Genomic DNA, 62,636 nt, shown 5'->3' on the forward strand with positions numbered 1-62,636 from the left:
CCTTCTCCCTCCCCTGCTTAAGTTCTTCCTTCCAGCCACTCATTCCATAATTATTGAATACCTGTTCTGTGCCAGGCATGTCTGGGCACTGGACAAGACAACCCTCATGGAGCTTACGTTCTAGTGGGGGAGACAGACCATAAACAGCTAAGCAAGGGAGATTCCTGGTGTGTCAGATGGCACTAGAGGCGGCACGAAAGGCAGGCAAGGCTGGGACATTGGGGAGGTGTTGCAGTCCTAGCTGGGGTGGTCAGGGGAGGCTTCCCAGAGGAGGGGGTGTTTCTGCAGGAGGAGGCTGGGAGTGAGCCGTGCAGCTAGCCAAGGGAAGTGAGTCCCAGGGGAGGGAACAGCACGTGAGATGGGACTGTGCTTGGCATGTCAGAGGAATTCAAGGAGGCCCAGGTGACCAGAGAGGTCAAGTGTGGGAACAGAAGAAGCTGGGAGAGTGGGGTAGACCACACGGGTCCTGTGGGCCATGGTGAGGACACTAGGAGCCACAGAAGGCTCTGAGCAGAGGAGAGATAGGATTAGACTTGGGTTTGCACAGGGTCTCTCTGGCCCTTGTCTAGGGGCTGGAAGCAGGGGAGAGGGACGAGGTGATAGTAGAAAGAGTTGTGTTTGTCTGGGACCATGGAGACAGATCTCAAAATGAGATTATACGTGCAAGGATTTTATTAAGGGAATGCTCCTGTAGGGAGGGAACCTAAAAAGGCTGGGAGGGCCATCACACTGAGATCTAAGCCTGCCTCCGAGTGAGGAAGAAAGGGAGAGAGGGTTGGATGGGAGTGTGTGGACTGCCATGTAGTCTAAGGAACGTCATCAAGACTCTCGGGGTGCCCATGTCTCCCAGGAAAGGGTCTGCCTTAGTTTCCTCAACACACTTAGGTACTGGCAGGGTGCAGCCCAGGAGAGGCCTGGGAGTGAATCTGGGGGTACAGCAGCTGGACTCTTGGTCAATCACACTCTTACCACTGGAGGTCTGTGAGGCACCTTCCCGTGGTGGCCACAGTCATCCATCAAGAGATGATGGGGCTGAGCCAGTGGCAACTGTGGGTGATGAGAAGTCAGCCGTGAATATATTTTATATATCAAACTCACAGGATTTGCTGCTCATTGACCTGAAGCAAGAGAGGAAAGGTGTGGTCAAGAATGACTCCAAAGGTTTTGTTGCCTGAGCTACTCAAAGGATGAAGAAGCCATGAACTGAGCTCGAGAAGACTGGGGGAGAAGAGGTCTCTGCAGGGAGGGACAGTAGGGGTCCACTTTACATGTGCGCATTAAACAGCAGGGGGATAGAGAGACATGGCTTAAATACATTGCTTTCCCTTCCTTCCTTTTTTTTTGCGGCGGGGGTGGGCGGGGTGTATCGGGTCTTAGTTGCAGCATGTGGGATCTTTCCTTGCGGCTCGCAGGCCTCTCTCTAGTTGTGTTGTGCGGGTTTTCTCTCTCTAGTTGTGGTGCGTGGCGTGCAGGCTCCAGGGCGCGTGGGCTCTGTAGTTGCAGCATGTGGGCTCTCTAGTTGAGGCACGTGAGTTCGGTAGTTGTGGCGCGTGGGCCCAGCTGCCCCGCGGCATGTGGGATCCTAGTTCCCCCATCAGGGATGGAACTGGCATTGCAAGGCGAATTCTTTACCACGGGACCACCATGGAAGTCCCCTCCCTTCCCTTCTTGCTCTCTCCTCTTTCTTTCCAACTCTGGTCACGAAACCAAAAATGCCTACTTTGTTCTCTCTGTAGGCTGAGCAGCAGGCAAGGCACTTGATGTTAGCTGTGACTTTCAGAGCTCACAGCCTACTCAGGATTGGGAGATCAATAATCAGACAAAGAAAATACAGTGTGATAGGTCCTGCCATGGGACCAGAGATTTGGGGAAGCCAAAGGGAGCCCCCACCCAGTCTGGGGGATGTGGGAAGACTCACCATGAGAGGTGGTGTCTACCGCGAGACCCGAAGGACACGTAAGTTAGCTAGGTAGAGCAGACTCGGGAGAAGAGTATTCCAGAGAAGGAAGAGAGTATGCGATACCTCTGATGCAATGGAATATCCAAGTAGGATCTTTTTTTTTTTTTTTTTTTTTGAAAACCTCTTTCTTGGAGTATAATTGCTTTACAATGGTGAGTTAGCTTCTGCTTTATAACACAGCGGATCAGCTATACATATATCCCCATATCTCTTCCCTCTTGTGTCTCCCTCCCTCCCACCCGCCCTATCCAATTAGGATCTTATTCAAGGATTGAAAGTGGGAGGTGTGGAGAGGTGAGTGGTGGGACTGGAGGGGTCTACAGGGACCTTGTGAATGAGTTCATCAGCCGTGGGCTTTGTCCCAAGGACCCTAGGGAGCCATGGACGGTTCTGGGCAGGGGAGGGTTAGTGTCAGGTTTGTACTTAGGAAGACACCTGTAGCTGCCGTGTGCTGGATTTGAGACCAGGATGGGGAGACCAGGATGGGGGCAAAGGAGGGATCCTGATGGCCATGGGGTTAGGATGGAGAGAAATGAACAGATTCAAAGGATATTTAGGGACAAGGGCAAGATTTTCCTCATCTCCTGGAATGCCCCAGCTAGAACCTCTTTGCATCCTTCTTTCCAGTAGTTCACATTCATTTCAATAAGACAAGACTCAAACTCTTGGTTTTGCATGAGAAATCCAACAGCCATTTCCTTTGTTTCCTTCATGTCTATGGGAGGAGAACCAAGTACCATTGGTCCCCTTCTGGCTTAACAAAGAAAATCCACAAGCATCTCTACCTTTGTGAATACATGGAGATGTAAATTTAGATATTGTCACCGGGCTGTTTGTTATTAAGAGATTCCATCAGAATTGTAAACGTTTTGGAAGTTAGGGGCTACGTACACAGGACACAGCAACAATTTCTGAAGCCTGGATGTCTTATGAGGCTCCTTTGTTAGAATTCACTTTTGCAATGGCAGAGGTTTTCGTTTTTGATTTTAATTTCGTTTGTTTTGAATTTCCCCCCCCTCCATGTTGTGGAATACACTCTGTTTGCTCGGCAGCTATGGAGGAAAGGGGAGCATTTTCTTCTTCTTCTCTTGCTGAGATTCCTTTCAACAGCAGTTGAAGAGCCCTTGTTTTCCAGGTTACAGCCTGGAATTCCCTTAGTTAGAATTGAGAAGGAAAAAAAAAAAAAAAAGGCAGAACTTCCAATGTGGAATTGAATGGGATGAAATAGGACATCTCGCCAGTGGAGGATGGGTGCATAACATTTGGATCTGCACACAGATGGCCCTGATCGAGAGGACATCACCAGGGGGTCGGCGTCCAAGGTGGTCAACACCATCAAGGCGGAGCTCAACTCCAGCCTGACCCTGCAGTGTCGGGCTGAATCCCAGCCGGATGTTGAGTTTCACTGGACCCTTGAACCTTCCACGAGTGTCTGTACGGGGGAACAGCTGGTCATCGAGGCCCTGACTTGGGAACACCAAGGGATTTACAGCTGCACAGCTTTTAACTCTCTCACACACCTGGCCCGCTCTGCCTCAGTCCTGGTCAGAGTGATAGGTGAGTCTTTCAGGTACACCTTCTCCTTGGGTCCAGGTGACTTTTCCTGATGCTGGCCTCAGCAATCTGATCTTCCCTTACTGTGGGCTGGGGTGTGGCAATGACTGTCCTGCAAGAGCAGGTTCCTAATCCGGAGCTGTTGAGTCCTAACTGCTAACACTCAGGCTCTAGAACCTCTACTTCCTACCTGTGTGCCCTGGCAAACTCTCCAGGCTGCTCTGAGCCTCAGTTTTCCTATCTGTAAATGGGGTTTATGATGCCTACCTTTCAGAATTGTTTAGAAGTACAGTGAGTCAGGGAGATCGCCAGTGAGAGAAGAAGTGAGCTGATAGGTGGGGTCAGGAATTATATTAATAACAACCTGGGTGTGACTGGCAGAGAGACCCTGTCTTTCTGCCTTGAGTTCTTGAGAGGACAACATAGTGTCGCTGCTCGCCAGTCGCTGTTCACATCCTGACTCCAACGCTGTGTGACCTTGGGCATGCTACTTAACCTCTCTGGGCCTCTGATTCCTCGTCTGTAAAACAAACATAATAGTTGTGTTTACATCAAAGCGCTGTTGAAGATTAATTAACATTTGTAAAGTTCTCATGGCAGTGCCTGGCATATTGTGTTTGCTAAATAAAACTATTCTTTATCGAGCCTGTGTCACACCCTGAAGCAAGCCTTTCCATATGTATTATCAGCAAACATTTCTTGGGTACTCCTTGCCAGTCAGCTATGAGGCAGGCCTGTTGGTATTTCCACCGTTCAGGAGAGATTGAGACTTAGAGACTAAAGCCCCATCACTAGGGTTTTAAAAACCAGCTGGCCACCTCAAAAGCAGTGTTACTGTTGTTGTTTTGGCCGCAGGATCTTAGTTCCATGACCAGGGATCGAACCCGGGCCCCTGCAGTGGAAGCGAGGAGTCCTAACCACTGGACCGCCAGGGGATTCCCACAAGAGCAGTGTCCTTAGTTGTCTGCAAAGTGGAGGACCCCATACAGCTTTCCAAATTACCTCATTCAGTCTTCAGAAAAACGCTCTGGTCTTGTTAAGACCATTTGATGGATGAGAAACAGAGGCTCAAAGGAGGAAGCAGTGAGTTTGTTTGATGCTCAGAGGGATGTTGTAGGGTTTGAATTAGATCATGTATGAAGGGCTCTTGGAGCTTAGAGCTTGGTAGATGGCAGCTTCTATCATCATCATCATTGCCTTTTATAAAGCACCTCCTAAGTGTCGGGAACTGTGCTGGTACTTTTACATGTGATCTCATTTAATCTTCTCAAAAGCCTGTAGGGTTACAGATTACTAAACTTGTTTAACATTTAAAGAAATGGATACTCAGAGAATAAAACAAAGAACTCCTAAGGCATCTAGGAAGCCCCCTCCTGCCCGTCCAAAGCAGAATCTTTTCCTCATACCCCTGACCCTCGTGTGGCTGCCTTTTTAATTCCTGTGGCTCCTTCACCCCTTTGAGAAAGGTTCTGGGCAAAAGTGGGATGGGTAAACAGTAGGCCAATGTTCATGATAACAACTGCCATTTATTAGTCAATCACTGGGTGCCAGGCATGAACATTCATGATCTCATTTCATCTTTGCAGCATCCTTATGCAGTAGGTACCATTTCCCCCACTTTGCAGATGAGAAAATGAGACTCAGGAAGAGTAGTTACTTTTGTCTGTGTCCACAGGGCCCCAGAGAGTCAAAGGTGACTCACTCGGGGGAAAGCCAGGTCTCTGGTTGCCAAAGCCCTTTTGTCTCTCTGCAGGCTATATATATATATATATATATATATATATATATATATATATATATATATTTTTTTTTTTTTTTACGGTACGCGGGCCCCTCACTGCTGTGGCCTCTCCCGTTGTGGAGCACAGGCTCCGGACGCGCAGGCTCAGCGGCCATGGCTCACGGGCCCAGCCGCTCTGCGGCATGTGGGATCTTCCCGGACCGGGGCACGAACCCGTGTCCCCTGCATAAGCAGGCGGACTCTCAACCACTGCGCCACCAGGGAAGCCCTGAAGGCCATATTAATCCATCATCCTAGTTAGTAACATCGTCACACCAACATTGACTGATCACTGTAGGTCTAAATACTTCACCTACATTGAACATACTAAACATTGCATATACTGAACATGAATACATATACGTTTAATCTTTTCAGCAACCATATAGAATAGGCTTCATATTATCTCTCTTTACAGAAGAGCCAATGGACACACGGAGTGGTTAAGTAGCATGACATGGCCAAAGTCACACAGCTGAGATGTGAACTTAGGCTGTTTGACTCCAGAAATTATTCTATTACTACCACAAACTTCAGCTTCCCGACGGCTGGAAAACAAGTGCTCATCGAATTATCAAGTGGAGATAAAGCCACAAACTTGGGAATGGGGCTGGGGACAGGGATGAGGGTGTGTCATGCCCAGGTCCTGATTCTCTCTCCTTGCCCAGGTCCTGGGTCATCCCTCTCTGAAGGGGCCATCGCTGGCGTTATCATCGGGATCCAGGCTGTCATTGCTCCGGCCACAGGGCTGGGCTGTTTCCTCTACATCGGAAATGCCAAAGGGTAAACCTGGGAATGGGATAGGGGGTGTGGCCCACAGGGGACCTGACTGGCAGAAGTGTTGCTGACCTTGGCGCCGAGCGGCATCCATGGCACGTGGGGAATTGAGAGGGTTGGCACATTGCCCAAAATGTACATGGGGATATGGGTGGAGCCTGTGCAGATGGGCAAGGACTAGAGGCACAGAAGAACGAGGGTCTTGGGTTTTCAGGCCCTAAAGGAGAACAACAGAGGAACCCATCTATGAGGTCACGACACCCACCTCCGAAGAGCGTCACCTTGCAGAGCCCGGTCGCAGTAAGTGACTCCATAGCTGACGCCCAGGGCAGCAGTGAGGTCTGGAGAAGAGGCCGGTGCAGAGAGCCCAGGCCTCTGCCCTCAGCTTACCCCCAAGTCACTCTGACATCATGGGCAAGCCCTGTACTCTTAGAGTCTCCGGGTCCCCATCTGGAAAATGGATGAGATTAGTTCCAACAGCCATAACACAAATACGGCAACGTGCTGCCATCCTTTTCTTCCCCACTCTCAGAAAACTTTGTTAATTGAGTGCCATAAACTGAGAGAATCAATCACAACACTCCTCCCTGCTATACTCAAAACCAGTCTCAAAGTCCATGTCAACACAGTGCCTCTGTCACCCTCTGCTAATGGATGGGAATTGACCAAAGGCAAAATGAAACATCTTTGTCGTGTCTGGCCTACGATTCTGGTATGCTGGGCTCATGAAGTGGACGTCCCCTGGAGACTCTCCAATTCAGCTCAGTTTTACAGAGAAGAAAACCAAGACCAGGGAGGATATACGATAAACCCAGGCTAAAGAGGACCCTGGTACAACTGGGGCTAAGTCTTAGACTTCTGTCCTCATCTGTGTCATCAGACAGGCTTATCTAACCCAGAACTTGATTTCCAGGACATTCCTGGGGTAAGATCACTGGAGATGAGATGGGGAGTCCTGGGGAGAAAGGAAGGAAGGTTTCTGCCACATCCTTCCTGGGGATAGAAGTGACCTGGGCAAATTGTCCCTTCCCTCCTATCTCTTCCTAACTCCAGCCCTGGGCTGGCATTCACTTTCTCTAGACTGCTGCATGCCTATGTATGCCAATGTACGCGACACTCAGGGCCATATCCAAGTCGAAAGGTGGGTAATGCTCCAGAGGGATCCTTTCTGTTCCCCCGACTGTCGGACCCTTTCCCAGCCCAGTAGGGCTGTTACAGTCCTACGTCTTGGGGTTGGGTGGGGTTCAGGCATATGCCCTTGAGGATGCCCAGTGGCAGTTTGGGTCTCTCTGCATCTCCTCCTCTGCTTTCTCTGGGGAGCTCAAGACCTTCCATGGCTTTTTCATCTCTTCTCCTTGTCTTCTTTCTCTTCAACATGACAATGCCTAACCTGGACCCGCTCTGGGAATCAGAAGGGATGTAACTGCCTCTGAGGCCTAAGCTGTCTCCAAGAACTTCCAGGGGTGGCCTTTATCCCAAGCCCCACGACCTCGTCACTACTTTCCTTTCCCCCAGATGCTGCCACTAGACCCTCCAGAGCAGTTCTATGAGGTAGGTTGGCCCAGCTTGATGTTATTAAAGAAGCCGCAAGGGAATACAGTCTGAGAATGTTATATTTGACAAGTCTGAGAAGTCATCTTGTCTAGATCCTTCACTGAACATTGCAGGGCCAGGAATGAGGCAGAAGTGGCTCAAAGCCTCACAGGGAGCTGGGTCAGATTCTAGGACTCTGGCTCCTATACTCTGCTGCTCCCACTTCCAGTGCTTGGAATTGGATTGCAAATGAAGTGGCACTGACCTAACAAGTGATGGGGTGCAAACTAAGTTTTGGAGGAGAGATTGCAGAGGTAGCCGGGTGAGAAGGAAGAGTTCTGGGCCAGGGGTGGGGCCCTGGGTCCTAAACCTATTTCTGCTTCTGATCCTTTGTAAGAACCGGGTCAAATCTCTTTGTCTCTGGATCTCTGAAGGGTGAAAGTTAGCACTTTCCCGTTGCTGTGATTCTAAGGCAAACGGTACCTGTGGTCCCTAACTGATCTCTTTGTTCACTTCAAGAAGGAATCACCTTCCACAATCCATGGGGCCTATTCTCGTGGCTCCAGGAAGCCATCGCCCAAGCTTGCGTTGCATCCCTTGGTCCCAACTCTACCAAAAGAAAACACAGAGTCAAAATATGAGGTACTTTTATGCCACACTGAGTCTTTGGACAGTTGGAGAGCTGCCACTAATCTGCTTTTTCCTCCTTGCTAAAGAATCTGTAGGATAAACTACCAAGAGATTTCCTTTCAAAAATCTTTTCAATCCCATTCCACCCATTTCAGTCCTATCACTTTCTGGTTCATTTCTTTCCATCCCCTCCCGATCCACTCTATTTTACTCCATCCCACATTTCCATTATAGTTATTTTCACTCCATCCATTTCCTTTCTATCCATTTAACTTCATTTCCTTCTCAATTGCAGCTGTCTCCTCTCCATTCCAGATAGTTTTATTTTTCCATTCCATTCCACTCCACTCCTCCCCACTCCATGTCTTTCCATAAAATTCCTCTTATTTCCTTTTCATTTCTTTTATTCCTCTTATTTCTTCCCATCCCACTCCTTGTCATCACTTCCCACCCACCCCACTCAATGCCATTCCTTTACATTCCATCCCACTCCACTCTGCTTTGTCTCATTGTGTTCTGTTCATCTCTTTCTGCTTTCATTCCTTTCCATGCTTTCCCACTCCTCCCTATTACATTTTATTCATTTCTATTTTTTCCTTTTAATCCCACCCCATTCATTTCTTCCACATTCCATTACTGTCTATTTTATTCCTATCACTTTCCATTTCCATACCATCACTCTATTTCATTTCCATTCTTTCCCTTCCCGTCCCATTTCATTCCTGTTCTTTCCAGCCACATATTTAATCCACTCCATTCATTCTATTTCCTACTATTCCACTCCTTTCTAGTCAGTACCCTACTTATTTCCATTTTGCATTTCCATTTGATTGGCTTTTGTTTCATCCCACCACGTTCCATTTCTTCTCATTCTGTATATTTCTTTTCCATTCACTTCATTTTCTTTCCATTTCCTTCTTTCTCATCTTTTCATTTCCCCTTCCTCATCCCTTCCCTTTCCATTCAATTCTGTTTCATTGTTTTATATTTCCTTTCATTGCACTCTCTTCCCTTCTATTTCTACTTTTTAGAAAACATTATCCTACTGAAGTATAGTTGATTTACAATGTTGTGTTAGTTTCTGGTGTACAGCAATGTGCTTCAGTTATACGTATACATAATAGTTTGCATCTGCTAATCCCAAACTCCCAATCCACCCCCACCCTTCTATTTCTTGTTCATTCCTCTTTAATCCGTCTCACTCTGTTGTATCACATTCCATTCTGCTCCATTACCTGTCAGATGAACCATTCTCAAAAGATGTGAATGTCTATATGTCTTAGGGTTTTTTAAAATAAGAAAGACAAACCCCTTGAAAGTAGTTCGGATTAATTAAAGTGTGGATTAATTGAGAGAACAGTGGGGAATCTCAGATAACTCAGTCAGAAATTACTCGTGGGCCTCATGGGGACTGGAATCAGGAAGGTTCTCTCTCTTATGGTTGCTCATTTTTGCTGATCAATGAATTTGTTCCATTGTCTTTGGTCCAGATTTAATTCCTATGCAAGCTTCCTGGTCACTACTCCTCTATAACTTCAGATTATATATGACAACACCCTCTACTACTACTTAAAGTTTTCTAGGTTCACATTTTTCAGAGGAGAAGCACACTTACTCCAGCCGTTGGATGGACTGTGCTGACAGTTGTCAGCTCTCCGATTAGCTGTGAACTGGTACAGACATAGCCTTCTAGGTCCCTCTCTTCATCACGGTCTGGGGGAAGGAGTCGCATTTGTTTCCTTTTATCAGTAGAACAAAAGCTCTTCCTGGAAATCTCACCCAGTGCACTTCCTCTTGTATCTCCTTGGGTCAGAATGCTGTCACATGGTATTTATTCTTGCAAGGAAGGCTGAGAAAATGAGATGTTATCCTTCCCAGTCTCTTCAATAGAAGCAGGCAAGGGAGAAGATATGGGGAAGAGTGTCAGGTCAGCCCCCTCAGTGTCTGCTACATTCTGAAGGGATAAGAAGGAGAAAACAGTGCAAAGCGTCTGGAGTAGAACATTCTGAGTCGAGGGGCATCAGGTGAAAAGGACCTGAAGTGAATGCCTTTGTTATCTGTTGCTGTATAACAGATTACCACAGACTTAGTGGCTTAAAATAACGCACATTTATTATATCACAGTTTCCGGGGTCAGGAGTCTAGGCACTGCTTAGACGGGTCTTCTGCAAGGCTGAAATAAAGGTGTTGGCCAAGTCTCAGGTCTCATCTGAGGCTTGACTGGGGAAGGATCCACGTCCAAGCTCATATGGTTATTGGAAGCATTCAGTTCCTCGCAGGCTGTCATAAAGAGGGCCTCAGTTTCTTACTGGCTGTCAGCTGGAGGCTGCACTTTGCCAAGTAGCCCTCTCCGTAGGCAGCTCACAACATTGCATCTTGCTTCTTCAAAGCCATGACACATGTCACGCTCTTATAGAACAGAATCACATACATGTAAGCATGTACATCCTGTCACCTTTGCCATATTCCAATGGGTAGATGCAAGTCACAGGTCTTGCCTTCAAGGGGAAGATTACAAAAGGGCATGAATACCAGAAGGTGAGTATAATGGGGGTCACCTTAGAGTCTGTCCTCCACAGTGGGGAAGCATGTACCATTCCAGGAATGGAGAGGTGCCAGCATGACTGACATACAATGAGAAAGGAGGAAGACATTCAGAATTTTCAAGGATGAGGAAGGAGAATGCCAGAAAGTTTGGGTTCCTACAGCAAGTAGCCCAGGAAAACCCACCTAGAAATGGAACTTACCTTTTCTCTTGGTGTAATAGGTGCTTGTGAATCCAGAACACAACATGTGCTGCCAAATCAACCCCTTCATCTAACAGAAGCAGAGATCTTTTCCCCAGAAATCCTAGAGAAGCCATGCTTAATCATACATTCAATGACATTTATTGCGTACATATTATATTCCAGCCATTCTCCTTGTAAACCTGGTGACATTCTATTTCGATGTGTTTTTTCGGGCTCTGGACCCTAGATCCCACCAAATCTTAAGCTTTCGACTCATGTTTCTTTAAAAGCAATAGAAACAAGGCAAAAGCAGCCTAGAATTAGAGGGCCAAGTTCTGATACCCAGAAGCAGGGGATGCCGTAGTATTCACTGCATCCCAAACATGGGCAAAGACTACTGATGGACACAGCAACCAAGGGAGAAGTGTGATTCTGAGTCAGCCGGAGTAGAGCATGGGATGTATGCACGGGTCAGACGAGCAGTGTCTTTTCAAATCGTGGTAGAGGATAAGGAACAAGGAGCTATTAAGAGATGACAAGAAAAAACATAGAATGAAGCATGGGAATGAGGCACCTGGGGAGGCGTAGACGTGAGATGCTTAGAATCCCGAGGGACTCAAGGATGGAGATGTGAGAATGAGATTTGCTAAAGGTAAAGAGGAGTCAAGGATGACCCCCAGGTTTCTGGCCAGAGCAACTGGATGGCTGGCAGACCACTTTCTGAAGGAACAATGGGGGAGGAGCAAATTTGGGATAGAGAGGGGAAATCAAGAATTTTACTTGACATGTCAAGGATCGGTTGGAGAGTCAAGCAGGTAAACGTTCATAAAAGTCTAGATAGAGCAGGGCTTGTCACTGGGATTTGAAGTTATGGGGTTAGATGAGATCTTGTGTCAGGGGTCCCCGGGACCACCCTCAGGCTCAATGATTTGCTAAAAGGATTCAGAGGACCTAGAAGTTGTCATACTCATTGTTATGGCTTATTACAGCAAAAGGACAGAGGGTAAAATCAGCAAAGGGAAAAGGTGCAAATGAAGTGGAGTCTGGAGGAAACCATGCATAAGCTTCCAAGGGTCCTTTCTCTGTGGAGTCGCATGGGGATTCCCACGATATGTGACAACACATGTGAAGTGTTGCCAACCAGGAAGGCTCACCCTGAACGTAAATGTCCACTGTTTTTACAGGGGGCCAGTCACTGAAGCTCCCGACCCCCAGAAGGAAAGTGGGTGTGTCCACTATAGATCACATTGTATAACTATCTGGACAAACTGGTACAGGCACGCAAATACACTTCCACCAGATAGAACATTATAAAAGCTCAGTTCCCAGAAGCTGACCAAGAACTAGTCCTTTGAAATAGGCCTTTTTGGGGGGAATGTGCAGGGTTTGAGCAACTCAGGCCTGCTGAGTTAACCCTTGCCCCTACAGATCCCAAAGAGACTAGATAACACAGAGAAGAGTAGGGGCTGACGACCAGTAAGCACTGGTCCCTCCAACATTTATAGTTTGAGGCAGAGGACTGAGCAAAGGAAAAGGACTGTCCTTTTTTTTTTTTTTTTTCCTGCCGAGGACTTCTTCCCAGCTTTCCTCCCATATCCTAAGGACAGGTCACACTCTCCCTCTCCCTTATCTTTATCTTTAAAGCAAATGAATTTACAACCTCCTTGCTCTTCAATAGATGTTGAGTCCTCACCCAACTCCTTGCCAGTAGAACCTCAGTATGAAAGCTGGGTCTCAGCCAATTGCCAAACAACTGAGAGAGAAATCTCTGTGTTAGTTGGGCATCTTTGTAGAAGGAGTTCCTGTTCCACAGTAGTGGCTGTTCCAAAGTCCCTATAATATTCAGGTTAGATCAGGGATTTGGGTGCTCCTGGCAGTAAACATTACCATTTGTTCATTTTGAAAGAAAAAAAAATGACCAAACAAAAGACAAAGTCGGTTTTAAGTTATATATGACTAATGCTTTAATGTCTGAATATCTTGAAGTAAACACACACACACAAACAAGTGAACAGAAAAGAAGGAAGATGAGCTAACACTCAAAGCACCCCATCGTGACTTTGTCCTATTTGTACTGAATCTGTAGATCATTCTGCAAAATTTGACACCTTTACAACACAACCATTGTAATGTGGCATTTGTACATCTTTTATCTCTCTCAGTAGGGTTCTGAAGGTTTCTTCTAATGTCTATACACCTTACTAAATTTATTTGTAAGACTTTTTTTTTGCTTCTATTATGAATAAATGTGAACCTTTCTCTGTCTTGTTTGCAAACTTAGCATTGCTTGTGTAGAGGAAGGATATTGATGTGTAGGCAAGGGGCAAAATAATGTAAAAGTTAAGAGCATGGACTCCAGAGTCAGACTTCCTGAACTCAAATACCAGCTCTGCCCTTACAATACAATCAAAGGTAATGTACTTAATATTATTGGGCTTCAGTTTCATCTTCTGTAAAAGGGAATATCTGGTTTAAAATACTGTTAAGGAAGAGCTGAAAGTATTATCTGTAGATGACTGTCTCACTAAAGAAGCCAGGAGAATCAAATGGAATACTGTAAGAATTCATAACGTTTCAGTAGGTTAACCAGATACAAAATATTGTTTTTAAAAAATCAACCACAATAACCAATTATAAGAAATTTTGGGGTAAAGATTACATTTCAAACAGCAATAATTTTTTGTTGTTAAAAGTCAGATTCACGTGAGGAAAACTACAGGAGTTCTTTGACAGCGTTAAAATAAAAAGCTTAAAAATACCCTGTTTTCATATAGCAGGGCTCCAGTTTTTAGCCTCCTCCCTGATGGGGTGGAAATAACCATCACAATTTCTTCACAGGGTGATTGTGCTGGTTAACGCGATGATAAGACGTTAAAGTGTTTAACGGGGGGCCAGGAACCTTTATTCAAAACAAAATATTTGTTGAGCAGCTATTATGTGCCAGATATCTTAGGTGCTGGGGATACAGCAGTGATCAAAATAGATATAAATCCTTTCCCTTATGGAGCGCACGGTCTCGTGGTGAATGCAGATAGACAACAGACCAAAAACAAAACAAAACCAACAACAACAAAACACCTAAAATATATTCTACGTTAGTGAAAAGTTCTTCAGGGAAAAAAATAACGGTGGGGGGAGGAGGGAGTACGTGGGGAGTGAAGAGTGGGTTTGCAAGTTTACAATGGTTGGTGGGGGAAATGCCTCAAGAGGTGACATTCGCCTGACGACCAGACGGTGGGGGAATCCTCCGAGGAAGAGCCTGCCGGGCAGCATGAACAGCACAGGCTAAGGTCCTGAAGCGGGAGCCTGCGGGAGTTGTTGGAGAAAGTGTATAGGCCAGCGTGACTGGAACTGAGCCAGGAAAACGCTCCGGAGATGAAGGCGAAGAGAAAAGAGGAGGGGTGGGGAACAGATCCTTAAGTCCTTATAGGTAGGGGGGAAAAAAACCTCAATTAAAAAAAAAAAGGATTCTTACTATTTTACTATTATTGACTACAAAAACATTTCAGACTCTTGAAGGGCTTGACAGGAGCTCCCTGGACTGTATAACGGGTTTGTAGCAACTGTCTTTGCCCACGAGGACCAAAGGAGATGGTGAGCGCAAAGCGCCTGACAAAGGCAGCAGGCGCCCAGGAGGGGTCCCCGCCGTTTCCCTCCGGACCCCGTTTTCACTGTCACTCCTGGACGTCAAGCCGAGCCCAGGGCCGGCCTTTCCCAAGCCAACCACTCCCCACGCGTCGGTGTCTTGGCTTCGGCCTCCGATCTGGCTCCTCGTCTCGGCGCCCCGCAAAAACTCGGACACGCACACACTCAGACCCCAGCCGGACCCCAACCCTAACTCTCTCTTCCTGTGTTGTCGCGTCCGGGTGTCCACCTTCCCTGAGGAGCTGGAACCCCGCCCGCGCCGCCGAGCCTTCTGGGAATTGTAGTCCAGGCTCGCCGAGCCCAAACGTACTTCCGGGTTCGGCCAGAAGCGCAGCCATTGTCCCGCGCGCGGACGTTTTTTGTCTCCGCGCACCTCGGCCCTTTGCAGGTTAAGCCCAGTGGCCCTGCGGATGCCGACTAGGGGAGGGGATAGAAGTAGCTTAACCCGAGTCTGTCGTGTGCAGAATCGGGGCAGAGAGTTGCTTAACCGAGCTCGTCTTGCCGTAGAGCCGTGCTGGGCACTGAGGCTGGGACAGGCCCTGCCTGGTCCTCGACCCGGTGGACGCCCAGGTTGGTGAGGGGCGGGGCAACGCCGGTGTCCCGTGCGCGCATGCGCAGGGTCTAGGCGGGCCGCTGGGATGGCGAGTGTGGGTGGGCGATCTGGGACCTGCGTGGGCGGTGCTTCAGCTTCGGGTCGCAGAAGTTGGTGGTGATACTAGGGCATCTGCAGATCACGGGACTGTGCTCTGCGCACGTGTGCGGGTAACTGGTCGGGTGTTGCTCTTAGGATGCTCTGGGGAAGCCCAGGTTGGTGGAAGACAGGCTATATGCACGGGTGTGGGGAAAGATCCTGAGAACCCCGCCTCTCCCTCATCCAAGGTTGGAGGAGCTGAGAACGACTGGGTTGATGAAGTGCCCAGTTGCAGATTCTGGTTTTCGGAGGAGAGGGGCTCTGTCATTATTCCTATACTCTTGAGCAGGTGTTTGAGCAGGAAACACGAGATGGGAGGTGAGATTCTGGGTAGTTGACTCTAGGATCCTGGAAGAGACACCACTCTTTTTGCAGACCTGGGGGCGCCCTGGGTAGTGGACAGACTAAGTGGGAGTTGCAGTTTCTTGTCTTAGGAGAGGCAGCGCTACTTCAGCGACCCCGCCCCCACCGTCCCCCCGCCCCACGCCGTGAGACTGGCTGATGGACTGCAGACTCCTAGGTTGACGGAGAGACCAGAGCCTAGAGGCAGGTTCTAAGCAGAGGGCTTCCTACACATGTTGGAGATGTCTGAATGGAAAGCAGGAACTTGGACCAGTGATCCTGGGACCCACGTTGGATAGTGCAGAGTCCTAGGACATTCAAGTTTGGTGAAGACACTGGGTGGCAGGTACAGATTCGGAGCCCAGGAATGACAAGCTGTAGCCGCTACCATCAGACTGACAGCTGTTTGGGAAGGAAGTGGGATGCTGCCAGCACGATTATGAAGTAGGTGTTCCCAGGACCTTTGCTTGGGCTGCCTAGCTTGCAGGCGTGAGAATGCTCCAGGTGGTAGAGGAACAGAGTCTGGGCTGCAGATTTGGACCCGGAAGGGGCTGTATGCTAGGTGGCACCCAGGGGTTAACATTTGGGTTGGAGGAAGCAAAAGGACCCGGTTCCCATGGGAGCTGCTCTATCGTGAGTTTGAGAACCCCCAGGCTGGTGAGTGCCCAGGTCCTAGGCCTGATTCTGGAGTTCTCTGCTCCAGTTACCGTTTGGGTGTTCTGGAGCAATGGCGGTAAGCAGGCAGTGAGGCTGGAGACCTGAGAACCCTCACAGGGGCTGGTGGGTACTTGAGGTAGCCCAGGGAGGTTGAGGAACAGATTGGGAAGTGCAGCTTCTCGTCTCAGGAGCGGGAACTCGCACAGTGCCCCAGGCTGGCCGAGGGCCCAGGTCCTGGATGCAGATTCTGGGTGTGAGCCTGCTCTGCGTGCGTGGGTATGCCAGCAGGAGGAGGGAAGCTCGATGGGAGACCCCTGTGCGGTGGCTGCTGGAGTAGAGGCCTGAGGGCCCCAGTTTGGAGCTTTGGGTTCTGAACTTGGGAGGGCCAAGGCCGCGCTCTGCACATACACTGGCCTTTGGGCAGAATGGGCGCGTGGGCAGTCCTAGGACCCTGGTACTGCCTGAGGATGTCCAGGTGGGTGGAGGGAGTAGCTGCGGATTCTGGGCTGCAGAGGGGTAGGGCTGTGCCGGGTGCCCTCTGTGCACACGAGCAGGTACTTGGGTGAGAAAGGAGGAGCTGGAGGTGGGTATTAGAGGACGCTGGGGTCTTTGTGCCCCTGGCACCCCACTCACAGCCTGATGATGCCCAGGTTGGTGGAGAGGCAGGCTCTCCCTGAGCTGTAGGTGCCCAGGAAGATGTTCGGGAGGAATCTGGGCAGGTGCGACTCAAGTAGGGGCCTGGGGAGGTTGGTGGGGGAAGCAGTTTGGGTGCGGGTTCAGGGTACAGCTGCATTGTGAACTCACCTATACTGTTTTGAGTGAGAATCCAGTGGGGCTGAGGGGTGGGTAAGAGGGAGAGATGGGGCAGGGATGGCGTGTGGAGGTGGGGGATTTGCTGTTCTAGTCTCCGACCGAGAAACATCGAGTTGGTACAAAGACAACTGAGGTCCACATTCTGGCAGGTGCTGGTGTTTGTCGGGCAGCCCCCGGTCCCATGCCGGCTTTGTTTCTGACTCAGGCCTGAGGACACCCAAGTTGGTGGAGGAGCCAGGTCAGAATTACAAATTCGGGGCCCAGGAAGATTTGGGGTAGGGGAGAATCTGGACTGGCGCTCTTCTGGTAGAAGCCCGCCCACCCTAGAATGGTTGAGGGACCAGGTCCTGGGTGCAGCTGAGCTCTGCTTACACTTGGCTGTTTGAGCAGGAAGTGAGAGGCAATCCACCCGACAGGTGCTGGAGGGTCAGGCTTGTCAGTGGATCCTGGGAGGGGCGGGGCTACGTCATGAACGTCATGCGATTAGTCACGCATGGAGTTTGAGCCATCAAGCCCAGAGCCCTGCTGTTTGCCTTAGGAGGAGGTGCTGATTTGGGGCTGCAGATTCAGGTTGGGGGTAGTGGGTGCACACCAGGGGGTCCTTAATGTGCTGGGTGTCCGTAGGGGTCCCAGGATCCAGTGGGATAGAGAGGGACTGATTCGTGCTGCAGGTTTTGGTGATGGACGGAAGACCGCACTTGGGCATGTGGTGGGCCTCCAGGTCGGTGGTCCAGAGGCCCCAGACAGTGGAGGAGCTGCAGGCTAGAGCTGCAGAGCCTTGGCCTGGGAGAGGAACTGAGGGACTCTAGGTGCAAGCATAGCTGTTCAGGCAGGAATCTATCTGGGCAGGAGCCTCTAGAAGCACAGTTGCCATGGGTACTGCATCCCGGAAGCAGAGACTAATCCAGGGAGCGGGGAGCCACAGTGGACCTGCACGAAGATGCTGTACTCAGGGCTTCTCCCCTTGCAGCTCGGGACCTCAGGCCCCTGCCCGTGCCTGGAGGAGAGCATGGAAGAGCGGGATGAGAAGCCCCCGGGACCCCTGGAGGCCAGCGCGCAGGTGAGTGGAGCTTCCCTTCCCTTGGGAGACCCAGAGCTTGTCCCCACCCATGCCCCACAGCCTGATCCCCTGGGTTTGGGACACTGTCCAGCTCTCTTTGCAGTGTTTTGGGGGCTTCTGGTCCCTCCCGATCAGCAGGCTTCTGACACACACTATACATTTTATGGGGCTCCCTGCATTTCCTCACCCTCTTAACCCAAATAACTCTTTCTGGAAGGAATTTGGCATCCTGTATCCAAAGCCCTTAGCCAGTGACTCACAGCTTTGCTTGAGAATAAGCAATTGGAAAGAATGTTTGTGAACGTGCAATGCAAGAGGAAAGTTAAATGAGTTCTAGTAAAAGACCATGAAATGGAATTCACTGTAGCCATTGATAGGATAAAAAGATATTTATGATCTATGTTAAGTAAATAGCATTTTGAAATGATTAAAGAAAGGATGTAGTTTGCGTGTGCATAGAAAATACATGATATCAGTTAACAAAGATTATCTGTAAGTTATGTTCCCAGTGACTTTATGTTTTTAGTTACTTATCTATACTTTTGTACTTCTGTACAACACATTTTAAGGTTAGGAAATTAATGATTTAAAGCATTTTCTTTGAGAAAATTTCATTTCTTAAAGATGTTAAATTAGAATTTCACCTTTCCCTTCCTGGACAGTTCAATCCTGAAGCTATTAGGTGGGGCAGAGCCAGGTAGGCGTCTGCAGTTGAGGGAGGGCTGCCTGCTGTGGGGTGGCACAGCTTCATCAGGGTGACAAGGGCATCCATGTGTGAGGGCGTCGGTGACCCAGTGGGGTGAGGTAAGTGTCCACACGGAGGAGGAGGTTCTGGTTTGGGGTGACACGGTCAGCGCAGGTGAGAAGAGCATCCAGAGAGGGGATGCCCTGGTGTGGGCAGCCCAAGTGCAGTGAGAGTGTCCACGCAAGGGGTGGTCCAGCTTAGGGTGTCCGAGCCAGAGCCGGGTGAGACGGGCATCCGTGTTGGAGGTGGGGTGCATCCTGGTGTGGCTGAGCAGGTTGAGGGCATCTGACTCGACATGGAGTATCAGCTCAGACGAGGACATCCACACGGAGTCCAAGGCCAAGTGACTCGAGAGTGAGTCCCTGAGAAGAGGCCACCTAACCTGCAGAGTCAGAGCAGAGGCAGGGTGACGAGGGCCCCCTGGCAGAGGCCGGCCCCGTGTCGGGCAGCAGAGCCCAGGTGGGCCTGCCGAGGAGAACTGTGTAGGAGAGGCAGTGGCGGTAGAAATGGGAGATTAGTTACTTACAGGGGGGTCAGTCAGATAAACAAATCAAATAAGGGTCATGGTGAAACTGCTAGGTGGCGTTTCGTGGGGGCTTCTTGGAGCTCCAGTTCTTTATGTCTCAGCGTAGAAAGAATTCAGCGAGAGGCAAAGTAAGAGATGAGGAGTGATTTATTAGAACAGGACGCTTGTGAGGCTTACAGGTAGGCGGGCAAGAGGGTGCCGTGCCCCCCAAATTTAGTGGGCTACAGTTTTATAATCAAAGGAAAAGTGGGGAGGGGGAAAAGACCACCTTCTTCCTCATTCTTGAGTAGATCTCACGCTTCCATCATCAGTTCTTCCTCCGTGTCGGGCAGGGGCGTTTTCTTGTCCCTACATGGTCAAGCCGGGACTGTCGTGGCACAGTGGAAATGAGCAAAAAGGCAGTACATATGCTAAAAATAGTAACTCATCTCAGGTTTTAGTATAATGCCACCTTTTCCTCACATTTTTGTTTTTAGTGCACACAGAGGAGCATGTTCTAGGAATCATTAACTTACTGAGCTCACTGGGCAGGATGTGGGTCTCACGCCACCATTGTTTTATTGTTTGAGGGCATGCCTCATGCTTCTGTTGCATGGTTTTGTTGCTAAGCGAGCCTGCTTGGTTTTGTGGTTAAGCAAACCTGCTTTCTTGAGTGATCATTAACTTACAGGGGTCTCCCATACTTCTTTCTTTACTTACAATCCCCTAGTGGCATTAACTATTTAATTATCTACTTTGTCCCTTTACTCTGTCCTTATCAGTCAGTGGGAGGCAGGGTTCTCGCCGTCAGCTGTGGAAAGAGAGGACTTTGGAATGATCTTGGTGGTGATCAGTGGAATTGGAGGTATTGGGGTGGCTCCTGGTTTTCAGTATATGTAGATGTAGAAATACATACAGATGTGTGCCTCTGTGTGTGTGTGTACATACAGATATACACATATGTATTCCCTGTCTCTGTCCACTGTGAGGGCCTGAGAGCAGTGACATTCTGATACCAGTGTGCACCCCTAGTGCCCAGATCTCAACTTCTAAATATGCCACAGGTTTTATGAGTTTACTGTTAATGGGTATTTAGTGTTCCGTTTTTTGCTGTTACAGGCAGCACTGCTATAAATGTTTTTGATTATATAAATGATTCCTTGTACACGTACACAAGAGTTTCAGAGAGAGAAGTTAGGCAAATATAAATTTACATACATTTGCATTCACATCTTTATCAAAAGTACAGGTAAAATGAGTTTTGATGTGACCATTGGTATTGTACTTTAAGCCAGTAACTTCAGGTGTTTTCTGGGAATCCTAGTGGTCCTTTCACCATCTTCTTCTATGTTATACAACTGAATTAGCAATCTACTCATGATGATTTTTACTTTCATCAAATATTTATTGATGGACTAACCAATGTAAGGCCCTGTGTGAGGTGCTGGGGAAAAAGACAGGCTCTCACAGACAGAAAGGCTACATAGATAGAAAAAGCAAAAACATCTTCCTTCTTGTATGAGTTATCGGGTTGCATCTCTCAAACTTAGCAGCTTAAAGCAACGAACATTTTTTATCTCACACAGTATCTGAGGGTCAGGAATCTGGGAGCAGCTTATCGGGATGTTTCTGGCACTCGGGGTCCCTGGTGAGGCTGCAGTAAGTTGTTGGCTGGGGCTGCTGCCTTTGGAAGGCTTGCGTGGGTAGGGGATCCACTTGCAAGCTCACTCACGTGGCTGTTGGCGAGAGGCCTCAGTCCCACACCACGTAGACCTCTCCCCAGGGCTGCTCACAACACAGCAGCTGGTTTCTCCCAGAGCAAATGATCTGAGAAAGATGAGAGAGAGAGAGGAAGAGGGGAGGGGAGCGGGAGCTTGCACGCTTAATTACACACAGCCAAGATGGAAGCCACCGTGTCTTTTATCATTTGATCTCAGAATGACACACCATCGCTTCCTCTGTAGTCTGTTGGTCGCACAGACCTACCCTGGTACCAGGTGGGTAAGGACTACATAAGGCTGTGAATACCAGGAGGAGTGGCGGTCACCGGGGGCCACCTTGGAGGCTGGCTTCCACACTTCTCAACTCTGAACGGCCTCTAGTTCATTTTAATCGTTATCAGAAGACGCACGGGTGCTTTGGGCCTGGAGACGGTAAGGAGAGCCCTGGCAGGGAGAGACAACCAGGGAGCCCAAGTCTTGGCTTTGAATGAGGGACACTCAAGGAGAGACTGTATTGAGACATCACCTGAGAGGTTTCAGTGACTTACATACCTGGAGGTAACTCGGCCTTGAGGCGACTCTGAACCCTGCCTGCCTTCAGGGTCCGGCCAAGGTGGTGGCGGAGCCTCGCCTGTTCCCTGTCAGTTTCAACATCGGAGCCGGGCAGGTTGTTGATGAATTGGTGACCCGGTGCTGGAGGGTCTGTTCTGTCCATCTGAGGAAAGTTGAGAATTTTCATAGATAATGGTGTGGGATGGGAGAGAGAATTTTCTTGTGCATGAGAACTAGTGAGACGGAGGATCTCTGAGAAAATCAGGCAGGGGAACCTTCAGCTTTTGGTTTGAATACGGGTTGCTTTTACTCCCTCTCAAATTAGTAATTAAGAAACTCTGTGCCCTCCAAATGGCCCCTGTACATCACTTCCCTTGAGCTGAAATGTGAACTCTGCCCTACATCTCCTGTGGGCCATAAGAGAAATTAACACACCAAGGAGGGAAATTCTCCTAGTGCCATGCCTATTAGAGTTAATATCCTGAACCTCCTCACAGATGTAGGAGTTTCCCAAATACAAAGCTTGGAGAATTGAGTTCAGTAATCATTCTGTGATTTGACTGGAAGCTTTTTTTCCCCCAAGAACCACCGCCCATCCCCTGAGTTAGGTATGTTTGGTCAACTCTGTATACAGGAGAGCCAGTAGCAAATAGTCCTAGGACTGATTTGAGCAAGGGTTCACTGTGAAGGGGACAGGCCACTCCATGAGGGCTGTGCTTGTCTCTCTTCCTTGGCCCTGGATCACACATGTTTCCACCCATGTCGCAGAGAGAACGGTTATTATCTCTTGCCTGTAACTCTTCTCCACGTCAACAGGCTTCTCCAAGTCAACAGGCTAATTCCTATTCCAATTCTGTAAAGTACACGAAGAAAAAGGAAACCGTTTCTTCATTACATGGAGAGGTGATTGTTGAACAAAAGGGATACTTTTTTAAATGCTCCAGAAGGACATTATACTAAGTGAAATAAGCCAGACACAGAAAGGCAAATACTGCATGATCTCACTTATGTGTGGAACCTAAAAGAGTCCAACTCGTAGAAGCAGAGAGTACAGTGGTGGTTGCCAGGCAGTGGGGGAAATGGGAAGATGTTGGTTAGATGTTGCAAAGGGTCAGTTATGTGGGATGAGTAAGTCCTGGGGAATCTAATGTACAGCATGGTGACTAAAGTTAACAATATTGTATTGTGTCCTCGAAATTTGCTGAGAGTTGATCTTGAGTGTTCTGACCATATGAAAAAAATCGTAACTGTGTACAATTTTTATTTGTCAGGTATACCTCAGTAAAGTTGTAGAATAAAATAAATTGTAAATAGTGAAAAAGAATAAAAATAAAAATGCTCCAGAGCACACAGAAGTGGGAGTAAAGGCTTTTCATTCCAGTTATATATCCAAAACCGTGCGCTTATCTCTAGCCTTGTCACATTCAGACAACTCACGTTGTGCTCCTGGTCAGTACTGAGGAGAATACAAAGGTGAAAACTATACAGTTCTTTACAGTTTAGGATTCATGACCCAGGTATATAGACATGGAATTAATTCGAGGAGAATGATTTTACTGGTACAGTTAGGGTCCAATAAAAACAGCTAAGAAACTAAGGGAAGAAGAGACAAGACTTTGTGCTATCTGGGAACGCTTCATGGAAGAGGTGGCATTTGCTCTGGAGCTTGAATGATCAGATTTTGAGCGATGGGGCCATGGAAAGGGGAGGAGTTCACATCAGGCAATCAGTGTTTGGACCATCTCTGGTGAACTCCATGGACTTCAATGAGTTTACGAAACTTTATTACCATTTATTTCTGTGTGGGTAAAATTGACATGTCACTCCCTTCTTCAAAAGAGTTTAGATAATTGTGTGAGATAGTCTGTGTTGAAGTACTCTGTGTGTTGTTAAACACACTAGCAAATGATAGGTATTATCTGAAGGAAACCGCAGGAGCTAAGATGTAAATACAGGAGACATTCCTAAAATGGTTGGTAATCCGAAGTGGATAGAAGGAGTGGGTGGGTGTAGGTGTGTGTGTGTGTGTGTGTGTGTACATACTTTTGAGACAACACGGTTGTTTTGTTTTGTTTCTTTGGCCGCATTGTGCAGCATACAGGATTCTAGTTCCCTGACCAGGGATCGAACCCAGGCCTCCTGCATTGGGAGAGTTGGAGTCTTAACCACTGGACTGCCAGCGAAGTCCCGACAACATGGTTTTTGAGCATTTAGTTTGAGAGAGTAAGTTGGGGGTAGGTTCTGGAGGCTGATGCTTTTTCTGAGAAGAAAGGGCGCCCAACAGAGGTTTCTTCTAACCAGAGGAGGGACTTGAACTCAGCAAAGACTTGGTGCCTTTGGGGACCAAAGGACAATGTGAAGGCTCAGGTAGCACATTCCGTGTGGTTGTTTTACTGTCAACACACGTTTATGAAGTGGCTACCATGTGTCAGTACAGTCGGTCCTCCATATCCTAGGGTTCTGCAGATTCAACCAACCCAGGATCAAAAAAATTTTTTTTAATTCCAAAGAGTTCCAAGAAACAGAACTTGAATTTGTTGCTTGCCTGGCAACTCTTTCCATCACATTTGCATGGCATTTACATAGCACTGACATTGAATGGGGTATTATAAGTAATCTAGAGATGATTTAAAGTAGACGGGAGGATGTATGTTGGTTATATGCAAGTACTGCGCCATTTTTATATAGGAGACTTGAGCATCAGTGGATTTTGGTATCAGTGGGGGTCCTGGAACCACCCCCGCCCCGCCCCAGGACACTGAGTGATGACTGTGCTGATTGAAGCACAATGAAACCATGCTAAATAGGAGAGAGGAGAGCTCAGCTCTTATGGAACCCACTCTAGTGGAAGTTGGATTTTTTTTTTTAAAGGTATAAATATATGTGTGATGCAAAGAAATGAAAGCAAAGTGGCGGAATTGACTTATGGGCTGGTGGCAGGAAAGGACATTTGGTGCAGAGAAGGCCGTGAGCAGAAGTGATCTCCCTTTTGTTTTCCTTGTGAAAACTTTTAAATCATAAGATGTTGAAAGCAGTTTTGATTAAAGAGAAGGTGCATCCATATTCCCCGAGTAAAATTGTTTTAGCAGTTGTGGCAGATAAGGAGCATTTTGGGGTTTTGTCTTTACTAGCACCTCCTGAATTAGAAACATGAAGTCTTTCAGTTCTTGGCTTTGTTTCTTAACTGGTCTTAAATGTTAAAAACAAACAAAAAATGTGAAAGATTATGTAATAATTTAAAATACAGTCCAGTGTTTCTAGGTTTTCCTTTCTTGAGAAACTTCTCATTTCCCAGGTAGTTTTAGATTATAGGATGAGTTAACTTCTGGCCCTTAAGTTGTTAGAATGCAACGTGTGCCACTTTTGTAGCAAGAAAAGACAGCTTTGGTGTTGTCACACATTAAGAATGCAATTTCTCTTAGTAGCCGAGTTTCCATGATATTTGAGTCCGTTAGCAGTTTGGGGTCAAAACTTGTGGCTCCTTGGGGCTATCTGTAGTTTTGTTGTTGTTATTTTAGCCTTGTGAGTTAGATTTGTATGTTTTTGTTCCTTGGCCTTTGGAGCTATTTTGTAATGCCCAGGCAGCCATGTTAAGGCAGTTTAACCATCCTGGCATTTGTACTCAACAGTAATGCAGGTAATTAGCAGTTAAGCTTTCACGTTGGGCCACCTTTACATTGCAACAACTCCAGTTCATTAAATACTCAGCGTTACCCTTAGTACCTGCCCAGGAATTATAGAGAGGTGTTTTTAGGCTTGGAGAAATCCTTTTCTGACTTTAAGCTAGCTACTTTTCATGACCCTTCCCAATGCAATGGTGAAATTTTATCTAGGTTGATAAGGGAGGGAAATTGGCACACCTGTGAAAAGTACAGTAGTTTATCTCCTTTTAGTTTATGATTGAGACTGAGTGATAACTGAGTTATAATCAAGAATCAACAGTAAAATCATCCCTCGATATCCGAGAGGGATTGGTTCCAGGAGTCTCCATGTATACCAACATCCTCAGATGTGGTTACACATTCGTGGATTCAACCAACCAAGTGTTGGGTAGTACTGTTCATACTTATTGAAAGAAATTCACATATAAGTGGACCTGCGCAGTTCAAACCCATGTTGTTCACGGGTCAACTGTACTTATTTCTCAGTGTTTGAAGATTTAAGAAGGAACAAAGTACACAGGCATACGCTGGAGATACTGCGGGTTCGGTTCCAGACCACCGCAGTAAAGTGAATATCGAAATAAAGCGAGTCATGTGAATTTTTTGGTTTCTCAGTGCGTATAAAAGTTACGTTCACGCTATACTGTTGTCTCTTAAGTGTGCCAGAGCATTATGTCTAAAAAATGTACATACCTTAATTTAAAAATACCTATTGCTAAAAAAAATGCTAACCATCATCTGAGTCATATCTTGTAGCTGCTGGAGGGTCCTGCCTCACTGCTGGTGGCTGCTGACTGATCAAGGTGGTGGGCGCTGAAGGTTTGGGGAGCTGTGGCAATTTCTTAAAATAAGACAGTGATGAAGTTTGCCTCATCCACTGACTCTTTCTTTCTCGAACAGTATTTCCATAGCATGGAGTGCTGTTTAGTAGCATTTAGCCACAGTAGAACTTCCTTCAAAATTGGAGTCAATTCTCTCAAACCCCGCTGCTGCTTTATCAACTATGTTTATGTCATATTCTAAATCCTTTGTTGTCATTTCAGCAATCTTCTCAGCATCTTCACTGGGAGTAGATTCCAGCTCAGGAAACCACTTCCTCTCCTCATCCACAAGAAACAACTCCTCATTCATTAAAGTTTTTCCATGAGATTGCAGCAATGCAGTCACATCTTCCGGCTCCACTTCTAATTCTAGTTCTCTTGCTGTTTTCACTTCATCTGTGGTTACTTCTTCCACTGAAATCTTGAACCCCTCAAAGTCATCCATGAGGGTTAGAATCAGCTTCATCCAAACTCCTGTTAATTAGCAGGAACTCCTGTTCACATTAACTCCTGTTAATGTTGGTATTTTGACCTCTTCCCATGAATCACGAATGTTCTTAATGGTATCTGGAATGGTGAATCCTTCCCAGGAGGTTTTCAATTGACTTTCTCCAGATCCACCAGAGGAATCACTGTCTATTGGCAGCTATAACCTTATGAAACGCATTTCTCGAATAATAAGACTTGACAGTTGAAATGATTCCTTGCTTCACGGGCTGCAGAATGGATGTTGTGCTAGCAGGCATCAAAACATTAATCTCATTGTACATCTCCATCAGAGCTCTCAGGTGAGCAGTAATTTTTTTTTTTTTGCGGTACGTGGGCCTCTCACTGCCGTGGCCTTGCCCGTTGCGGAGCACAGGCTCCGGACGCACAGGTTCAGCGGCCGTGGCTCACGGGCCCAGCCGCTCCGCGGCATGTGGGATCTTCCCGGACCGGGGCACGAACCCGTGTCCCCTGCATCGGCAGGCGGACTCTCAACCACTGCGCCACCAGGGAAGCCCAGCAGTAACGTTTTGAAAAGAATCTTTTCTTCTGAGCAATAGGTCTCAACAGCGGGCGTAAACTATTTGGTAAACTATGTTGTAAACAGATGTGCTGTCATCCAAGCTTTGTTCTTCCATTTATAGAGCACAAGTAGAGTAGGTTTAATATAATTCTTAAGGGCCCTACGATTTTCAGAATGGTAAATGAGCATTGGCTTTAACTTAGTCACCAGCTGCCTTAGCCCATAACCAGAGAGTCAGTCTGTCCTTTGAAGCTCTGAAGCCAGGCATTGACTTTTCCTCTCTAGCTATGAAAGTCCTAGATGGCATCTTCTTCCAACCTAAGGCTGTTTTGTGTACATTGAAAATCTGTTGTTTAGTGTAGCCTCCTTCATGAATTACTTAGCTAGATCTTCTGGGTAACTTGCTGCAGCTTCTCCATCGGCACTTGCTGCTTCGCTTTGCACTTTTAGGTTACGGAGGCGGCTTCTTTCCTTAAACCTCAAGAACCAACCTCTGCTGGCTTCAGACTTCTCTTCTGCAGCTTCCTCACCTCTCTCAGCCTTCACAGAAATCAAGAGAGTTAGGGCCTTGCCCTGGAGGAGGCTTTGGCTTAAGGGAATGTTGTGGTTGGTTTGATCTTCTGTCCAATTCACTCACACTTTCTCCATATCAGCAATAAAACTGTTTCTCTTTCTTGTCATTTGCGTGTTCACTGGAGTAGCACTTTTCATTTCCTTCAAGAACTTTTCCTTTGCATTCACACCTTGGCTGACTGGCGCAAGAGGCCTAGCTTTCAGCCCGTCTCAGCTTTCGACCTGCTTTCCTCACTAAGCTTAATCCTTTCTAGCTTTTGATTTAAAGTGAGAGATGTATGCATGGCTCTTCTTTTCACTTGACCACTTAGGGGCCATTGTAGGGTTATTAACTGGCCTAATTAAATATTGTTGTGTCTCAGGGAATAAGGAGTCCTGAGGAGAGGGAGAGAGACGGAGGAAGGGCTGGTCAGTGGAGAAGTCAGAATATACACAACATTTATGGGTTAAATTTGCCCTCTTATTTGGACACAGATTGTGACACCTCAAAACAGTTACAGTAGTAACATCAAAGATCCCTGATCACAGATCACCATGACAAATATAATAATAATGCAGAAGTTTTAAATATTTTGAGAATTAGCAAACTGTGACACATAGACATGAAGTGGGCAAATGCTATTGGGAACATGGCACCAATAGACTTGGTTGATGTAGGGTTGCCACAATCTTCAATTTGTAAAGTGCGTATCTGTGAAGCGCAGTAAAGTGCAATAAGATGAGGTATGCTGGGGGGAATTCCCTGGCCGTCCAGTGGTTAGGACTGTACCTTCACTGCTGAGGGTGTGGGTTCAGTCCCTGGTTGGGGAACTAAGATCCTGCAAGCTGTGGCGAGGCCAAAAAAAAAAAAAAAAAAAGTATGCCTGTCCTTGAACAGAATGTCATTTGACAGGATGAGTCATTGTACTCGGTAGTAAAAACTTCAAGAAGCCACAAAGGAATTATCTTGTTTCAGAGTGATTTTTTCAAGAGGGAAACATTTTTTGCTGTTTGGTAAATATTGAATTAAGGAAAAGAAATGTCATTAAAAAATGGATACCATGTTGAAACACAGACTGTGAACCTGCACCTCCATTCTGCTTTCCCAAAATATAACTGCTTTTAATGCTTTTGAGACTGTCCTTCCGGACTTTTCTGGGCATGTTTATATTTTATAAAAATTTATTCATGGTCTATATACGGTTCTTAATTTTTTCACTCCACAATATATTATAGACATCTTTCTGTCCTTTGTATGCATCAATCCATGCAAATCTATCTTTTCTTCTCTTGGCCGCTAAATAATATTCGGTTATCTGGATGAAGCATAATTTATTTAACCAGGCACTTACTGATGGACACTTAATCTCCCCTCCCATTTTTGCTATGATAATGTAACTCTTTAATGGGATTTCTTGTACCTACATCTAAGTGTTCTTTCTTTCCTTCTTTCTTTCTTTTCTTTCTTTCCTTCCTTCCTTCCTTCCGCATGTTTTGCAGGATCTTAGTTCCCCGACCCGGGATTGAACCTGTGCCGGGCAGTGAAAGCGCTGGGTCCTAACCACTGGACTGCCAGGGAAGTCCCTAAGTGTGCTTTCTGTTATTTCCTAAGGAAATACTATCAAGAAGACTTACTGGATATTACATTTTTAAAATATTTCCATTAAAAAAACAAAAATAAAAGCAAAGAGTATATGTAAAAATGGATGAAATCTGGATAAAGTCGGTACCTGAGTTAAAAATGTTGAACCGATATCAGTTTCCTGGTTTTGACAATGCACTGTGGTTACATGTGATAGTATCATTGGGAGAAACTGGGTGAAGGGTACACAGGAACCCTCTCTGTTCTGTTTTTGTAAATTCTTGTGAGTCTTAAACTATTTCAAAATAAAATGTTATTTTAAGAAATATATTGCCAATCCAGGGAGGTTGTATCAACTTAAATTTCCACTAGGAGTATATGAAGCTCTTGACCCGTGGGCCACCAGGGCAGGAGTCATTAGCAACAGGCCGAAGAAACAGTCCATGTGGTTGGGATATTGGTTACATACAGGGGTTTGAGCAGATAAGTAAATATAAATAGGATAATGGGACGCAGAGAAGGAAGGTACAAATATAGAAAGTGGGAAGGCTAGAATTGTTGAATTGTAATTATTGCTGTGAATTTAATGGTCTCTAAGGTATAGAGGTGTCATAGAAATAGAGATGTGATTTTATCTGATTGAAAGAGATGAGCATCTTTTTGTATATTCACTGGCCATTTTATTTCTTCATAGTTGAGTTGCCTGTGTATTTTCCTTTGTCTATTTTTCTTTCTTTCTGATTCAGAGGAAATCTTAACAACATAGATTCTTATTGGTGGTGCCTTTATCGGTGGCACTTTTTGCCAAACATTTTATGAAGTTAATTTGTTGATCTTTGTTTTTATCATTCTTTGGTCTTGCTGTATTACGTGTTATTTCCTTACAATTCCATGATCCAGGAATTCAGGCAGGGATTTAAGCTGGACAGTTCTTTTCTTCTGCATCGTGTCTGGGGTCACTCAGCTCCGTTCAGCTGGTAGCTGGGCTGGGCTGGAAGGTGCACAAAGACATCATGCTGTTTCTGATGCCTCTTGCTCTTCCAGATGTCCCCTCTCTCTCTCCACATGCTCAGCTTGAGCTTACCAGTGGGAAGGAGCAGAAGTTTGGTAGGTGGGATGTGTTAAAACAGATGGCCTGTCAAATCCTAGCCAGCTCACAGTGGGAGTTTTGAGCCATGGCTTAGCTCCCTGATTATTTTCCTTTTTCTCATCTGCTTTGCCTTCTCAGGACTGTCTCCTTCCTCAGGAGATTATCGTCAAGGTCGAGAGAGACGATGCCGGGTCACTGGCCGTTGCATCCCAGGTGAGTTGGACAGGGCCTCTGTCTTCACCTCGAGAAATGTGCATGGCTGGTGGGTGGCAGAAGCCACATTGAAGTGAGCTGGGAAGTGAGTAGAAAATGGGGAAATAGAGATAAGAGTGGGCAACTTTTTACAAAAAGTTGGTTATCTATAAAAGATTGAAGAGAGTGATAACTGCAAGGAAATCTGAGGTTGAGGGTTGTTGTCTTTTATCCCCTAAAGGTTTGAAAGGATTTGGCTTGGTTTAAATGGTTGCAGGAAAGAGTAAGTGAAGGAAAAGAAGTTAACGGTCAGGAGAGAGAGGAGATAAAACTGTAAAGCAGAACTCACAGATACAGAGAATAAACTAGTGGTTACCAGTGTATGGGGGTGCAGTAGAGGGGTGGAGGAGTGAGAGGTACAAAGTATTGGGAGTAAGATAGGCTCAAGGATGTATTCTACAACGCGGGGAATAGAGCCAATATGTTGTAATAACTGTAAATGGAAAGTAACGTTTCAAAATTGTATAAAAATTAAAAATGGTAATTTAAAAAAGAAGACAAAAGCGATAAAGCAGAGTCCTTGATTAGTGCCAGGGGAATTAATTCAGAGCATATGTGAATGCATTAACTCTATTAGAGGAAGAAGGGCTCATGTAAGAAAAATGAGGTTGAGGGAATTATCTGAAGGCTTGTGATTTTCTCCGTGAACAGTCAGGTGAAATTATCTTTCGAGCACGTGGGTGGGACTTGGAATGGAGAGATGTTTGACTAGAGTAGAGAAGGCTTAAAATAGTGATTTGGATTATGAGAGACAGGCTGCTCCAGGAGGTATAATAGGGTTGCTGGTCAGTGCGAAAAGCTCATTCTGAGATAGTGACTGTTTTTAAAATTTATTTATTTATCTGTTTATTGGCCGTGCCACACAGCTTGTGGGATCTTAGTTCCCCAGCCAGGGACTGAACCCGGGGCCTCGGCAGTGAGAGCGCAGAGGGATTCCCGATAGTGACTGTTAATAATACTCTATTCAGCTGCTTTTGTGGGTTTTCTTTCCCTGTGGCATTCGGTAACCTACTTTCCATGGAGAGCAGATTTGACATTCAGATTTGTTTAGTTTTTGTAGCCAGGTATATTCAGTGGAAGCCCCATAGGTCACGGTAATATTCGAAAGAGAATTTTTGAATATATCAAATAGAAAGAAATAAGGTGAGTGATCCACAGGCTCTCACCTGAATAATGAAGATGGGAAAGATAAAAGAGGATGCTAAACAGAAAGGAAAAGACTACAGACTGGAGGATAGTGACAGTAGATATTTTAGTAAAGGCCCCAAACCAGCAGAGAATGAGAGGAGTAAAGGGAGCGATTAAGCAAGTAAAGTGGAGAATTCTGATGTCGTAATGAAAGAGTGAGCTATTCTGGGTGTGCGACTTGAGAGGTGGAGTACTTTATGGTGATTTCAAGATCTGGGGTCTCACACTAAGAATGAGGGGCTGGGAGTTGGGCTGGCCGTATGAGTTGATGACTGAGAACATAGTCTGTGATGTTAGGGAAACTTGAGGTTGCATCCCAGTCACTAACCTTAGGCCTATGTGTTAATTTCTCCGACCTTCTAGCTCTTCATCTGAAAAATGTTGCTGCTCATGGTATTTTCTCACAAGGGGCCTTGTGAGAATTAAGTGAGCGATAATTTACGCAACATGCTGAGCACCCTGCCTGATACCACATAGTAAGTGCTTCACGAAAGTCAGTTATTTTTATATTATTACCAGAGGACTCTACATGTGGATGCTATAGACTGCGCAAGACGAGACAGTACACGTTCTTGAATTAGCGGATAAATCCTGGGTATTATAAATCTTCAGTGGTTGGGGGCATGGGTGGTGTTCAAGAAGTTGGTACAACAGAGCTCCAAGAAGTGAGGTAAATGGCATGAATTTCAGGGTAACTGGGAGCACACACACCCTCCTCCCCCTCTGATGCTGAGACCCCTGGGATGGGAGAGCACGACCACCCTGAGCCTGTGAGGACTTCAGAGGAGGGAGTCCTCAGGGGGGAAGTGTAGGTTTCTGTTAACACAGGGATGTAGAGAGAATATTTGGTGAAGATGTAGGATTTCTTTCTTTTTTTTTTTTTTTTTTTTGCTGTGCTGGGTCTTTGTTGCTGCATGCGGGCTTTCTGTAGTTGCGGTGTGCGGGCTTCTCATTGAGGTGGCTTCTATTGTTGTGGAGCATGGGCTCTAGGTGCGTGGGCTTCAGTAGTTGCAGCGCGTGGGCCCTAGAGCATGCGGGCTTCAGTAGTTGTGGTGTATGGGGTCAGTAGTTGTGGCTCGTGGGCTCTAGAGAGCAGGCTCAGTAGTTGTGGCGCACGGGCTTAGTTGCTCCACAGCATGTGGGATCTTCCGGGACCAGGGCTCAAACCCATGTCCCCTGCATTGGCAGGCGGATTCTTAACCACTGCGCCACCAGGGAAATTCCGGATTTCATTATTATAGAAGAAGAGTTCCCAAGGGCACAGTTGAAGGGTTTGGGAAGAAATTTTGAGGGCTTGGGTGTAGGGGACAGGTGAGAGGAAGAATAGAATAAGAGGGATAGAAGTTCAGAAACAGCCAGTATCCACACGCTGAAGGACCTTTTCAAGTGGGTATGTGATGGGCCTTGTGCGATTCAGGTGAGAGGAAAGGATTTCCGTCAGAATTTGAACCAGGATTATTTTGATATATTACAGAGTCTACTGATATACTGTTGATTCACTTACTGAAATAATTTACCAAATATATAATTAGTCTATACTATACACCAACACTGTACTAAGCTCTGGGGCTTAGTACATGCCCTCATGGATTACAGCCTAGTGACAAAGATGACCATTATGCAAATGATAAGAAAGCGTGGTGAGTCTTAAGATAGAAATTCCTGGAGCTTTGAGAACATATAGCCTGGGGTGCAGTGGGGGGTGCTAATCTAGTCTAGTATTATTTATTTAACATTTGAAGAAGTTTGATATTAAAGGGACATACATTAAACAGTGAAGGGGAGTGTTTATTAAAAGGAAGCATGTATTGGAGGTTGAAAAACAGTACGTATAGATCCATGTTCAACACGGGGCAGTTTGCAAGTGATTTTTCTTTTCTTTTCTTTTTTTTTTTAAGTATTAGATCAATGTTTTTATTAAGATCTTAAAAAAAAATATGACCTGAAAGAATAACACATATATTTGTAGGTTCTTCTGGCTGAACTTTCTGTTTCTTTAAACTGCTGCTTAAAAATATTTACCTAATTGTTATTACCTATAAACGGCATTGTGGTTCTGATTATTTTCTTTGACTCAGTTCATCCTTGTAAGATCTTCAGTCCTGAAGAAATGGCACAAAACGAATAATGAGAAATAACAAATGATATTTCTGAATCCCATTTTGGGGTAACTGTGAAAACCTTTGAGATTTTAGTGAAATTTATGGGCCACAACTTAGAAAAAGGTACAGCAGCATTTTGCATGGAGTTTCTTGGGATTCAGGGACTTCGTGTCCTATGCATGAACCACAGCTTAAGAACACCCCATCTATTTAAAAAGCCTTGGCTAGTGGCATTTGACTTCTGTGGTTTTTGCTACCTTTGGGTAAGGACAGATCACCTCCAGCACTTTTTTGGAACAAAATTCCTGCCCAAAAGTCTTAGAAGGAGGTTCTTTCCTGCTTAGAGGAGGCAGTCCAAGAGACCCCTTTTACATGGCAGTAATGACAGGCCCTATGGTGCAGCTCATAGTGTGGACAAAATAGAAATGTTTTCTGAAGACTTAAGAATTCAGGATAAAGGTTTCATTGGCTGTCACTTATTTTTTGAGGCTCCTCAAACCTAATCATCCTGATAATAATTCCCAGCCTTTGTTTTTTTAGTAAACTCTGGTAATGGCTCTTCATATATCATTACAATTCATTCACTCAACAGCACAATGAATTGGGTATCATTAAGCCTAATGAATAGAAATGGAATAAACTCACCATTAATAGATGATCAGATTAGATATATTTAAAAAAAAAATTCAGACATAGGCTCTTAATAGATAAGAAAACCCACGCCTCTTTTCCATATCCAGTGCTCTAAACCTGTACATACTGCCTTTCATTAAGGCCCACATTTCATTTTCTGTCTCAGGCATCAGTAAAGCCTGTGTGCCAAATCTGGCCCGTCACCTGTTTTTTGAAAATAAAGTTTTATTGTAACACAGCCACATCCATTTGTTCGTGTATTTTCTGTGGCTGCTTTCTTGCTATAGCAGCAGAGCTGAGTAGTTGTAATAGATAGAGACTGTATGGCTTGCCAAGCCTAAAATATTTGCTCTCCGACCTTTGAGAGAAAAAGTTTGCTGACCCTGTTCTGTTAGTTTCTCGGGAATTTGGAGGGAATTCCTAAGTAGGAATTCTATATTCACCAATGCAAAAATCAGAATAAGCATTTTCTTTAAGGTCAACAAGAGAGAAAACAATTTACGTCAGCTCTTAGCTGGTGTTCTTCTTTGGGGTTATATAAATAGGTCCAGCATCCAAAACCCAAAGGGGCTCACCTAGAAGGTACCTGTATCCCTTGACTAGAATCCTTTGAACGTTTATCATCTCAGGACAATTTCCAGGCCATCAGGTTTTCTTTCTTCCACCTGTCAAACTTTTCCTCTGTGAACATTGGAAGGAAATGATACCCAGCTGAGCAGGAATGTGTGTCCTGTTTTAGGAAGGAGTGAACTTCCATAGAGTGACTGTGGACTTCACTCAGGAGGAAGAAGGCACTTTGAACCCTGCCCGGAGGACCCTGGACAGAGATGTGATCCTGGAGAACCACAGGCACCTAGTCTCTTGGGGTAAGAGTACAGTCCCCTTTAATGAAGTCTATGTATTGAAATGATTTCTCATTTCCATTGATCAAGAGCTAGGGAATTCAGAGGCCAGAATGATTTTGGCCACACATAGATTGCATTTGTGCTTTTTATTCCCCAGTGAAGATTTAGTTTTAATTTGTAGGGTAGCAAAGGTACAGATTCTTGGGTTTGAGCTTATGCGGTCTTCTTGGCTCCTAAAGGCCAAGGACTGGGACCAAATTCTGCAGTGATTTTCTTTTGTCCCCAGCCCAAATACCCAAAGTCCTGTATCTTTCCCTATCGGCTTTTCAAACCAGATGCAGTCTCCTAGTTGGAACAAGGGGATAAGTATAAAAAGAGTTTCTCAACATGCATATCCAGGTGAGAAACAGACATTTGGGAGTCATTACAGGTATAGAAGATTTGTTTGAAAAATCCCCATAGGGCATGCTGCATATTTCTCCATCTCCCACTCCTGGTGGACTTATACATCACCACTTTTTCCAAGTGTGCTTTATATTGCCTGGCCTAATAGCCACCAAGGCTTCTGTTTATGAGCTAATCTTCATCCTCTCTCACTTGGAACTAAAGGAATTCATGGGGCCATATTAGCCCCTAAGGCATTTAGGGAACCTGGGATAACAGTGCCCCCATTATTTTTTCCTGGTTCACGAAGTACTTTGACCTTGTTTTACTAACACAGACTGTGCTAGCAAGTTTCATGCCTCCAAAAATTTCTAGAAATGTAGACACTAATTTCTATTTCAGTGAACATATATCTAGCACTAAAGAAGGTAGAAAGGACCCTCTTTTTTTGCTAAGGATTGCAGAATTGTTTTGCAATTCTGTAGATTCTGCATAGGGGATCTTATTTTGGAATATGGAGATATTTGACATCTAAAGTCTTTTTATTCAGCAACACTAAGATTGAAATAGTTTCATATTAATGCCTTGTTACACTATTGGACTATGGTAGTTCTCTGCTTACTGCTTCATCCCATCCTTTTGCTTTCTCAATTCATGTTATAGGTCCATAGCTGAAAGCAACTCCACATATAATTGCATACTTTCTTGTCAGCTTTTATTCCCCTATTCCAGCTCTAACATTTTTTTGGCTAGGGTGTTTTATTTTGCTTCCTTCCAGAGTCGGCAACTGCACTTGGAAGAAGAGAATCAACATCAAAGCAGAGCATTTTTGGTGATGAACCATCCCACAGAGTGAAGATAGAAAGGTTGACAAGAGATGATCCTTGGTTATCTTCATGTGAAGAAGTTCAGGATTGTAAGGAGCTTTTGGAGAAGCAACGGGAAAAACAAGAGAGACTTTTGAAGGAAGTGACATTCACTCACAGAACAGCTATTAGTCATGAGAGAGCCTGCAAAAGTGATGACCTTGAGGAGAAGCATGGTCCAAATAACAGTCTTCTTTCACCACAGATGATACCCATAAGAAACCATTTTCATAAACATGCTTCACATGTTAAAAAATTGCATTATAATTCTATGGTAAACACTCATCAGATGATTAATGATAGTGAGAAACTCTGTGAAAATAAAGAATGTGGAAACCTCCCCCAGAGCATTCATTTTATTCAGTTTACAAAAGCTCAAACGGAAGATAAATCCTATGGATTTAGTGACAGTATTCAACACTTTAGCCATGATAAACCCCTAAATCTACATGAGAAAATACATGCACAAGGAAAATCCTTTGATTTTAAGGAACATGGGCAAGTTTTGAACCACAGCATATCCCATAATGAACAACAGAGAATCCCTGTTGAAGAGAGTCAGTATAAATGTAATAAAACCTCCCAGAGTTCATCCCTTGCTCAAAACATGAGAAATCATTCTGAAGAGAAACCCTTTGAATGTAATCAGTGTGGGAAATCCTTCAGCTGGAGCTCTCATCTTGTTGCACATCAGAGAACTCACACAGGGGAGAAACCTTATGAATGTAACGAGTGTGGGAAATCATTCAGCCGCAGCTCTCACCTCGTTTCCCATCAGAGAACTCATACTGGAGAGAAACCTTATAGGTGCAATCAGTGTGGGAAATCCTTTAGCCAGAGCTATGTCCTTGTCGTGCATCAGAGAACTCACACTGGAGAGAAGCCTTATGAATGCAGTCAGTGTGGAAAGTCATTCAGGCAGAGCTACAAACTTATTGCACATCAAAGAACTCATACTGGAGAGAAGCCCTACGAATGTAATCAATGTGGGAAATCATTTATCCAGAGCTATAAGCTTATTGCCCATCAAAGAATTCATACTGGAGAAAAGCCCTATGAATGCAATCAATGTGGAAAGTCCTTTAGTCAAAGTTACAAACTTGTTGCGCATCAGAGGAGTCACACAGGAGAAAAACCCTTTGAATGTAATCAGTGTGGAAAGTCCTTCAGCTGGAGTTCTCAACTGGTTGCACACCAAAGAACTCATACTGGAGAGAAACCCTACGAATGTAATGAGTGTGGGAAATCTTTCAACCGCAGTTCTCACCTTGTTATGCATCAGAGAACTCATACTGGAGAAAAACCCTATGAATGTAATCAGTGTGGGAAGTCCTTCAGCCAGAGTTATGTTCTTGTTGTACATCAGAGAACTCATACTGGAGAAAAGCCCTATGAATGCAGTCAGTGTGGGAAATCCTTCAGGCAGAGTTCATGCCTTACTCAACATCAGAGAACTCATACTGGAGAGAAACCCTATGAATGTAACCAATGTGGAAAAACATTCAGCTTGAGTGCTCGACTTATTGTACATCAAAGAACTCATACTGGAGAGAAACCCTTTACATGTAATCAGTGTGGGAAAGCTTTCATTAATAGTTCTAAACTTATTAGGCATCAGGCAACTCATATTGAAGAGAAACCCTATGAATGTAACTAGTTTGGAAATCTTTCAGCCAGAGTATATCCCTCCCTCCTTCCCTCCTTCTCTCCCTCCCTCCCTCCCTCCCTCCTTCCCTTCCTCCCTCCCTTCAGCCCCTCATTTCCTCCTTCCCTCCTTCCATTCCTCCAGGATTACATGTATTGGAAAGAACTACTATGGAAACGATGTGTCTGGAAAAAGCTTTCAGTTAGCTCTCTGTTATTGTGTATCTGGAAATTTGTTTTGGGGAAGAAACAGAGAAAAACTATCATATATTTTACTTAACAGTTCCATGTTAAAAAATCAAACTTGGCCCTTATAACACATTCCCACAAAAGTAATAACTACTGGCGCTTTTCCTTGCAGAAAGCACTTCGACCTGACTTTGAGAGAATTACCATTAAATGGGCAATATGCTGTGGAGTGATTGCCAGTGAGGTGGACCTCTTTTCCAATAAAGAATAAATGAGAATGCTGATACCAGTGGGCTTGTTGTTGAGAAGGTTGGAAAATTGCAGTAGTTATTAGAACTTAGACTGGAAAACGGCATTTCAGTGTATCATTTTCCAACATGATTTCCCTAGCAGCTACTTAGTAATCAGTTTCATACAGCACTTTCTCTTATATGTGAAGATTTTGTAAAAATTAGGGAAATGGCTATGATATGAACTGAAAAATGCAGGGCAAGAGTATAGAACATTCATTTCTAGAACCATCATGATAAGATATTTCTGTTTGGATCAGGGTCTAAAGGGATTCTAGGTGTATCTGTTTTAATTTTAGGCTTATGCCTGTTTTTTGTGTGTGTATGCTTTTTTATAATACTAACAAATGATATGAGTAATAGTCAAAAAAGTACAAACATTTCCATCTCTTTGACCATTTAGGAAAGACCTGACAGTCAGATAGCAAAGATCCCTCAGGGTTCTGAGAGTTCCTTTTGGATTAGCATGAACAGGTTACTCCTTAGGACTTAGATTCCCAGGAATGTTCCTCATTGAGAATAAAATATTTCCCTGTGAATGTGGAACTGGAAATTTAAGCCAGAGGGGCTGAGAATGCATGGGCAGTATGGAGGGCATATGGGCTTTTTTTAACCCATATATCAAAAGCAGTATAAAGGAGCTTTATTTTTAAGGTTTTTTTTTTTTTTTTTTTTCTCCCCTCATGTAGTATTGTCTTTTTTCCCTCTGGGATATGTTCCCTAATGTGAGAATCCTCTGAGTGGGAAGGTACTGCCCTGGCTAAGTGCTTGCCATCTAAATTAAGCACACAAGAATGCTTTTAGTGAGGTAATATTTGTAGCTTCTCATTGGTTTTTTAGATTTGGTTCACAAGTCTTTCTGGCCTTTGCCCCTTTTCATGAATTCTAATTCTGTGGATTGTCATGGACCTGAAACCTCTGATCCCAGAGAGTTATTGAAAAATAGGCTGAGAGTTGAACTGAGAGACCAGAGAATAGAGGTAAATTCCCTGGAGAAAGAAAGAAAAAAACAACTAAAGTGATATCTAATAGGGGTTACCCTTAGTAAATGCTGTCCCCAAGATATGACCCTAAGTGGATTCATCTTTATGAGGGTTAAGCCAGAGAGTGCAGCACACCTCACAGTGACTGAAGTTCTGGGGGAACAGTTGTTGACGGCTGGAAAACTGGCTGCCCACCCCAGGAGAATCTTCAGTCAGTCCATGAATGCACAGATAGAGGAAGAGAAGGGGTTCTCCGTGCACTGCCTTTGGGGGAGGACATAAAATTGTGAAAATGCTAATTTGGTAGTGGGACATGGTTAGGCTTCTTTTCCCCAAAATTATAGATAAAACCAATACCAGTGCTAGGTACAAGTGGATGATTTTCACTGGGCATGTTGAATCTTACTTTGAAGACAGGAGACAGGAGACAGGATTGTACAAATGAGATTAAAGCCAACTGGGCTAAGAAGGAAGCCTGTGAAGATTTCAAGTTTTGGGAGGGGTTTATCTCAAAGTAATCTTTTTAGTGTTAAAAATATTTCATTGAAAATGAAATTGATAAAACTGCAAAGAACTTTGAAGTGAGTATGTGTGTGACTGTGTGTTTATTGGCCAGGTTGAATATGAGTCATCTGTGTGCACTAAGTCATAAGTATTACATCAGTTCCTAGGTGGTGAATTATGGTTGCCAAGTGTTTTGAAGTAAGGTAGATCCACTAAATAAACAAAAATGTTAATTTCATTATTTGCTCAGTAATTTCCCTCTGTAGGAAAGGTATTCTCTTAAAAAATGGTCGACCAATAATGAAGAGAAGTTAAAGTGACAGTGTGCTAAAAATACATAATTAAACCTCTGAACCTAAAATTTAGGTTTAAAAGGGGGAATCAGTAACTTGATTTTAATGACATATGTATGACACATATATAACCACATATGTCCCCTGCATAAAAATTTTTGTGTAAAATTCACAAAGTAAAATTGTACTTTGCCATAGCAAAATGTATAGAGATTTGACAGGCCAAATTTCTTTCACCATATTCCAGTAAAATTAGAAATAAGTGAAAGGTGACCAAAGCGTATTAAAATACATGGATGTTAAGGAATACTCTCTCTCCTAGAACTAATTTTTTAAAACGTTTTTATAGTTTTATCGAGATATAATTGACATAAGTTTAACATGTACAGCATAATGACTTGACTTACAAATATTGTGAAATGGGGACTTTCCTGGCCGTCCAGTGGTTAGGACTCCACACTGTCACTGCCAGGGCCGTGGGTTCAATCCCTGGTCAGGGATTAAGATCCCACAAGCACAGCCAAAAATATATATATATATTGTGAAATGATTACCACAATGAGTTAACATCCATCATCTCATATAGATACTAAAAGAAGAAAAAGAAAAAAAAGTGGGTTTTTTTTTTTTCCTGTGGAGAGAACTCTTAGGATTTGCTCTCTTAGCAGCTTTAAAATGTACCATTCAGCAGCGTTAACTGTAGTCATCATGTTTCCTCCCACACTCCTGCTTAGTCTTCAGTACTTTTGTACTTTGTCCACCTTATTTTGTGGTTTGATGTTTCAGCTTACTCCTAGGCCTGACAAAGATAAACGTGCTTTTAATGTTTTTGTTTGTTTGTTTTTATTGTTTTTATAAATTTATTTATTTATTTATTTTTGGCTGTGTTGGGTTTTCGTTGCTGCACGTGGACTTTCTCTAATTGCGGCGAGCTGGAGCTACTCTTTTTTTTTTGCGGTACACGAGCCTCTCACTGTTGTGGCCTCTCCCGTTGAGGAGCACAGGCTCTGGACGCGCAGGCTCAGTGGCCATGGCTCACAGGCCCAGCCGCTCCACGGCATGTGGGATCTTCCCGGACCGGGGCACGAACCCGTGTCCCCTGCATCGGCAGGCGGACTCTCAACCACTGCACCACCAGGGAAGCCCCTGGAGCTACTGTTCGTTGCAGTGTGCGGGCTTCTCATTGCGGTGGCTTCTCTTGTGGAGCGTGGGCTCTAGGCGCGTCGGCTTCAGTAGTTGTGGCATGTGGGTTCCAATAGCTGTGGCTCACAGGCTCTAGAGCGCAGGCTCAGTAGTGTGGCACGGGGGCTTAGTTGCTTCGCGGCATGTGGGATCTTCCCAGACCAGGCCTTGAACCTGTGTCTCCTGCATTGGCAGGTGGATTCTCCACCGCTGCGCCACCTGGGAAGCCCCTGTTTTTGTGTTTTTTTTCGTCCAAAGAGATTTCAGCTTGGAGTGGGGAGGGAATCCAGACTTTTTGATGCTGTTTTCAGATATGCCTTTTATATTTCTAAATTTCTTTTGGATTTTGTACTTAATCAATACCCTTTATTTCGTATGTCTCATTTAACGTACTTGAGAAGACCAGTTAATCTTACCTACCCCTTTAGAACTTTATCTTGAAAAATCAGTATTCTTCCCGTTTGCTGAAAGAGGTTCGTCGTGGACTCAGTTTCCCTTTAGAAGACTTGATGAGTCACATCAGTAAATTGCATATTGCTCTTTACAAATTATAGCAGCCTGGGTTCTTAATTGGAAAGCACATGAGCCAGTTCTAACCAGCTGATTCAGAAGATACTAGGTGGCTTCAAGAACTGGCAAGAAAGACAATGTTCAGGGCTTTAACTGTGCTGCAGAGCCATGAGAGTTCCTTAGTGTTCCCAAAGCTCCTTGAGATATAGTAAAGAACTAACTATATCTTCTGATTCGAAGTCTGGGCAAGTGCCTGGTTCTCGTGGATCATAGGCTGTGCCTGCACCTGAGTTGTGTGCAAGGTTAAGATGCCAGGGCCACCAGTGCCTAGTGTTTCCTGGAGAGTCCATAGTTGTAGATGGGCTCTACCTTCCACTCATACTAATTCTTTGGGCAGTTTGTCATTCATAGAATTGTTACTCATTTGCTAAGCAACAGCAAAGGAAAAGACAAAAGATTTCCAGCATAGCAGGCCCTTGCCTAGCCCATATGTCAACGTTTTCTTCACTCTCTACATTTTCACTTACTTTAATATGTATATGCAGCCTCCTACTTAACCTATCATACCTCTCTTATAACCAAAAACATGTGTACTCTCTTCCTCACCCAGGGCTTCACATCTTTGCTTCCACTTCCAAGTCTGGGATCTCTGAGTGGTGTCCATTCCATTTCTAGTGAAAAACTCCTCGTGTAAAAAGATGGTTCAGCTGCTGGGCATTTAAAAAGGATGGGGGGATTATAAACCAGGTCAAATCACCAGGCAGATATTCAGTAACTTTGATTGTGAGTAGATATGCAAAAGCTTTCTAAAGCTGCTTTTGTAAAACCACAAACAGGTTGGTGACATGGGTAGTTTTTACTGCTTAGGATAATTTAATCCTCATTTGGATTTGTTTGGGGGTCTAACTAAATATCTGTTTTATTATGCTTTGCAGTAAAAATAGTATTGTTAAATTTTAAAATATCACTTTTGGCATTTGCCAAGTGGATCTTCATGTTAGAACAGTAAAGTTGGACCTTCTGTCTTATGGCCAATGTGGTACTGATTTGTAATCCACTGAGGATGGCATTTCAGTGGAAATAGGTTGATAAATAGGATTGATAAACCTTTCCGTAGTAGTTTTAGCACCTTTCTGGACTCTTTAACATCTTCTGTGTTCTACTGAGGTCATGACAGTCTTCATGATCACCTCCTCTCTTCTTCAGGGAGGACTCCTGGCATTTAACTGTTGGATCAAGTTCTTGAAACACATATTCCTTTGGAATGTTGTTCCTCTTTTCTGCCCAGGCTCTACTAGTTACTCTCTGACAGTGTTTGCTTAGATCTGGATTGTTGATACCTATGCCTGTGGTTCACTGCACAACAGATCCAGCAGGTTGGTGATTCTTCTGACCGGAAGCTCTTCTTCTTGTTCTATATTTGGTTTGTCCACATGTTTCTCCACCTTTCTTCGCTTTCTGAAGGGACTAGGACCACACTACCCCTGCCAGATATTTTGTGGCGTGCTGGAACTTTCTATGGGTGTAAGTTCCTGATTTTCCTGTACTCTTGAAAAAACTTCATGGACATGCCATTAACTTTAATTGACAATTTATTTTTAAGAAGTAATACGTAGCTGTGATCATAAGTGGAATGTGCTGAAATTTTAGTAGTGGGGATTAGGTTATAAAAGAACGAAACCTGTGGAAAAGCCAGAAGAGGGTTTTCTGATGAAATCTCAAAACTGTTTATCTGTAGTCTCTGGTATTACTATCCTCTACTAATTATATGGGGCCCCATCACTGAAACTCTCTGCTTTAGTATTTATGTTGCACTGGGTAGAGGGAGTTGGAGTCTCTTTTTGTAATCTGGTGCTTTAATTAGATATAGCTGATAGTATTGATCATCTAGACCTGTATACAATACAGCCAGTTCCAAGATGTGTCCCCAGAAAACTGGATGACCAGTCACCACAGGCTACACCTATCCCCAGGTGGTGTAGCCTCTACCTTGTATGAGTATCCAACCATGGTTCCTATGTTCACATGGGAAGATGGGATGACTACTGTGTTTGGAGTATTGTTCTCTGTTACTGCTGGATAAAGTCCAGTTGCATTTTTTTATGCAAGGAAGACTGAAGTTTCTAGCTTTAAATGAAACTATAAAATTGTGGGGGGGTTGTGTTTATGAAACATTCAAATTGGTCAGAAGACACTGAATGAGAAAAAAAATGTTTAAGTAAAAGATGGAGACTAGTTTAAAACAAGAGTTAAATTGAAAACAGCAGCATTAGTTCACACCCTTAAAAGCTGAGCAGCCTCTTGGGTTGCACATCATCCTAGGGATCCATCAGTGATGCAGCAGCAATTTGAAACTAGGGCTCTTTGGTGAGTAGCTTATGTTAAGGCAGAAAGATAGAAATGGGCTTGTACTATCTTGTGAATAATAGGTTAAAAAACACTTCAAGAGACATTTGGGTGGTGTTACATATGCCACAGGGGCCACTAACCTGTGTGGAATTCCTGCCAGCCAAGCAGGAACACTTTGAGCATTGAGAAACCATTAGTCATAGACAGCTGGACCGAGGTAGGTCAATACAGAGCCATGGGTCCTTCGTGAGATGCCGTATCAAGCGTGCTGAAGAAAGGCATTCTTATTCTGTTCAGACTGCTCTCACAAAACTACTTTAAACTGGCTGTGTCAGCGTCTGAGGACTCACTTCCTGCTCGTTAGCTGCACACCTTCTTGTTCTGTCCTCACAAGGACTCTGAGGTCTCTGAGGCCTCTTTTATAAGGGCACTAATCCCATTTGTGAGGTACCCTCATGACCTAACCGCCTCCCAAAGGCCCTCACCCCCTAATATCACATTGGGGGTTAGGATTTCAACATACGAATCTGGTGAGGGGACACAAGAATTCAGTCCACACACACAACTTCTAATAGCCTTCAAATAAAGGTGCATTATATTGGTCAGTTCCAGTTGCCCTGCAGGAAAGTGTTGGTCATCATTAATTTTATAACATATGAAAAATAGGCTTATATGGATGTCCATACAGAAAAAGGCACCTTCACTAGGACGAAGATCTGGAAACTACACATTTTAATCTCACAATGAAAGGGCATCTAAAATTCCAGCTTAGGTCCCTCAATGACTGACACTGGAGGTTGATCTCTTCATTACTTGCTTCTGGTGGATAGGCCACGGGCTCTATAAGGACACATAAATATGCCACTAATAGAGGAGTCCAGCGATGACGTAGAGGGGTGGGATAGGGAGGATGGGAGGGAGACTCAAGAGGGAGGGGATATGGGGACGTGTACGCATATGGCTGATTCCCTTTGTTGTGCAACAGAAACTAACACGGTCTTGTGAAGCAATTACACTCCAATAAAGATCTATTACATAAACAAAAAATAAGGGAGCCCAGCCCCAGGTGTATTTGGTCATGTTTATCATTGAAGGGAGCAGATAAGGGGGAGAAAGTGATTGGGATTAATGATAACTCACCTTCCATGAGACTCTCGTTTGCTCTTTGGTAAAACTTAGGAAGAAAACAAGAAAAAAATGTAAATGAATATGGCCCATTTCATGAAATGGGAGTGGAGGTGGGGCAGGCAAAGTGTAGATTATTTATCCAGGAGGCAAACCATAAAGGGGGGGGGAATACAAATACCAACTCTAAAGCAACACTAAATATATGGCCGAGGGAGGCTTAGGAACCAAATATCTAGGTAGAATTCTGGTCGATAGTTCTTTTTCTTGTATGGTTTTCTTTTTTTTTTTTTTTCTTCTTGTATGGTTTTCTTTTTTTTCTTTTTTTTTTTTTTTCTTCTGGTATGGTTTTCTTAATCCCCTTGCTTTTAACATTTGCTTCCATTTTTCAAGGTTGGAGGGCCTCACATCACTCAGCCAGATGTGCTAGAACCTGATTGAAATATGGGCTTACTTCCTCTTGTGGAAAACAGTACTCCATCTACCAAACATCTGGGACAAATTAGACTATAATTGGTTTCCTACTGCCCCCCAATTTACACACGTATAATTTAAACGATTTAGTATAATTTAAATAATTAGATGATCTAATGATCTAGAACCATCGAATTCCTAACCTAATCACCCGAATGCAATCAATCCACCACCTACCTAGCTTCGATTTCCCCAGATGATAAGAACAAAATCTTAATTTATACAACATATATCTCAACTTAAAAAAAAACAACAAACACAACTTTTCTTTTACGTAGGTGGTTCTTAAACTTTGCCATGCATCAGAATCAGAGGAAGTGCTTCTTATAACACAGATTTCTGGGTCCCAACCCGAGAATTTCTGATTCAGTAGGTCTGGGGTGGATTTTGGGGGTTTGCAGTGATTCTGCTGGTCCGGGACCACAACCTGAGGACCATAGCGCTAGAACGGTTTTAAGTATTTAAATGGAATTAACTTATAATATATCTGGCTCACAAAAGTTCTAAGTTCTTGCCTTAAATTGTGCCAAACTTTTAATTTTAAATCAAATTAGGAGAGGAAGTTTGTGTTGGGCAGAGTCTGGCAGCCAGAGCTGAACGAGATGCGTGAGAAGGTGTGAAGCCCCGCCCCTTCCCCCGTCCCCGTCCCCCACACCCCATCCCGCGCTCCTCCCTGGTATTTGAGCCCACCCCGGCTTCTCTCCGCTCAGATCTTCCCAGGGGAGAGCAGCGTTCAGTCTGGGTTGCCTGAGCCACCTGCACTTGGTCCTTACAGAGTCCTCCCTGTGTGGAACCCGATTCAGAAGACAGAGGACAGAACACTTGGTAAGTCTGTGTCTTTTGTTTGTTTATTACTGCATTTGTCTCGAGACCGCGATCCACCCCCCCCACCCAACCCACCCCCGTCCTGCCACACACACACACAGCACACTGCTCTCCATTTGTGGGGTCATTAAAAAAAAAAAGGAGGAGGCTCTGGGAGCTGCAGGCTCCTCAGTCATGTCTTCATCTAAAGAGAGTGAAGTCCCATCTGGCTTCTCCCCTGAAGGCTCCCCCAGCCCTGACTCACCAAACTACATGCTACTCTCTTACCATCCCCAGATTTCTGCAGGAGTCAGCCCATCGCCCACAGGAAACACCTACTAACTCACAGAACTCACCAACTTCCTCCCCCATGTCCCTTATCTTTTCACCCACAGCCCTCAGAGAATCCCGTGTCCCCCAGCTACTGTCACACACTTTGCCCGCAGAAGGGACACTTCTAATGGCCGACTTTACCACATTGGCCACTGGCACCCCTTGGCTTGGCAGTGTGACCCTCCTGCCTGATTCCACAGAGGATCCCTTAATCCAGAGAGCAGGTGGGAATGACAGAGGTAGGAGCACCTGATAACAAGTACCACCTCATCCTTCTCCCCGATACCGTGGCCTTGAAGCCTAGAACCAACCACAGTGATTGTTTGGGCCAAATAGTAGAGATACATAGTACATACAACTCCAAATGTCATTTGTTGGAGGATGCAGGTTACCATGTTAGGCTGACCAATGAAAAGTAAGGAGCAGAAGAAGTGGAGAATGAGAAATGAGCCGAAGGTAGCTGAGTACCCAGTTTTTGACCTTGACAGTGGAGGTTTCTTGATCTTTCACAAAGATCCCGAGAACCACTGCTGTGAGTACAGACAAGGAAAGAGCAGTGCAGGCCAGCACCATCCCTACAGTGTCTTCAAATGCCAGGAAGGTCACGATTTTGGGGAGACAGCAGTCTCTCAGCGTTTGTGTACTAAAGACTTGAGCACGCCACACTGTTTCATATCTGAAAAAACAAAAGCAAAGAGGATTTCACATTGAACAATTCATGCTTATTCCCATGACGTAATCATTATCACATTTTTTATCACTGAAAATACTGTCCACCTCTGACATGATTTTTGGATACAAAAATCACGTGTCACGCTGGAGAACCCCTGAGCATAATAAAGTAGTTGTTACAGAGACTATATCAAGGTTAATACTGTCCACTTCTCTATCGGAGGTAATGCTTTCACCCACAATCATCAGAAAGTTTTATTCCACATTTGGGGTGGCTTTTGCTGTTGTTTCGTTGGTGTGTTGGTTTAACAATATCATCAAGGTTCACTTTGATTTCGTCTCTCTGCTGTCCACAAGAAATGCTTCAATGTATGGTTTCTTCTCAGAGTTATGTGATGTGGTCCACAGCTTTATCATTACCATTTGAACTGAGAGAGAAAGGCATCCTGTAACTTTTCCAGAGGAGCAAGGAAGAAATTTTCTAAGAATCCTCTACCACCCACATCCTTCAATGTGAGGGGTGGATGTAGATATCATTCAGTCAACGAATCAACCTTCAACCTCCGATTTTCCTGCACTCCGATGTTTCTGCGATGGGGCAGCGGGATTTAGGGAAGAGAACACAAGCTTTGAAGCCAAGAATTGCTGATTACAAATTCGTTTCAACATTTCATGGGCATCTTACTGGCTGTGTTACTTGGGTAGGTCATAGCAGATGGAATTAAGGTTACGAATCTGATGCTCTTAATGTAAGGAGATTACCCTGAGTACTGGTGGCCCAACATAATCACAAGTATCCGCAGAAGTGTCAGGCCAGAGTGATCCATTGTTGGTTTTAAAGATGGAGGGAGAGGACCACGTCCCCTAGGCATCAAAGTGAGGTTTCTGAGAATAAGGAGTTAGTATAACTGATTGATACGGTTGCCATGTGGACAGATCCTCATTTGTATTCCAAGTGGGCTAAATGGGAAAAGAAAGGGAAGAAAATATAACTTCGGGGGAAGCACCATATGGCAGATTATATTTTCCAACGAATCCTCTAAAATCCATACTTTTCTTACACTGTGACTTTAACATTCCTCCCACTGAGAGGTTGGGGGAGGGGCGTTGATCTTCTTTGCCCTTGAATCTGAACTGGCTTTTGATGATGATGACAGCAACACTATATGTGACTTTCGATGCCAAATCATAAAAAGTGATGCAGCTTTCCCCTTGTTCTCTTGGAGCGCTCGCACTTGGAAGACAGCCGCCGTGCTGTGAAGCAGGCTTGGAAACCACGTGGAGAGGCCACGTGTAGGTATTGTAGTTGACAGCCCCAGCTGAGGTCCCAGCTGACCGTCTCCACCAACTACCAGTCATGTAATTCCATTCCCCAACTGTCAAGTTACCACCCAGCCTGTGGGTCTTCCCAGCTGAGGCTCCAGACATCATGGAACAGAGGAAAGCCATCCTTGCTGTGCCCTTTCCAATTCATGACCCAGAGAACCCATGAGCGTAATAAAGTAGTTGTTTTAAGGCACGAAGTCTGTGGTCATTTGTTAGACTATAGTAGTAAAGGGGACCTGCCACATAATCACTATGATCTATCAGGTTCTTTTTCTAGGTACTCAAGTATATACAAGAAGGCAAGCACATGATCCAGCAGTCCCACTCCTGGGCATATATCCAGATAAAACTCTAGTTTGAAAAGATACATACATCCCTATATTCATAGCAGCGCTATTTACAATAGCCAAGACATGGAAACAACCTAAATGTCCATCGACAGATGAATGGATAAAGAAGATGCAGCGTGTGTGAATGTATATATATATATATATATATATATATATATAATGGAATACTACTCAGCCATAAGAAAGAACGAAATAATGCCATTTGCAGCAACATGGATGGACCTAGAGATTATCATACTAAGTGAAGTAACCCAGAAAGAGAAAGACAAATAGCATATGATATCACTTATATGTGGAATCTAAAAAAAGTGATACAAATGAACTTATTTACAAAACAGAAACAGAGTCACAGACATAGAAAACAAACGTATGGTTACTAAAGGGGAAAGGGGGTGAGGAAGGGATAAATTAGGGGTTTGGGATTAGCAGATACAAACTACTATATATAAAATAGATAAACAACAAGGTCCTACTGTATAGCACAGGGAACTGTATTCAATATTCTATAGTAAATAATAATGGAAAAGTATGAAAAATATATATACATATATATATAATATATATTAATATGTGTATATATATATATATATATATATATATATATGAATCACTTTGCTGTATACCAGAAACGAACACAACTTTGTAAATACTTAAAAAAAAAAAAAAAAGAAGGCGCGAGGAGTCCTCTGTAAGGGATCTCAGCAAGGAGTTCGGATATTTGTTTTTAGCCACTCAGGACTTTTAAAAGGTGACCTTTTTTACTTGGGGCAAATGCAAAGACAGAGAAGAACAAATACTGTATGATCTCACTTACACGTGGAGTCTAAAAAGGCTGAACTCATAGAAACAAAGAGTAGATTGGTGGTTGTCAGGGGCTGGGAGGTGGGGGAAATGGGAAGATATTGGCCAAAGAGCACAAACATTCAGTTATAAGATGAATAAGTTCAGGGGATCTAATGGTCAGCATGGTGACTAAAGTTAACAATACTTTACTGTATACTTGAAATAAGCTAAGAGAGCAAATCTTAATGTTCTCACCACAAAAAAGCAAGGTAACTATATGAGGTGATGGATGTGTTCACTAACCTTATATATCACAATGTAGACATATACCAAATCATGACATTGTACACCTTAACTTTACACGATGTTATTTGTCATTTATATCTCAGTAAAGCTGGTTAAATAAATAAACAAAAGGCAGCCCCAACCCCCCAAAAAAAAAAAAATCAAGTCAAGAGCACTAAATAGGAAAAGATCAATGTTTACTGGAAAAAAGTACCAACCATAATGCTTATATAAATATAATAATCATGAATGGTTAGTGATAGAGAAGAATTGGGGGGTAACCACACCTCTTGCATTCAGTAGAAAAAGTAAAATACACATAGGAACTGACCCACATATTCAGTCATCTTCATACAATAACATAACGGATAAAATGGTAGAGCTTCAGGAGATGATACCTTATATTGAAATACATATGGCTTGTTTACAGTTTGTAGACCAGAGCTTCCTAAAACAGCCAATTTCAAATTTTCCCTGGCTGTCTAAAATTATGCTATTTCCTGTGCCCTAGCCTAGATTTGTGATTAAGTGAGTTAAAAGTAGGATGTTGGGCTGGGAATATATATTTATTATAATTTCTCTGGAAATTCAGCTAAGCAGATTGTATTGTGATCTACTGTCTATGACCAAAAAGCAATGAGGAAACAAAATATTAAATTGTAAAATACACATATATATGTATATATATATAGAATAACACAGTTAAAATTTTTATATGTCAAGACACTAAAACAAAAAATAATTAAAACCATCACTAGCAAGATTAAAATCTCTTACTATTTAATCTTGGTGTATAAGGGAATTTAAACTCACAATTAAAGGATGTTCATGTAAGGTAGAGGAAAGCAGCGATCTAAACAGGGAATATTAAATTTTATAGTTTGCCAAAATCTTTAGCAGTTTCCATAACCTTAAATGCTTGTTATCACAACAGCAAAATATACCAATACATGAATCATAGAACTCAAATTGGGAAGTGGAATGAAAAACAATTGAGGATTAAGAAATCAGTAGGAATGGAGATAAGATGAAAACAGGATAAACCTACAGAGGAAACAAAACAGAAAAAAAGAAAGAGCTTAAAACCCAAACAGCTGGAATAATCCCTAGAAGAAAACAGAGCATTCAGAACGTACATTTGAGTATGAACCATAATTAGTATTTGACATGGTAACATTTCAAATCAGTTATGAAAACTGGGCAAAGGCTATATAAATAGGCAATTCACCCACCACTGATATATTAACATCTATTCAACCTCTCCATAATGAGACACTGTGTTTGGTTTATCAAATTGGGAAAATTTCAAGAAAATTATTATCCCTAGTTTTGATACACTAAGACTGGAAGCATAACTTCATTGGAGGACAAGGCTGTAACATCTAAAACTAAACAATCCTAGGCAACCACTTTAAATGATTCCATTATTTAGTAACGTGGAAAGCTACTCATGACATATAAAGTGAAAGAAAAAAGTTCCAAAATATGCCAATTTTGTGGGGAGAAAAATATTTTTAATACATATTTACTCTCATAGAGGATCGAGAAGTAAATGGGCCAAGATATTAATGATGATTGTTTCTGGGTGCTAGGATTACAGACGACTTTAATTTCGTCCTTTTTTCTTACATTTTTCCTTTTTTTTCCCTTACTTTTCTCCTGTGTTTTCTTAACATTGACCATGCACTATTTTGGAATTATATATATATATGTAAATATGTAATATAATACAATATGTATACATATATAATACATATGATTTTTATATGTAAGTTATATACTTAATATATATAAATATATAATAATTATATATAGTTTACACCAAAGCATCAGTAATGCTTTGTATCCCCTGTAAGGGATTGTGGATTTGTTTGAGAATATTGTCAGATTTCCTACAATGTGAACACGTTAGTAGTGAGTGGTAACTTTTTAAAAGTAAGTTTATTTACTTATGACTGCATTGGGTCTTCGTTGCTGCGTGCGAGCTTTCATCTAGTTGTGGTGAGCGGGGGCTACTCTTCCTTGTGGTGCATGGGCTTCTCATTGGTGTGGCTTCTCTTCTTGCAGGGCACGGGCTGTAGGTGTGTGGGCTTCAGTAGTTGTGGCACGCGGGCTCAATAGTTGCGGCTCGCTGGCTCTAGAGCGCAGGCGCAGTAGTTGTGGCGCGCGCAGTAGTTGTGGCGCGCGCACTTAGTTGTTCCGCAGCATGTAGGCTATTTCGGGAGCAGGGCTTGAACCTGTGTCCCCTTCATTGGCAGGCGTATTCTTAACCACTGCGCCACCAGGAAAGTCCCAACTCTTATTGTTTTAAGGAAAGAAAAGTGTAGCGGCGCCCCAAAGCTGAGCGCTGCAACCTTGAGCGCCCCCTGCCCTCCGCCATGCGTCTGGCAAAGCTCCAGGCGGACGCTTATTTCCATCACCATCTGGCCTCAAAGACAGCGCGCCGCAGAGGGTTCTGGTAAGTGTAGTCCGGTCCCTCCCTAGTCGCCCACTTCCGCTTCCGGTCGGCGCACCACTGCCTTGGTTTCTTATGCGATGGTGAGTAGGGAAAGGGACGTGAGTGTTCTTGGAGGTCTTTGTTCCGGCCGCAGGCACAGGGGCCAGATCTCAAGGATCTGAGGGGGAAAGGGCGGCGAATGGCGGAGGGTCGGAACCAGGGAATTTCAACGAGCTCGGCTTGGCGAAGGAAGGGTTTGAGGAAGCGGGTCGCCGAGCGTCCCGGGGTGTGGGGGGATGGGGGGCGGGGCCCGGGCCGGCAGCCCTTGGTACTCCTCAGGCTCGGAAGGAGCAGTTTGAGGCCGGCAGCTCTGACTCTGAGACGGGCATCTCCCGTTTGGGAGACTCCAATCCAGGCAGTCGCGGATTGATGGTATCTTGAATTCTTTCACGGTAGCCACCCACCCACTTATGTACTAATTTCAGAGATTTCTGTCTGTGAAGGCATTTCTGTAAAGAGCTGCTGAAGTTGAATCTTCATGTTCTGTATGTGTTCCTTGGAGAATTTTAAAGCACCGTGCAAGTTGTGAAAGATTCTTTTGCTGATGTATTGCTGCTGGGTCTGGTTTTTGTCGCGTCTGAGGTACACACAGGTTGAATTCCGCTCTAAATGTCACAAACTGATATAGAGACCAAACTAGTGGTTACCAGTGGGGAGAGGGGCAAGATTGGGGTAGGGGATTAAGAGGTACAAACTGTTGTGTATAAAATAAGCTACAAGGATTTATTACACAACAAAGGGAATATAGCCAACATTTTATAATAACTATAAATGGAGTATAACCTTCAAAACTTGTGAATCACTAAATTGTACACCTGTAACATAATATTGTACATCAACTATACTTCAATAAAAAAATCCTTCCCCCGCCCCCCAAAATTTAAATGTCACATAGCATGTGGGAGTCACAGCTCTGAATTCAATTCGAGACTGTGTCCTGATTCTTTTTGTCTCCTGGGAGCTACAGTGAGTGCAGGCTTGCAGACAAGGCACAAAGCAGGACTGGCATGGGCCCTTCTCTCTGAGTCCTGTAGGGAGGGTGGTCCCTTTCCAGGACACCTGAAGGAAGTAATAGGAGTAGATTACAGGAAGGGTAGGTTAAAGGGAGGAGTAGATTACATCCAGCTGGTGCTCAGAGATGTTTCCCTGTGGTGTGTTGGGAATTATGATAACATCATGTTATCTCATGGCTCATTTATTTTCTTGCTCTCTTCCAACTGTTCCTTTGCCAGAGAGAACTGCATCAAAGAGGAAGGAACAATCCCAGGTCTCTTGCCATTGGAGCTCCAGGTGAGTAGGACTTTGGTCTCTTGTTGTTTTATGTCAATGCTTGCTGTCTTCCCAGATGGAGACCTGTTTTTCCGACCTCATTATTTATCCCATGGTTTTTTTTTTTTTTTTTTTTTGCTGTACGCTGGCCTCTCACTGCTGTGGCCTCTCCCGTTGCGGAGCACAGGCTCCGGACGCGCAGGCTCAGCGGCCATGGCTCACGGGCCCAGCCGCTCCGTGGCACGTGGGATCTTCCCAGACCAGGGCACGAACCCGTGTCCCCTGCATCGGCAGGCGGACTCTCAACCACTGCGCCACCAGGGAAGCCCCTATCCCATGGTTTTGACACATGTCCCGTTCAGGCCCCTCAGGCTTACCCCCTTCCTTCAGAAATGGGTTTCTTCTAAGGTTGGGGAATTTCCTGGTGTCTTATTCGTATGTTCTCTCCTTGGCCTCTAGTAGTGGTTCATTTGATCAGTAGATCGCTCAGGCTTACACTGTTTCAAGGATGTGCTACGTGTAGGAAAGAGGTAATAACAGTAACTAATGGTATGCATTAATTAAGTGCTTATTATATAACAGTTATTATGTTGAGGGCTTTCACTGCTGTATCCCTGGTCCCTGGAACAGTGTGTGGCATATAGTAGCCTGTCAATAAATATTTGAATGAGTAAATTAATTTTTCTATTTATTATTTATTTATCTATTTGGCTGCACCGTGGTCTTAGTTGTGGCATGTGGGATCTAGTTCCCTGACCAGGGATCGAACCCAGGCCCCCCCTGCATTGGGAGTGCGGAGTCTTAGCCACTGGATCACCAGGGAAGTCCCTGAGTAAATTAATAGATATTTAATTTGCTCAGCAACTGCAGAAGTTAGATAATATTAGTCCCATGTTACAGATAAGAATACTGAGGCTTAGGAAGGTTAAGAAACCTAACAAGTGTCACTTGGCCAGGAGATGTTATCACCAGAAGTCAGGGCCTTTGTCCTTGCACTTCCCCCTGTACTCTTCTCATGCCGGATCTTTACACAACTGACTTATTTTCATGCGGGTCTTAGAGACCTTCCATGACCACCTGATTTAATGTTGCCCCTCCCAAACCTGCCTCCAATGTTTTGTCTGAGAGAACTTACATTCTGGGGGTTAAACAAGAATCTGTCACATGTGTTTCCTTTTCTTCATTGCCCTTTTTGTAATCGCTGATCACCTTTGTAGATTTGTTTACCCACCAGAAGGCATAAGAACAAGTACCTTGCCCGTCTTATTTACTGCTGCATCCCCAGTGTTTGTTGTAGCATCCAAGATGTAGTTAGGCACTGAATGTATATTTGTTAAATGAAGGGTTGCTTGTATTCCGAGGTTAGTGCCTGGGGATGAATGAATAACAGCAATGATAATAGTTTATAGAGGATTTTCTATGTGCCAAGAACTGGGCTATGAGCTTCATTCAAATAGGTAGGCATGTATATGTGTATGAGAAAGAATTAATTCTTTCCACTCTGCAAGTAAGGACTATTATCTTCATTTAACAGAAGAAAGAATGACTCAGGTTTGTCACTCTTCTAGTGTTAGTACAGCTACCAAGTGGCTGAGCCAGAATTTGAAGCCAAGCCATTGCACAGCTCCCAATATGGAGAGACAAGAGCTGTAACTTCCAAAACCTGGCTCCTCCTTTTGCTATCTAGGTTAAAACAACATAATTTCCCCATTTTCCTCAAGCTTCAACCCAGACTCACATTTGAGTTCTCCTCCTTTTCATCCCCGTACATAATCTTATTCACCATAATTTTATTCATCTGTTATTTCTACCTTTGCAGTATCTATTATTCCCGTTATCTCTTCATCCCACCGCCTTTGTCACCAATTATTTCTGTCGTCCTCTTTCTCCCTGCAGTGTGAGCACCACATGGTCAGGGACGGTATCTTTCTTTATATCCCACGAGCTGTCACATGGTAGAATTTCAGTCAGTGTGTGCTGTCTTCCCAGCTGGAATGTCAGCTTGAGTGCAGAATCCTTTCCTGCCCTGATCACCATTGTGTCCCGACACACCCCACATGGTCCTTAGCATGTAATTTACTAAGTGAACGAGCTGGGGAACAAAAGCCATTCTGCTCTATAACTGATATCAGCAGACCCAGGATCCAGGTAGCAGCAGGCTGACTTCAGGCAAGTCCCAGTCTCCATTTAAATATTTATTGAGGGGTGGGGGAGGGATGGATTGGGAGTTTGGGGTTAGTAGATGCAAACTATTATCTATAGAATGGATGGACAACAAGGTCCTACTGTATAGCACAGGGAACTATATTCAATGTCCTGGGATAAACCATAATAGAAAAGAGTATAAAAAAGAATGTATATATGTGTATAACTGAGTCACTTTGCTATACAGCAGAAATTAACACAACATTGTAAATCAACTATACTTCAATAATAAAAAAAACTTTTTTTAATAAATATTTATTGAGCACCTACATTGTGCCAGGAGCAGACTGAAATCCCAGCCCTCAGAGAGCTCACGTTCTAGTGGGCGCAGAAAGACAGTAAACAAGAAAAACAGGTGGAAGTTTAGGTGATAAGTTTCATGGAGAAAAACGAAGCGGGAAAAGGGCTTTGGGAGTGCTGGTGGAGGGACTGGCAGCTCTAAGTGGGATAACCAGGGGTGCTGTCACCGAGAAGGTGGTGCCTGAGTAGGGACCCAAAGGAGGTAGGGGGCCTGTGGACATCTGGGGAAAGGGAATGGCAGTGAAGGCCCTGAGGTGGGCGTATGACTGGTCTATTTGAAAACCAGTACGAAGGCCAGAGAGGCTGATGAGAGTGAGAAAGAGGAAGGATAAGTAGGAAATGGGGTCTTGGGAGGCCTCATAGTGTAAGGTCGTTTGGCCATTGAAAGGACGAAGGTTTCGAGTCAAGTGAAGGTTTTGGCCACAGAAGTGACGTGACTTTATATTTTTAAAACTTCATTGTTTTATTTTAAGAAAGTACCACCTCCACCCCAACCTTCAGCAACCACCATCCTGATCTGTCAGCAGCGTCAGCATGAAGGCAGGACCCTCCACCAGACAAAATATTATTACTCTCTGAAAGCTCAAACCATGGTTAGCATTTTTTAAAATTTATTTATTTTATTTTTGGCTGCGTTGGGTCTTTGTTGCTGTACGTGGGCTTTTTTCTAGTTGCGGCGAGCGGGGGCTACTCTTCGTTGCAGTGCGTGGGTTTCTCACTGCGGTGGCTTCTCTTGCTGCAGAGCACGGGCTCTAAGCACATGGGCTTCAGTAGTTGTGGCTCGCGGACTCTAGAGCGCAGGCTCAGTAGTTGTGGCGCACAGGCTTAGTTGCTCTGCGGCATGTGGGATCTTCCCGGACCAGGGCTCGAACCCGTGTTCACTGCATTGGCAGGCGGATTCTTAACCGCTGCGCCACCGTGGAAGCCCTGGTTAGCATTTTTTAACAATCAAGTATTTTTTAATTAAAAAAAAAAAGAGAGAGAGACCACTGTGGCTGCTTTGTAGGAAATAGACTTGCAGGCAGGACTGGAATAGAATCAGAGAGACCAGTTAGGAGGCTACTGGAGTATTTCAGGCAGAGAAGATGGTGGTTTGGGTGGTGACAGCAAGAAGAATTGGTCTGAGTCTGGCTATAATTTGAAGGTTCTTGCTGCTGATTGGATGTGGAGTTTGAAAAAGAGAGAAATCAAGGATTGCTCCAGAATATATCGCCTGCTTATTTGAAAGGGATTTGAAAGGGGAGGGGGACCTCTAGAGGCAAATCTGGAATTTGGTTTGGGGGCATGTTTGAGACACCTTTTAGACACCCGAGTGGAGCCGTCAAGTTGGCATTGAGTCATTAGCATATGGATGCACTTTGAAGTCATGAAGTCGAATGTGTTCACCAAGAGTGTGATGAGTTGAGATAGAGAAGAACTTCCTGGACTGAATCTTGAGGCAGCCCTAACTCTTGGAGGTCAGGGACATGAGGAGGAACCACAAGGAAATTCTGTACAAACTAGAAGCCCCTGGAAACCTTGGAAATCAGCAAAGAGTATCTTAGCACGTGCTGCTTAAAGGGTGGTCCCTGGAGCAGCTGTATCAGCATCACCTGGAAACTTGTTAGAACTACAGATTCCTGGGCTCCACTGCAGAGCTCTTGCATCAGAATCTTTGGAGGTGGCATCAAGCAGTCTGTTTTTGCAATCTCTTGTGGTGATTTTTAAAAACTCTAAAGTTTGCAAAGCACAGTCCTGGGGGATCCTAAAGAGTTGAGTTTGAAAGGCATTGTTGCGGCGGACTTGTTACAGACCTGACCTCTGCTTTCCTTTGCCCTTTATCCTCCGTACAGGAGGTCAGCAGGTGAACCAGTCTTCCACATTTGCTTCGGAGAGAGCGATCCTAGTGCAGGGCAGGGCACACATGGTGTGAGACAGGCTGTGTGAAGGTCCAGGACAGGTGGTTAGAGGAAAGGTGGACACCTGAGCTCCTGAAGCGCCACAATCCAGGGAGCATCTTAGAGTGGACATCCCAAGCAGGTGTATCTGTCTGAATTTGCCCTGTGGCTTGGATCTAAGGGAAAAACAGGTAAGGGAAGGCGGAAGCTCCCGGTCAGTGTCTTCGCATTACTACTCACTAGCTCCAGGCTGATTTCAAGAGTTCTGTTCTTCTGGGTGCATCACAGCCTGTTGATGGGATCTGCTAAGTGCATCCGAGGGGCCACACCTGTCCAAGATAGTGAAGCTAAATAAAGGAAGAAGACTGGAGTCCATCAGTGATTTAGAGATGTTAACAAGGCAGGCTGTGTGAAAGGTGCTAAAACAGCATTTTTTTTTTTTTTTTTCGGTGCGGGCCTCTCACTGTTGTGGCCTCTCCCATTGCGGAGCACAGGCTCCGGACGCGCAGGCTCAGTGGCCACGGCCCACGGGCCCAGCTGCTCCGCGGCACGTGGGATCCTCCCGGACCGGGGCACGAACCCACGTCCCCTGCATCTGCAGGCGGACTCTCAACCATTGTGCCACCAGGGAAGCCCTAAGCCAGCATTGTAAACATCGTGTGGCTGGGTCCCAGAGTGGTTCATCCTATCTGGTGCTGGCAGGAGAAGGCTTCATTAGAAAAGGAGCTCTTGAACTCGAGTCCATGGTGTAATGCAGCAGGTCCATGAACTTGAATGGGAAAAAAATGTATACTGGTCAAACTGAAAATCAGCATTTCCTTCCATTATGAATGTAGGCAGCAAACCGCAATAGTATTAGCAGAACCTGTGACTCTGTTATCCATGTAAATCATAGATATTCTTTTTTTAATTATTAATTTATTTGTTTTTGGCTGCGTTGGGTCTTTGTGGCTACACATGGGCTTTCTCTTTCTCTAGTTGCGGCAAGTGTGGGCTGCTCTTCGTTGCGGTGCACGGGCTTCTTATTGCGGTGGCTTCTCTTGTTGTGGAGCACAGGCTCTGGGCACGTGGCTTCAGTAGTTGTGGCACGTGGGCTCAGTAGTTGTGGCTCGCGGACTTTAGAGCGCAGGCTTAGTTGTGGTGCATGGGCTTAGTTGCTCCGCAGCATGTGGGATCTTCCTGGACCAGGGATCAAACCCATGTCCCCTGCATTGACAGGAAGATTCTTAACCACTGCGCCACCAGGGAAGTCCCATAAATCATAGATATTCTTATAATACAGTTGGTGTAGATGTACCAAAATATTGCTTCTGCTCATTACTATTTTGAAATTACAGTAGTTGATTCATTCTTGATAATTAATAATGAAGCACACACTTGATGTTTTAATATTTTTGAAGGTTGTCTTTAAGTGTAATTAGCTTTTAAAATCATCCTGTGTTTTATTTTATGCATTTAAAACATTATTCTGAACAGAAGTCCATAAATATCACCCAACTGTCAAAGGAGGTCATGGAACAGGAGAGGTTACAAACTCTGATTTAGAAGACATTTGCTCATCCATATCCTGATTTTTATTTTTATTTTTAAAAATTTATTTTATTGAAGAATAGTTGATTTACAGTGTTGTGTTAATTCCTGCTATACAGCAAAGCCATTCAGTTACACATTCATATACACTCTTTTTCATATTCTTTTTTTTTAAATATTTATTTATTTATTTATTTGGTTGTGCCGGGTCTTAGTTGCGGCAGGCGGGCTCCTTAGTTGCGGCACGTGGGCTCCTTAGTTGCGACACTCAGGCTCCTTAATTGTGGCATGTGAACTCTTAGTTGCAACATGCATGTGGGATCTAGTTCCCTGGCCAGGGATCAAACCCAGGCCCCCTACATTGGGAGCACAGAGTCTTAACCACTGTGCCACTAGGGAAGTCCCTCACATTCTTTTTCATTATGGTTTATCACAGGATATAGGTCCTGTGATATACAGTATGACCTTGTTGTTTATCCATCCTATATGTAACAGTTTGCATCTGCTAATCCCAAACTCCCACTCCATCCCTCCCCGCCCCCTCCACCAGCAACCACAAATCTGTTCTCTATGTTTGTGAGTCTGTTTCTGTTTCGTAGATAAGTTCATTTGTGTTGTATTTTAGATTCCACATATAAGTGATATCATATGGTATTTGTCTTTCTCTGTCTGACTTATTTCACTTAGTATGGTAATCTGTAGGTCCGTCGATGTTGCTGCAACTGGCATTATTTCATTCTTTTTTTATGGCTGAGTAGCATTCCATTGGCATATCCTGATTTTTAGAATCCTTGAGGACAGGGATGTGGATTTTTTATTTTTGCAATCCCCAGACTGTTGCGTTAGTGAAGCTTTTACACTCCAGGTTTTACTTCACAGGGCACAGATCCTGTATGTTTGTGGGATCTGTACCCTCCTGTAAGGCCCTGTGTCTCGCTGCAAGGTTCCTGCTGCTGGGCCCTCCCTGCAGACACTCCTCTGACTGTACAGCCATCTGCGACATTCATGGCTCTCTGGACTGTGAGTTCCCCCAGAGCAGGGACTGTGCATATAGCCGTTCAGTACATATCCTCTGAATGAATGGCATCCAGAGGGTGTGAACTTTGGGGCCAGAAGAAAGAACTCAGATAAAGTCAAGTTCCTTCTTGAGCCCACAGGTCTCTGGAACATGGAAACCAAGAAGCAGGCTCTGGAGAGTGGAGGTGGAGGTAGGTACTTGGGAGCCCAGGTATCCATCTGAAGCTCCTCATCAGAGCTTGGACAGTCTCAAGAATGAAGAACCACTGGATCTTCTGCTTCTCCAGTTTAGGAAGATCAGAGAATAAATAAAACTGCTGGGCTTCGCTGGTGGCGCAGTGGTTGAGAGTCTGCCTGCTAGTGCAGGGGACACAGGTTTGAGCCCTGGTCTGGGAGGATCCCCCACGCCGCGGAGCAACTGGGCCCATGAGCCACAACCACTGAGCCTGCGCATCTGGAACCTGTGCTCCGCAACAGGAGAGGCCGCGATAGTGAGAGGCCCGCGCACCGCGATGAAGAGTGGCCCCCACTCGCCGCAACTAGAGAAAGACCTCGCACAGAAACGAAGACCCAACGCAGCAAAAAAAAAAAAAGATTAATTAATAAACTCCTACCCCCAACAGCTTTAAAAAATAAGTAAATAAAATAAAATAAATAAATCTGGTTTAAAAATAAAAAAAATAAAAATAAATAAAACTGCTGATGCTCCAGAAACCTAGGAGGGGTGACCATGGAGACTTTTTCCTCCTCAAGGCGGGAGGAAATTGTTGAGAGCTTATGAAGGGTGGGGAAGAATCTAAGTCGGGTGTGGAGAGAGGAAATGTGAGGTGGATGAAGAGCTGCGTCCAGTGAAAAGAAACCAGTCTAAGGGGTCAGACATTCCTGAGGTCCAGGTGGGTAGTCAGAGCGCCCAGGCAGGCCCCACCTTTCTTAATGCTTCTCTTCTCCTGCAGCTCTGCGTTCTCAAGCCTCAGCCCTTTCCCAAGACGGGCAAGACAAAACCAAGTTTCAGGTGGGTCGAGTTCTCTTTTCTCTCCAGAAATAACAACGTAAGGCATCAGAGAGTAAACGTACGTCCCTCCCTTGGTAAAAGGAAAAAGAGGGGGAAAAACATATTAGGTGAGCACAGTACATTACTCAGTGCATTTATGCCCAAAATACCTGT

The 62,636-nt window shown here is 44.5% G+C and overlaps 2 protein-coding genes and 1 pseudogene across 6 annotated transcripts in view; 2 read left to right on the forward strand and 1 right to left on the reverse strand.

Annotated features, from left to right (window-relative positions):
• Nucleotides 1-6,379, forward strand: part of CEACAM20 (CEA cell adhesion molecule 20) — a 14,309-nt gene extending 7,930 nt beyond the window's left edge. The window contains 3 exon segments of the mRNA XM_032613410.1: nucleotides 3,239-3,517; nucleotides 5,963-6,077; nucleotides 6,286-6,379. Of these exon segments, the coding sequence (XP_032469301.1) occupies nucleotides 3,239-3,517; nucleotides 5,963-6,077; nucleotides 6,286-6,379 (488 nt within the window).
• Nucleotides 6,380-14,928: 8,549 nt separating this feature from the next.
• ZNF180 (zinc finger protein 180) lies at nucleotides 14,929-49,519 on the forward strand. 5 transcript variants are annotated; one of them, XM_032613057.1, is made up of 6 exons: nucleotides 14,947-15,178; nucleotides 18,082-18,171; nucleotides 30,549-30,623; nucleotides 35,325-35,451; nucleotides 46,999-47,048; nucleotides 48,419-49,519. In XM_032613057.1, the coding sequence occupies exons 2-6, from the start codon at nucleotides 18,121-18,123 to the stop codon at nucleotides 48,482-48,484; spliced, it is 369 nt and encodes a 122-aa protein (XP_032468948.1). In that variant the 5' UTR covers nucleotides 14,947-15,178; nucleotides 18,082-18,120; the 3' UTR covers nucleotides 48,485-49,519. The 5 variants fall into 5 exon arrangements, with proteins under 5 accessions (XP_032468943.1, XP_032468948.1, XP_032468946.1 ...); XM_032613052.1 differs by lacking the exons at nucleotides 46,999-47,048; nucleotides 48,419-49,519 and adding an exon at nucleotides 36,593-41,046 and having other exon boundaries at nucleotides 14,929-15,178; XM_032613054.1 differs by lacking the exons at nucleotides 14,947-15,178; nucleotides 46,999-47,048; nucleotides 48,419-49,519 and adding exons at nucleotides 15,312-15,370; nucleotides 36,593-41,046.
• Nucleotides 26,084-28,077, reverse strand: LOC116744003 (annotated as a pseudogene).
• Nucleotides 49,520-62,636: the final 13,117 nt, after the last annotated feature.

The sequence above is a fragment of the Phocoena sinus genome, chromosome 19 (assembly GCF_008692025.1).
Source record: "Phocoena sinus isolate mPhoSin1 chromosome 19, mPhoSin1.pri, whole genome shotgun sequence".
In the NCBI taxonomy this organism is placed as follows: domain Eukaryota; kingdom Metazoa; phylum Chordata; class Mammalia; order Artiodactyla; family Phocoenidae; genus Phocoena; species Phocoena sinus.

What these genes read in the sequence shown, in the direction of transcription:
- ZNF180 (XM_032613052.1), top strand. Translation starts at nt 18,121, where the DNA reads ATGGAAGAGCGGGATGAGAAGCCCCCGGGACCCCTGGAGGCCAGCGCG. An exon ending in CACTGGCCGTTGCATCCCAG is followed by an intron (nt 30,624 to 35,324) that starts GTGAGTTGGACA and finishes GTCCTGTTTTAG; the next exon opens with GAAGGAGTGAACTTCCATAG. An exon ending in CAGGCACCTAGTCTCTTGGG is followed by an intron (nt 35,452 to 36,592) that starts GTAAGAGTACAG and finishes GCTTCCTTCCAG; the next exon opens with AGTCGGCAACTGCACTTGGA.